At 44.0% G+C, this 63,965-nt stretch overlaps 3 protein-coding genes across 3 annotated transcripts; all 3 read left to right on the top strand.

The window, feature by feature from the left end:
* Positions 1–1,064: 1,064 nt before the first annotated feature.
* LOC129176974 (uncharacterized oxidoreductase YjmC-like) lies at positions 1,065–23,317 on the top strand. Its single transcript, XM_054767602.1, has 11 exons — positions 1,065–1,230; positions 10,372–10,520; positions 18,846–19,034; positions 19,109–19,170; positions 19,234–19,287; positions 19,368–19,466; positions 20,340–20,475; positions 20,621–20,739; positions 21,273–21,368; positions 21,483–21,593; positions 22,975–23,317. The coding sequence occupies exons 1-11, from the start codon at positions 1,082–1,084 to the stop codon at positions 23,038–23,040; spliced, it is 1,230 nt and encodes a 409-aa protein (XP_054623577.1). The 5' UTR covers positions 1,065–1,081; the 3' UTR covers positions 23,041–23,317.
* Positions 23,318–33,027: 9,710 nt separating this feature from the next.
* irf5 (interferon regulatory factor 5) lies at positions 33,028–37,951 on the top strand. The gene is made up of 9 exons (XM_054769150.1): positions 33,028–33,090; positions 33,262–33,472; positions 33,668–33,842; positions 33,920–33,942; positions 35,920–35,947; positions 36,014–36,208; positions 36,304–36,693; positions 36,760–36,878; positions 37,067–37,951. Exons 2-9 carry the CDS (start codon positions 33,299–33,301, stop codon positions 37,247–37,249), a joined length of 1,287 nt encoding a protein of 428 aa, XP_054625125.1. The 5' UTR covers positions 33,028–33,090; positions 33,262–33,298; the 3' UTR covers positions 37,250–37,951.
* Positions 37,952–38,147: 196 nt separating this feature from the next.
* On the top strand, positions 38,148–60,119 carry tnpo3 (transportin 3). The gene is made up of 24 exons (XM_054768160.1): positions 38,148–38,390; positions 41,342–41,542; positions 41,668–41,741; positions 41,816–41,972; positions 44,129–44,272; positions 44,339–44,514; positions 44,591–44,729; positions 44,796–44,942; positions 45,012–45,119; positions 45,194–45,285; positions 45,389–45,528; positions 49,100–49,291; positions 49,432–49,523; positions 49,600–49,676; positions 49,741–49,801; positions 49,870–50,010; positions 50,080–50,196; positions 50,270–50,364; positions 50,432–50,588; positions 50,660–50,827; positions 50,907–51,019; positions 51,102–51,168; positions 58,632–59,583; positions 59,656–60,119. Exons 1-22 carry the CDS (start codon positions 38,271–38,273, stop codon positions 51,160–51,162), a joined length of 2,772 nt encoding a protein of 923 aa, XP_054624135.1. The 5' UTR covers positions 38,148–38,270; the 3' UTR covers positions 51,163–51,168; positions 58,632–59,583; positions 59,656–60,119.
* The last annotated feature ends 3,846 nt before the right edge of the window (positions 60,120–63,965 follow it).

Here is a 63,965-nt window from a genome sequence, read left to right as displayed (position 1 = left end):
TGAAGTAACGGCGTTGGTAACTCTGTTATGTTTTAACGCCGTTACTCCCAACACTGGTTGTTTTTAATGTGCTCATCTCACTACTTTGTTGGACTTCCTTACTCAATCCCTTCCATGATTTCATCCTGCATACAGAAATGCTGTGGCTTTTCAGCCTTGTTCTGGCATACAAGTGCTTTCACTTTCATTTTCCTCTAAGATCATATTTCTCCTCTCTTACAGAGAAAAACTGTATGAGGTGTTTTCCAACACCGAACATGATAGTCTTTATAGATTGTACTAATGAAAATGGATCAAATGTTACTACGCTAACATTAGCATGTTAGCATTGCTAACAATAGCAGGCAAAACCGAGCATGATAGTGCTGTCTGCCATTGCTAATACTAATGAAAATCGCTAGAAATACGACTATGCTAACGTTAGCATGCTAACATGCTGATGTTACCATACAACATCTAGCATCAATGTTCAGGAATAAACCACAACGTTTACAAGTGTAACCTCCGGTAAAAATTCTATACATACATAGCATCTAGCATGGTAGCGCTAAATGTCTGCATATGTGAATGTTAGCAAGACAGATTCTTTATTTCAAAAAGATTCCTTTTTATGAAACCATTTGTTTATGTTTGCTTTATTTTTTTGAAGTATGATTTGTCATGTATCTTTTTTTATCATTTAATCGTGCCGATCATTTGCTATGGTTTGGTTTGCTGAAGGCTTGAGAGCATGTAGTAAGCTGGACGTCCACCAGAGGGCGCCAAGAGCGGTGCATTCAAACGAATGTGAAAAGTCACAGGAGGCTTTCAAATGTTGCTAACTCCTTCCCAAGCAAACACAGACGTTGTCTACTGGTCCACACTGAGGACTTGTTGTCATGTGATGTTTCCTCCTTGAAATGAATCATCCGTAGCACAGCAGGCCTCTTCATGTTCCTCTTATCGATTAACCGCCACTACGGTTGCGTAACGCCTGCACTGCCACGAGCACACAAACCCTCCCGTGCACGCCCACGGAACCTCCCTTAGCGGGCCACTCCCCCCCAGGCCAACACGCACACATACCTGCAGATAGAGACACATGACCCTGGGTGGGCGGTCCGGGTTGGAAGGACAAGTAGGAGAGCAGCACAAGCAAGGACACTGTGCACTGTGTGTGTGTGTGTGTGTGTTTGTTGTGTGTCTTTTTAACCTTCAGCAGCGACATCACAAGACGGCAAACATGAGCAGGTGAGATGTTTGCGCTTTCTTTCATGTTCTTTTGTCTGCATAAATCAGCTATATTAGCACTTCCTGTCTTTCACGTAACAAAAGGATGCTTCTGTCAAGTTTATCGGCAGCTCTTCAGCTTCCTGCCTGCAAGCTGCTCTTGGACTATTTCAAGCGCTGGGGTGTGAGAAGGTTTGCTTCTGAGCTGCTAGCATAAATGTTCGTGCGCGCGTAAACCTGTCATTAGCGTTAGCATTATTAGCATGACTGTCTGCTTAAAGCCTGGATTGCGAGCATCCCGTCAGACTCAGCAGACATTCCTAATGTTGTGGCCCAACCGTGGAGCACATGAAGGTGTGTGTGAGGGCGTGGGGGCGGGGTCATCCCGCAGGCTTCTTAAATTCTCTGACTTTGTTGACCTTTGGGATCCTTTCAGCGTGTTTGAAAAGAATAACGTTGGAACAATACGACTATTTTGACAACAGTCGCTTCAAAGTGCTGACAATGCATTGGAACACGCCCCACCTCACCAAATCAAGGAGGTGTGAAGGTCTAGTTGATAAAATGTGGAAGGGGCAATGCGTCTCATTTATATTTCCAGCTGGAAGAACAGCAGATGCTCAAATGTCAAATGATTGCGCAACTTTCCTTTGGGGTCTTCCTGGTGCCAGAGGCCCCCACCCCCCCATAACTCAAATCCCGCTCTCGTGTTTCACGCTCTGCACTTTGTCACGGAAGCCGAATCTTATCGGCAGCCTTGCAAAATAAACCAGCGCATCCTTTCACAATAAAGCTCTTTTGTCTTTTCTAGAGTCCCTGAATGTAGAGAGTTACGACAACTGAGATTACGGCGCCATGTTGGGGCCAATTCAAGCGTGCACAGTACGACAATGCATGTAAATTGCAATGTCTCTGCACAAAGGGACGGGCGGGTTAACCACGTTAATCAGTCAACCAGTACAGTAACACATCCAAGCATGACCAGGGACCCTCATTTCACGCGACACCTCATGACACTAGAATGACAATAAATGGCAGAGATATGTAAGCCCCAATATTTAAACATTGAAAATGATGAAAATATGTATATTCCTTCATGGTTATTTAATTATTATTTATACCTCCAAACAAGTGCAGATTTTGCATGATTGTAGAATAGAAAGCAAATTACCCTGTCAGAAATCAGTTTCAACGACAAGCTTACCTGCAGAATACAAGGTTATAGAAACATGACCAAAAATGATCTAAAACTATGAGTAATGTTAAAATCAAAATAAGCTGAGTATTGTACAGAGTATATAGAAAAGTATTCAATGTAATATCCATAAAATAACTGCAGTTTAGATTAGATTAAGTGCACGAAATGAGGTCCCCGACTATCATTTTTTTCTTCATTATTGAACTTCACATCTAACATTGCGAAATCCTTCTACAGTTTTGAAGCTTAAATGAGGACATCGACATGAAGATGTGCAAGACATGTTTTTTTTTGTGTTTGTCAGACAAAGCGTTGCCATGGTAACTACAATTTAATCATCATTGTAATTTGTATTTGTGGAATTCACATTAAACAGAAATTGACAACACCAAATGCAACACACGGAACCGAACACTCTCAATTGACCTCGCACAGTTTTGAAGATGAGTTCGGCTTCCAGCCCAAACGGTTGATTTTATTGTCCCAAATTGTCCGTCTGTTGACATCTGAAGGGAATCTGTACAGCTTACCCTTGTCGTGTGTATTTGTGCATCCACATGCACAACAACCCGGCATTTTTGGGGAATAAACAAGAATACGGCCAAGAATACTGTTGTATTCTGTTGTATAAAGGCCAACGCAAATGCGAATTTGGCCCCAAGATGGCTCCACGAGTCATGTGACCGTATTTTTTTGACTCATCATGTTGTAACTCTCTTTTCATGGCTTCAAATTGCTGTGAAAGTGAAACGCATGAGTGGGGAGTTGCATCATCACCTCTTATTGCATCATCACCTCTTCTTGCCTCTCATGCAGAAAAACCTAAAAGACGTAGAAACACGTGCAGTTGGGACTCTAAAAATATAGAAATACGTCTTTGGGAGTGAATGACTTCATTACATTCCCAATTTCTAATTACATTTCCTCATTACATTTCCTAGTTACATTCCTAATGACATCGCTAATTGCATGTCCTAATTACTTTCCTAGTTACATTCCTAGTTACATCGCTAATTACCTGTCCTAAATACTTTCCTACTAATTAGTAATCGGGTTAAACAGCAGTACGCTTGCGTTGGTCACATGAGCCAAGCAACAGTGAGAAGGCTAAGAGTACTGAGTGCTGATGAGAGTACTGAACACAAGCGTCTAAGAGTTAGCACAATGTGTTTTTCATCAGGAATGTCTTTGGCAGCGCCCACATCTGGATTCAATCATCTACATTCCCAAAAGTTACGACATGTTCCTTCCTTCCTTCCCACTCCCCAAGCCAGCACAACTATTGTTCTAACCCTAGTAACTCCAGTAACCATAGTAGCCCTAGTAACCATAGTAACCATAGTAACCATAGTAACCCTAGTAGCCCTAGTAACCCAAGTAGTCCTAGTAACCCTAGTAGTCCTACTAGTCCTAGCCAAGGACAAGAGAGGGCATTGCAGGGTTGACTGTTGCCAACACACACACACACACACACACACACATTCCGAGCAACATTGCTGTTTTTTTTAGTGTTTTTCTTCCTCATGTGTGACACAAGAGGCTGCATGTGCTCGCCATCAGGAGGAGAAGTTTAACAAAGACAAGCAACGCCCTGAAAACTAGAAGAGAAAAGCATTTGCACTTTCAGCTGCGTTCCTTCATGAAAATGAGCAAAAGACATCGAAGGAGGTTCAATTTACAAAGAAGTACCTGAGGCTCAGTGCTAAATAAATGTACAATGATTTTATGGCAGGACAAACAGCAAAACAATGCACACCATTTACAGATACAAGCCAAAAAAGAAAAATAACCGTTCCTTTGACATCTTCCCAGTCTACACTGCAATTACAAAGTCTTTATTTCATAAATGTCATGCAACTGTCATGGAAATGCTTGTAATCGTACGTCACGATATCACAGCAACATCTGACAAACACACTGCATGTGAAACACTGAAGCAGCAGGCTTTGTGAAAAGCAATACTTGCATCATTCTCCTAACGTTAGCCCATGACTGTACGTACAGTATGTAGCATAAGACTGTACATAAGACTGTATATAAGACTGTACATAGATAGCATAAGACTGTACATACAAAGACTGTACATAGGTAGCATAAGACTTTACATAGGTAGCATAAGACTGTACATGGGTAGCATAAGACTGTATATAAGACTGTACATAAGATTGTACATAGGTAGCATAAGACTGTACATAGGTAGCATAAGACTGTATATAAGACTGTACATAAGACTGTACATAGGTAGCATAAGACTGTACATAGGTAGCATAAGACTGTATATAAGACTGTACATAAGATTGTACATAGGTAGCATAAGACTGTATATAAGACTGTACATAAGACTGTACATAGGTAGCATGAGACTGTACATAGGTAGCATAAGACTGTATATAAGACTGTACATAAGATTGTACATAGGTAGCATAAGACTGTACAAAGGTCTGGTTTTGGTTTGGTTTAGTTTGTTTGAACATGAAGGTTACAATGGAATCCTTACTCAATCCGTTCCATCATTTAATTCCACACATTGAAATGCTGTGGCTTTTCAGCGTAGTTCTGGCATATAAATGTTTTAAGTTTAATTTTCCTCTAAGATCATATTTCTCCTCTCTGATTGAGAAATACTTTATTAGGTTTTTGGGTAACGAGTTGTTATTAACTTTATGCATTATTCTAGTGGTTTGAAAGTGTACTAAATCTGCAAATTTTAATATCTGCGATTTTAAAAATAAAGGGTTTGTATGTTGTCTATACTTGGTATTATGAATGATCCTCACTAATATGTGATATTAAAAATAAAGGGTTTGTATGTTGTCTATACTTGGTATTATGAATGATCCTCACTAATATGTGATATTAAAAATAAAGGGTTTGTATGTTGTCTATACTTGGTATTATGAATGATCCTCACTAATATGTGATATTAAAAATAAAGGTGTGTATGTTGTCTATACTTGGTATTATGAATGAATACATTATGAGTACAGTGAGTGAGTGAAGATTACTTTTGTAATTATTTCCCATATCTCCACACAATACCTTAAATATGCTAATACTAAGGAACAGTACAGAGTGTGGAGTGATTTTTGATCAAGAACATATTTTGCTTTATTCAATATAGAGATATTTCTTGCCACCTTGTATATTTTTAGTATGAGATTTCCATCTCATTTTTTCATCTATTGCAGGGGTAGGGAACCTATGGCTCGGGAGCCAGATGTGGCTCTTTAGATGACTGCATCTGGCTCTCAGACATTTCTTAACACCATAAAATGTGTTTTATTTTAATTTGTTTTCCTGACATTTTAAAGTAAAACATGACAGAAGTCAGTGTTAAAAATAACATTTAAAATATGCATTCTAATGCATTTTAATCCATTTGATTTTGTAGCGCAATGCCAGCTGTCCTTCCCATTTTCCAGTGTCAAACACCAAAACTTTATTATTGGGGTCGTCCCTCCTTTAATCAAATAGTCAGCTAGGTAATTGTGCAGAGACAACCCTTTTGACGAAAAAGGGAAAGAAAGATACGGAGTAGGGCGCAAAACCATGCAGCAGCAGAAGTTGCATTAATGGTAAAAAGTAATGTATTTATTATTTGTTAGCTTCAATATAACATTTTTATTAAAAAGTATAAATTCAGAGACTTATATTCTAAAATTGTTGGTCTTCCTTAAATATACACACATTTGGTTGTATTCGGTGTTGAAAAATGATATGGCTCTCACGGAAATACATTTTTAAATATGCGGCTTTCATGGCTCTCTTTGCCGAAAAGGTTCCCGACCCCTGATCTATTATAACCCCAAGGAATTTATATTCTTCCACTTTTTCAATGTCCACTTCGTTTAGTTGTATTTGGTCGTACGTGTCCCTTCTGCTATTGCAAATAGCATTATTTTAGTTTGACTTAAGTTCAGGGATAATCTGTTCCTGTCAAACCATGACTTTAATATGACCTTTTCATCCTTGACCTTTTTAATGAGTTCTTGTGTGCTTTCACCAGAACAGAAAGCGGTGGTATCATCCGCAAATAAGACCAATTTTAAGTCCTTTGTTACTTTACAAATGTCGTTGATGTACAAATTAAACAGTTTTCGTCCCAGTATGGACCCCTGGGGTACTCCACACGTGGTGTCTAAACTCCCAGATGTGTATTGTCCTAGCTTTACAAATTGTTTCCTCTTTGCTAGGTAGCTTTTAACCCAATTCAAAACTAATCCTCTTATTCCGTACCTTTCTAATTTTGAAAATAAGATAGTGTGATTAATTGTATCGAAAGCTTTTGTCAGATCCATGAATACTGCTGCTGCACATCTTCTGTTGTCCATAGCAGTAGTGATTTCCTCCGTGATTTCCATCAGTGCCATAGAAGTTGAAATGTTGGCTCTGTATCCATATTGACGGTTAGCAAATAATTCATTCTTATTAATAAATTTGTCCAACCTATTATTAAATAGCTTCTCCACAATTTTTGAGTTTTGTGGTAACAAGGAAACTGGCCGATAATTTGTAAATTGGTGTTTGTCTCCTTTTTTGAAAATTGGAACCACCTTGGCTGTTCTTATTTTGCTTGGAAATACAGACCCTTTCCAAAAAATTAGAATGTCATGGAAAAGTTGTTTAATTTCCATAATTCCATTCAAAAAGTTAAACTTTCATAGATTATAGATTCAGGGCCCACAATTTAAACCATTTCAAGTATTTATTTGTTTATTTTTACATAATTTGGGCTTCCAGCTCATTAAACCCACGAAAACAGGAATTCAAAAAATTAGAATACTGTGAAGAAATCAGCGCAAATTTTGCAGGGCATGAATGTTTTAAACTGAGTGTCACACTAATCATCTACTAAACTCAAATCACCTGCACAGGCTTCCCCAGGTGTCATTAAATTGCTTCAGTTTGGTTCAATTGTCTCAATTGGGTTCAATATGGGGAAGACTGCAGACATGACAACTGGCCAGAAGACCATCATTGATACCCTCCATAGGATGGGTAAGCCACAAAAGTTCATAGCTAAGGAGGCTGGTTGTTCAGAGTGCTGTGTCCAAGCATATCAATGGAAAGTCTAGAGGAAGGGCAAAATGTGGCAGGAGAAGATGCACCAGCAAAAGAGATGACCGTGGGCTTCAGCGGATTATCAAACAGGGAAGATTCAAGAATCTGGCAGAGATCCAGAAAGAGTGGAATGAGGCGGGAGTCACAGCTTCAGAAACCACCACATTCAGACGCATCCGGGAGATGGGCTACAACTGTCGGGTTCCTCGGGTCAAGCCACTTGTGAACCTGAGCCAACGTAGGAAGCGTCTCCACTGGGCCAAGGAGAAGAAGGACTGGACTGTTGGCCATTGGTCCAAGGTCCTCTTTTCCGATGAAAGTAAAGTGTGCCTTTCATTTGGGAATCAAGGTCCAAGGGTTTGGAGGAAGACGGGTGAGGAACAGAACCCAAGCTGCCTGAGGTCCAGTGTGAAATATCCACAGTCCGTCATGATTTGGGGTGCAATGTCCGGTTCAGGTGTTGGTAAACTCTGCTTTCTTAAATCCAAGGTCACCGCAACAGTCTACCAGAATGTTTTAGAGGACTTCATGATTCCTTCTGCTGAGGATCTGTATGGAGATGCAGATTTCATCTTCCAGCAGGACCTGGCCCCTGCCCATACCGCCAGAAGCACCAAAACCTGGTTTGATGCCCATGCCATCACAGTGCTTGACTGGCCAGCCAACTCACCGGACCTAAACCCCATTGAGAATCTATGGGGTATTCTCAAGAGGAAAATGAGGGGCACCAGACCCAACAACAAAGAAGAGCTGACAGCAAGCATCAAGGAAATCTGGGCTTCCATAACTCCCAGGCAATGCCACAGGCTGATTGCTTCAATGCCACGTGGCATCGAGGCAGTGATTAAGGCAAAGGGATTCCCAACCAAGTATTGAAGGTTGACATATCGTTTTGAAAGTACCATATTTTGATTGATTTGATGTGATCCTAATTTCTTTCTTTTTTTTCCTGCAAAAACTGAGAAGTAAATGGTGATTTCTTCACAGTATTCAAATTTTTTGAATTCCTGTTTTCGTGGGTTTAATGAGCTGGAAACCCAAATTACGTAAAAATAAACAAACACTTGAAATTGTTTAAATTGTGGGCCCTGAATCTATAATCTATGAAAGATTAACTTTTTAAATGGAATTATGGAAATTAAACAACTTTTCCATGACATTCAAATTTTTTGGAAAGGGTGTGTATTCTAGTCTGAAATGATAAATTAGGGTTAGGGTTAGGGTTAGGGTTAGGCATTCATGCATTCATGTCATTCCTGTTAGTGTTTCCAACCATGAAATGGTGGGGGTAGTCTGCTTTCTTAATGTTGTTCTTTATAATACTATTTAAGATGCCCCAAGTTGCTCTCATGTTATTTTTGTTCTTATTTAGTACATGACTATAATATTCTCTCTTACACGCTCTCAAGATAGTTGTCAACTTATTTTTGTAAGTCTTATACTTTTGTTCTGCTTCTTTAGTCTGTTGAATGATGAATGTCCTGTATGATGTCTTCTTCTTCTTACAGGCGTTTTTTAGTCCTTTTGTCATCCATGCCTGCTTGTTTTTCTTTTGCTTCTTGGACTTTTCTTGCCAGGGACAGTTCTTATGGTAGAGCTCCATATAACTACCAAGGAAGCTGTCATATGCTTCATCCACATCTGTTGCACTCTAGACCCTCTCCCAACTTTGTTCTTCTAGATCTTTCCTGAAGGCCCAGATGCTGTCCTCTGTACGCAGTCTTTGAAAAGTCTTTTTTGCCTCCACCTGTCTTTTCTTATAATGTTCATTGTAGATTGTGAACACTGGAAGATGATCACTGATGTCACTAATTAGGCCACTGATGGTATTGTTATCAATTCTTGTTCATTGGTGAATATATTATGGATAAGGGTGGCACAGTGCTCTGGTATTTTGCTTGGTCTAATGATTTTAGGATATAAACTCAAACTATACATTGTATCTGTGAAGTCGTCTATTTCCTTGCACTTGTGTGAGTTCAAAAGGTCAATATTGAAGTCTCCACATATAAAAATAGTTTTTTGACCTATGACTGTAAACATTGTCTTAATCCAATCCAAAGGTAGCATAAGACTGTGCATAAGACTGTACATATGTAGCATAAGACTGTACATAAGTAGCATAAGACTGTACATAAGACTGTACATAGGTAGCGTAAGACTGTACATAAGATTGTACATAAGATTGTACATAAGACTGTACATAAGTACATAAGACTGGACATAGGTAGCATAAGACTGTACATAAGACTGTACATAGGTACATAAGACTGTACATAGGTAGCATAAGACTGTACATAAGACTGTACATAAGACTGTACATAGGTAGCATAAGACTGTACATAAGACTGTACATACGACTGTACATAGGTAGCATAAGACTGTATATAAGACTGTACATAAGACTGTATATAGGTAACATAAGACTGTACATAAGACTGTACATGGGTAACATAAGATTGTATATAAGACTGTACATAAGACTGTACATAGGTAGCATAAGACTGTACATAAGACTGTACGTAGGTAGCATAAGACTGTACATAGGTAGCATAAGACTCTACATAAGACTGTACATAAGACTGTACATAGGTAGCATAAGACTGTATATAAGACTGTACATAAGACTGTACATAGGTAGTATAACACTGTACATAAGACTGTACATAAGACTGTTCATAGGTAGCATAAGACTGTACATAAGTACATAAGACTGGACATAGGTAGCATAAGACTGTACATAAGACTGTTCATAGGTAGCATAAGACTGTGCATAAGACTGTACATAAGACTGTACATAGGTAGCATAAGATCAATCTTTGAAGATGTAACAGTGTGTGTGTGTGTGTGTGTGTGTGTGTGTGTGTGTGTGTGTGTGTGTGTGTGTGTGTGTGTGTGTGCAGGTGTCTGATTAGCCAGATGGAGGTGCAGAGCTTCATCGAGAGGTGCATGTTGGCGGTGGGTACCAAGCAGCATCACGCTCGCAGCCTGGCCGAGGTTCTGGTGGAGGGGGACCACAGAGGTCACTACAGCCATGGGCTGAACAGGATGGGTCAGTGTAGCACGTATATAGCATGTAGGCTACTGTATGTGTGTATACATGTAGTGTCTACGTGCAGTGTATATGTGTATACATGTAGTGTATATGTGTAGTGTATACATGTATATGTGTATATGTGTATTGTCTATGTGTATACATGTAGTATATATGTGTAGTGTATATGTGTATACATGTAGTGTATACGTGTAGTGTATATGTGTGTATATGTGTAATGTACAAGTATATGTGTATATGAGTAGTGTATATGTGTATATGTAGTGTATACAGTCAGACTTGTCTATAGCGGCCACTAGAGGGAGTCTGCAAAAGTGGCTGCTATAGACAGGTGGCCTCTATAGACAGGTTGGCGTCCAGTTTGAATGTTGACCAGTAGAGGAAAAAAAAGAAAAAAAAGGGGAAAAAAATAATAATATTGTTGACCAGTAGAGGGCACTGCGGACTGCGGATAAAAGTTGTACAGCACTACTAGGCTTGTTATTATCATGGTTCATGGTTCATGGTTTTAATCCATCCTGAACATGCATATGAGTCAAACAGTAGCACATCACATAGTAGAATTCACAATTTTGCATGTCCAAAAAGGAGTAGGAAGAAGCAAAGCTTATTTAATTCTACCCCTCATCAGTTTCACATCAGTTGCAATACATTTATTCACCTCTTGTTCTTCCAAGTGTACTTTGTAGGTCTACATGACAATGTAGTGCAATCATAGCCAAGGTTTTTACTTACTAAAAGGAAGCTAGAGGCTTAATAATAACTGATAGAATATATCCACAACCCACAGAACAAACCTGTGCTAGTAATGTCTTACACTTGTTTTTAATATTTTACTTTTTATACGGCAGTGTCATTACAGCTTTAGTTCATCAGGAAGTGACGGGAAGTGACGGTGGGCGTCCCGAGCAGGAGAGTTAGGCTCAGTGCTAGCTGTGAGTTTGGAGAGAGTTGGGAAGTGTGTTTATGTTGGCGTGGATGTAAAGTCCTGCAGTGTTCTCCGCTGTTAATAAAGCCATTAAAGTGCATCGGCGACGTGAGTCTTTCCTTCCCCACAACAAGCGGCATTACAGTATTGACACACATTGTGCACATTGTCTCACACCAGGAAATAAACGGTGTCACTTGTTACAGGCATTGGCTGGACAGCTACGTAGTGGGGCTTGTTTAACCTTTGCCTTGTGGGCAAGCAGGAAGGAGAGACGATGCTGAGAGATGTGTGTGTGTTCTAAGCTGCTGTCTGGTGGCCGCGTTCAATAAATAAAGTTGGCAGAAGCAACAGGAGAAGTTTCCTTCTTTGCTTCGGAGTTGAATAACACTGACAAGTTAACAGAATAGTAGCGAACGGAAAAGGCGATGGCTTTGTTTGTGTCGAATACAGAAGATGAGGACTTTGATGGATTTGTGGATGAGGATTGATCAAAAATAACGTGAGTACATTCTAAAATACTTCAATTAAGTACAACCGATCTCAGTTTTGCTCTCACTGCCGCATGCATGCTAGCGTATGTTTTTTTTTTATTGTAGCGTCGCTGGGAGCACGTCCTGTTCCCAGTCTACTTTGTGGTAATGTTTTGGTGCAAATGCTCTTAAAGTTACATGTTAGACCAGGAAATAGCAAGCAAAAGAAAACGACTTTTTAATGTGGAACAACTGACAGTTTGTGTGGATCTTGTGAATGATTGTGACTGAGCTAGGACTCAGTAATTAAAGTCTACACGCGACGGCTTCATTGATTGAAAAACCAAACTTTTTCGTGCATGAAGCTTCTACTTGAGTTGGTAATTTGGCTGCTATATGCGGTCAGATATTGACCAAGGGAGACAAAATGGGTGGCCGCTGGCCGCGTTGGACAGGTGACTGCTATACACAGGGTCTATAACATGTACATTCGCTGCGGGGGATTTTTCAGTGGCTGCTATAGGCAGGTGGCCGTTCTATAAAGGTGGCCGCTCAGACAGGTTTGACTGTATTTGTATATGTGTAGTGTATATGTGTATATGTGTAGTGTAGTGTATATGTGTAGTGTATATGTGGAAACGTCTAGTGTATACGTGTATATGTGTAGAGTATATGTGTATATGTGTATATGTGTAAATGTGTATATGTGTAGTGTATATGTGTATACGTGTATATGTGTAGTGTATATGTGTATATGTGTAGTGTATATGTGTATATGTGTATATGTTCAAGATTCAAGATTCAAGAGAGTTTTATTGTCATGTGCATAGTAAAACAGCAGTTATACCATGCAATGAAAATCTTATTCTGTTCATTCTCCCAAGAAAAGAAAGAAAACACAAGAAAGAATAAGAACATAGGAAACATAAATACCAATAAATTAAGCAACAACAACAGAAGAGACATTAATACAAATAAATAAATAAATAAAGTGCTATGGGTGTGTGCGTGTGTTGCGTGCGGCGTGTGTGAGTGCTTCGTTGAGAAGCCTGATGGCCTGTGGGTAAAAGCTGTTTGCCAGCCTTGTGGTCCTGGACTTCAAACTCCTGTAGCGTCTGCCTGACGGTAGGAGTGTGAATAATGAATGTTGTGGATGTGTGCTGTCCTTGATGAGGTTGTGTGTTCTTCGTAGGACTCGATTTTTATAAATGTCTTGCAGTGAGGGGAGGGCTGCCCCAACAATGTTCTGTGAGGTCTTGATCACCCGCTGGAGTGCCTTCCTATCACGTGTTGTACAGTTACCGTACCAAACAGTGATGGAGGCGGTAAGGACACTTTCCATAGTGCATCTGTAGAAGCAACTCAGGATTTTGGTGGACATGCCAAATTTCCTCAGTCTTCTCAGGAAGTACAGTCTCCTTTGGGACTTCTTCATAATTTGTTGGGTGTTGTGAGACCAGGTGAGGTCCTCGCTGATGTGTGTGCCAAGGAACTTGGAGGTTTTCACCCTCTCCACCTCAGTCTCATCAATAAACAGGGATTTATGCGGCTCCTTTTCCCTTGTTCTTGGGTCGATGATCATCTCTTTAGTTTTCTCTGTATTGAGAAAGAGATTGTTATCACGACACCAAGCTATGAGGTCCGCCACCTCTCTTCTGTATGATGTTTCAACACCACCAGTGATCAGTCCGATGACTGTAGTGTCATCCACAAATTTAATGATGCTGGTGTTGTTCTGGGAGGCCACGCAATCGTAGGTGAAGAGCGTGTAGAGGAGCGGACTCAGCACACACCCCTGGGGGGTCCCAGTGCTCACAATTCTTGAGCTGGATGTGTGATTGTGGACTCTGACTGATTGGGGCCTGCCTGTTAGAAAGTTAAACACCCAGTTACAGAGGGAGGGAGACAGGCCAAGTGTGAGGAGCTTATTTGTGAGTTTGTGGGCGGCTGACTGTATTAAAAGCAGAGCTATAGTCTATAAATAGCATTCTGACATATGTGTCCTGGACCTGTAGGTGAGAAAGGGCTGTGTGGATGGCAGTGTTGACTGCATCATCCGTGGACTGGTTCTGGCGATATGCAAACTGTAGAGGGTCCACAGTTGCCGGGATGCTCTTTTTGATGTGGGTCATGACTATTCTTTCAAAGCACTTCATAACAATAGGAGTGAGTGCTATAGGGCGATAGTCATTCAAGCAGGTCACGTTGCTCTTCTTGGGTACGGGCACTATGGTGGTGGACTTAAAGCAGGTCGGTACAGATGCTTGTGCAAGCGACAGGTTAAATATGTCAGCAAGCACATCAGCTAGCTTTGATGAGCAAACCCGAAGTGCACGGCCTGAGATGTTGTCTGGGCCTGCTGCTTTTCGTGGGTTTGTTTTGTTCAGAACCCTGCGCACATCAGCTGATGTCACCATGAGAGGTGAGTCCTGTGTGCTCCCCAAGTCCAGCCACCCTCTCTGCTCATCAGGAGTTTGGGTGTCAAAGCGGGCATAGAACTCATTCAGCTCATCTGGAAGTGTGGTTTGGCTGGACGTGGCTACGCTACTCCGCTGTCGATAGTCTGTGATGTGCTGGAGCCCCGCCCACATGTGCCGGGGGTCTGAGGTGGAATAGTAGCCGTCCAGCTTCTGTGTGTACTGTCTTTTGGCCTCTCGTATGGACCTCCTCAGGTCATATCTGGCCTTTTTGTAGTCCTCAGCGGTGCCCATGACAAATGCAGTCGAACGAGCACGTAGCTTAGCCCTTACATCACAGTTCATCCGCTGTTTTTGGTTAGGGTATTTTCTGTAATACTTGGTGGTGGTAACAGTCTCTATGCATGTGCTAATGTAGCCAGTAACAGCAGAAGCATATTTATCCAAATCAACAGTACAATATTCCCTCCCCGCTGCAGTTTTAAACACATCCCAGTTTGTGCAGCCAAAGCAGTCCTGAAGTACTTGATCAGTTTCTTCATTCCACACTTTAACTGCTATACTTACAGGGGGAGCTTGTTTGAGAAGTTGTCTGTACGTTGGATAAAGGAATATGGAGATGTGGTCGGCCTTTCCAAAGTGGGGTCTTGGAACAGCCTTCAAAGCACTTTTCATGTTGCTGTAGACTTGGTCCAGGATGTTATTTTCCCTTGTGGGAAAGCTCACATGCTGGTAATATTTGGGGAGGACAGTCCTGAGGTTACAGTGGTTGAAATCACCAGATATAATTAATACAGCGTCTGGGTGTTTGGTCTCGTGTTTATCAATGATGTCATGCAGGAGGCCTCGTGCGTTAGCGGTGTTAGCTCGTGGTGGGATGTAAACAGCAGTTAAATACACAGCGCTAAACTCACGAGGCAAATAAAAAGGTCTGCATTTCACCATCAGCAGCTCAATGTCCTGCGAGCAGTGCTTTTCCATCGTCTGTACGTCTGTGCACCACCGTTTGTTCACGTAAACACAGACGCCGCCACCTCTGTGTTTACCAGACGCTAAAGTCCGATCTCCCCGGTAAGCAGCAAATGTTTCCAACTGGATCGCCGAGTCTGGTATATCCTCCGTCAGCCAGGTTTCTGTGAAGGTGAGGACACAGCATTCCCTGATCTCACGTTGAGCTGTAATCCTTGCTCTTAGTTCGTCCATCTTGTTTTCGAGGGAGCAGACGTTGGCTAGCAGCAGGCTTGGTAGCGGTGGCCTAGTCGCTCTAGCTTTTAGCCTAGCATGCAGGCCGGCCCGCTTGCCTTGTTTACGCCTCGGATGCTTTGCTCGCCCGCAGGCTGCTGCGTTCTGCCGGCGCAGAAGAAAGGCAAAGTCTGAGAGGCTAAATGAAAGTTCATGGTGAAGAATAAATAGAGAGCTTCAATAATCCATCATTCCTAATAAGAATACATCGTAAGGTCAGAAGTGCAGTCCTGTGTATGTTTACCACTCCCCCTCTGTGGTGTTGAAAAGTGGCATGGTGTGGGGGAGGAACGATCTTCTCAGAGCAGAATCTGCCACTGAAACTGCTCTTCTGTGGGGAGATGATGCCGTGCGTTGGATGATGCTGGTTGTCCGTGATGGAAAAGAGCCTCCTCAGTGTCCTTTTCTCTGCCTCAGATGCCAGGCTGTCCAATGACAGAGCCTGCTTTCCTCACCAGTTTGTCCAGGCATGTGGCATCCTTCCTCTTGAGGCTGCTCCCCCCGCACACTACTGCATACAGGAGGCCACGAGCTACCACAGTCTGGTAGAAGATCTGTAGCAGCTTCTTGCATACATTGAAGAACACCAGCTTTCTGAGGAAGTACAGACGGCTCTGCACTTTCCTGCACAGAGCATCCATGTTGGCAGTCCTGTCCAGTTTATCATCCAGATCCACTCACAAGTATTTGTAGGTGTGAACCACCTCCACACCGTCACCTTTAATGATAACTGGTACTGAGTGTGTCCTGTTTCTCTTGAAGTCCACCACGGTCCACCACCATTTCCCTGGTGCAGGTGATACGTGTCGCACCATTCGAGGAAGTCCTGGATCAGTTTTCTGTCCACTCCTGATACATCCCATGATGGCCGTGTCGTCTGCGTATTTCGGTATATGGCAGAGCTCAGAGTTGCACTGAAAGTCGGACGTGTGCTGGGTAAACAGAACAGGAGACAGCACAGTTCCCTGTGGTGCTCCCGTGCTGCTTGTCACAGTGTCCGATCTGCAGTTCCCCTGTCACATGTACTGAGGTCTGCCAGTCAGGTAGTCTGTGATCCATGCCACCAGGTGTGAGCCTACTCCCATCTGTGTCAGTTTGTCCCTGAGGAGCTGAGGATGAGTGGTGTTAAAGGTGCTGGAGAAGTCTGAAAATGTAATCCTCACAGCACTACTGCTTCTGTCCAGGTGAGCGAGAGATCGGTGGAGCAGGAAGTTGATGGTAGAGTTAATTCCCACTTCTCCCGGTATGAAAACTGCAGAGGGTCGAGTGCGTGGTGGGTCTGTGGATTCAGGTGATAGAGCAGCAGCTGTTCCATGGTCTTCATCAGATGTGAGTCATTCAGCTCACCAGTATGTGGTCTCTTTGGGACTGGAACCATGCAGGATGTCTTCCACAGCTGTGGAACCCTCCCCAACCCCAAGCTCAGGCTGAAGATGCGCTGTAGAGGGTCTCCCAGCTCCAGACCTGCTGCTTTGCTGGGGCGCAGCCTCCTTAGCTCCACACTGCTGAGCTGCTGTTATTGTGGGTTGTGTGAGGGGCGGGGGAGAGTGTGAAGAGAGGTGTCCCCTTCCGTGCTGGTGACGGGCTGGTCAAACCTGTTAAAAACCGGTTGAACTGGTTTGCCCTTCTCGCATCCCCCTCAGTGTGGGCGCCTCTCTTTGAGCTGCATCCTCTGTTCCATTTTCCTTCTGTACTGCTCCTTTGCTGCCCTGAGCTGGACTCCTAGTTCCTTCTGTACACGCCTAAGTGCTTGTGTGTCACCATCTCTGAAGGCCTTCTTCTTCAGGTTCAGAAGGTCTTTGATGGTACTTGTTATCCAAGGAAGTGTACACTCCTTCCTGGCACAACAACGTCCATGCAGAAGTTGATGTAGTCCGGGGTGCGAGCAACTATTTCTGCCATATTGTCACTGTGGGGGCTCTGCAATACATCGCAGTCCGTGGTCTCGAAGCAGTCTATTAGAGCCTGTTCAGCCTCAGGGGACCACTTCCTGAATGAGTGTGTGGTTTTTGGTCATTTCCTCACTGTTGGTGGATAGTGAGGTTTGAGCAGGACCAGGTTGTGGTCGGCCTTGGCCCAGTGCACCGTATGCATCTTTGATGTTTGCATACATTAGGTCTATAGTCCTGTTGGTCAAAGGCACACGCAGCGTCCGCGCCAACGTGCGGAGCTATGTCAACAAGGATAACAATGGCATGACTGAAGTCCCTGTGCTTGTAGTCGGGACGTAGACAGACAGCCAGGAGTTCCATGTCTCTACTGCACATGGACATGTTAATGTTCACATGGCCAGGATGACACCAGTGTTTGTTCACATACAGTGCAAGCCCACCTCCTTTGCGCTTTCCACAGGCTTCCCATGTCCCTGTCCGCTCTGACCGTGCTGAAGTCCACTAGCTCCACGTTAGCATTTGGGATGCTAGCTGTTAGCCACGTTTCAGTCAAGCACAATAAGCTGCACTCCCTGAAGGTGTTGATGTTCTTTGTCAGCGCAGCCAGCTCGTCTGTGTTGTTCCGTAGTGAATTCACGTTTCCCGTGATCATACAAGGTCCTTGATCATACCTTGATCATAGAAGGTACCGAAGCCTTGAATCTCCACTTCCTTGCTTGCGGCTTTACTTTGATCTTAGCTGCGGCTCACAGCCCATAGATAGCTAGCTAGATGGATGGATGGATGGATGGATGGATGGATAGGTAGGTAGGTAGGTAGGTGGGTAGATAGATATAGCTAGCTAGGTAGGTAGGTAGGGAGATATAGCTAGGTAGGTAGGTAGATACTATAGATAGATATACAGTAGCTAGGTAGGTAGGTAGGTACTAGATAGATATAGCTAGGTAGGTAGGTAGGTAGGTTGGTAGGTAGGTAGATAGATATAGCTGGGGAGGTAGGTAGGTAGATAGGTAGGTAGGTAGGTAGGTAGGTAGGTAGGTAGCTAGGTAGGTAGGTAGGTAGATAGGTAGGTAGATATAGCTAGGTAGGTAGGTAGATACTGTAGATAGATATAGCTAGGTAGGTAGGTAGGTTGGTAGGTAGGTAGGTAGGTAGATAGATATAGCTGGGTAGGTAGGTAGGTAGATAGGTAGATAGGTAGGTAGGTAGATATAGCTAGGTAGGTAGGTAGATATAGCTAGGTAGGTTGGTAGATACTGTAGATAGATATAGCTAGGTAGGTAGGTAGATAGATATAGCTAGGTAGGTAGGTAGGTCGGTAGGTAGGTAGACATGACTGACTACTGTGTGTCTATGCTGTTTCTGGACAGACATGTATGTGAAAGACGTTCAGACGGGAATCTGTGCCAAGGACGGAGAACCGGTGGTGGAGAAGGAGAGTCCCGCCACGGCGCTGGTGAACGGGAACAACCTTTTGGGTCCCGTGGTGGGGAACTTCTGCATGGACTTGGCCCTCAAGAAGGCCAAAGAAGTCGGGATTGGCTGGGTGGTGGCGCACGGTGAGTTGACAAAGTAAGCACTCCTGTCGTATGAAGCATGATCTTTGCTCATCTGGAGGATTTTTTCCTGCTAGGTTCCAACCATTACGGCATCGCGGGATATTATGCGATGCAAGCCTTGAAGGACAACATGATCGTGAGTGAAAAATGAAAATTCCTCAAAGTGTGTTTTTTCCTAATGACCTTGACTGCATCACAGGGCATGTCCTTCACCAACACGTCCCCCTTGGTGGTCCCCACTCGTGGTAAAGATGTGAGCACATGAAAGCACCAGTACACCTTGCCATGCCCAATACATTCATTCATTCATCAACCGTGTCTTGTTGATTTTAGTGCACTTTAGGCACCAACCCCATCAGTGTGGCAGCTCCTTCCAAAGATGGAGACAACTTTGTCCTGGACATGGCAACATCTGCTGTAGCCCTTGGAAAAGTACGTGCTCCACATGTACTGCAGTATTTCAGTCACTACATTTTCTCAAGAGTTTTTCATGAACTATTAGATATTATATAGAATTATGTACAGTCAGCCCTCGTTTATTGTGGTTGATTGGTTCCAGGCCCCACAGTGATAAGCGAAGTTCTGTCAAGTACAATTCCTCAGTTACAAATGAAATATTTAGGAGTAGAGCACAGAAAACCTGTTTACCACCTTCTAAATACGCTTTTTAACATGATTAGAGCCCTCTAGACATGAAATAACACCCCTATAGTCAACTTTATATTCCTATCAGCCAATATAGTAGACATAATAAGAGTAAATAAGACACATTAGGCATAATAAACCTGTTTACCACCTTCTAAATATGCTTTTTAACATGATTAGAGCCCTCTAGACATGAAATAACACCCCTATAGTCACCTTTATATTCCTATTAGCCAATATAGTAGACATAATAAGAGTAAATAAGACACATTAGGCATAATAAACCTGTTTACCACCTTCTAAATATGCTTTTTTTAACATGATTAGAGCCCTCTAGACATGAAACAACACCCCTATAGTCACCTTTACATTCCTATTAGCCAATATAGTAGACATAATAAGAGAAAATAAGACATATTAGCCATAATAAACCTGTTTACCACCTTCTAAATGTACATTCTAACTTGATTAGAGCCCTCTAGATATGACATAACAACCCTATAGTTACCTTTACACTCCTATTACCCAATATAGTAGACATAATAAGAGAAAATAAGACATAATAATGACTCATACATGTCTCCTAGCATCCTATGTTAGCTAACATTTTTAGCATGATTAGCCAGACATTTTCTTCTGTGTGTGTGTGTGTGTGCGCAGGTGGAGCTCAATGAGCGCCGTGGCGACAGCATCCCTGAGGGTTGGGGGTGTGACGCTCAGGGCAGGATCACCACAGACCCCAAGAGAGTCCTGAGCGGTGGAGGTTTGGTTCCCATCGGGGGCAGCGAGGCCACAGGTCTGATCCTTTAAAGTTCGCATTTTTGCATGCATGTGCTGTGTCTCCTAACTATACTGTCCGTAAGATTGTGATAGTGTTCATATTCTAAAGGCAGGTGTACCTAATCCTGCATCCTGTGACGTGAGTGTGTGTGTGTGTCCAGGGGGGTACAAAGGCTATGGTCTGGGAATGATGGTGGAGGTGTTCTGTGGAATTCTGGCGGGTGCCAAGTACAGCAAGCACATCCGCACCTGGAAAGTGACGGACAGGGTCGCAGACCTGGTGAGTTTCCTGGACGTGCTCGTTCACCACTGCTGTGTCGGCTGTGCATCACAAACACGATACGATACGGGGTGCATGTCTCCACAATCCATTCATCTAAGGACTTATGGAGGATTCTTATCCATCCAGGAGGCTGAATACTCGTCAATACTTGTGAAAGTGAATATCGGGTTGCGTTTGCACAGTGTTAGCCCTAGCAAACAGCCAGTGAACTTTGAGATGTTGCCCAACTTGGTACACACCTGTAGGACGGGACTTAGCCCGTCATTATTCTGACTCTAAGTGTTTGTGTAATGGTGACAAAACTGAACATGCATGCTCCCATGTCTTCCAAAGCATTTGACACAGCACCTCTAGGGGGCGCCTACGTCAGTGTGTTTGCTCTGCAAGTCAAAGTCAGCGTCCGCAGAATCCATCAACCCTTTTTAAACTTGTTAAACTTGTCTAAAGTGTGTGTGTGTGTGTATGTGTGTGTGTGTGTGTGTGTGTGTGTGTGTGTGTGCATGTGGGGGTGTGTGTGTGTGTGTTTGCAGGGTCAGTGTTTTGTGGCAATCAACCCGGAGAACTTTGCTCCTGGGTTCACCGACCGGATGGCGGACCTACTGGCCATCCAGAGAGGACTGGATCCAGTGAGTGCTATGCTATGCTATGCGCAGACCACGTGACGCCTACTTAGCAATTTCAAGGCTTTTTTTTGCCTATGACCTTCCAAACGATAACTGGTGTTGGTTTACGTGCTGCAGGCCGAACCTGCCGCTCCTGTTCTGACGGCAGGAGATCCGGAGAGAGCCAACATCGCCAAGTGTGAGAAGATGGGCGGGATCTCGTACCACGTCAACGTGGTAAACTACATGGTATGCTATCAAGGAATGTTTCAGAACATTTGCCTGCCAACGGCTGCTTGTCTGTGTATGCCAGCCATGCCCGCCATATTGTTTCCTAGACACCGAGGGTCCAGTTTCGTCTAATAATGAAACGCTATTATTCCTATTCAATATCAGTCCAAAGGTAACCCATTCATTAGCATACGCGTGACATTTCATTTATTCTGAGACAATAATGGACTCCATGTCCCAAGAACCAGGTTTCCTGCCAAAGACCACGTCACCCAGATGCCCGCCCTCACATTGCACCGGACCTTAATGCTTGCCCCTGCAGGTGGTGGGTCTACTGGGGTCTCCTGTGTGGCTTCTTCGGGCTGGGCCCGGCCGGGCCCAACTGGTGAAGGCCCGACCATCATGCGGGTCCGCTCGTCTGCGAGCCCTCACCCGGACGTGGGACACCGGGGCCTCACCCCGGTGCGGTCACTTTTCTAGTTTTTGTTCATAAGGGTCTTCTGAATCACTCTTGGTCTGGCCCGTCACCTCGAACCTGTTTGCCTTGGGAGACCCCGGACAGCACAGCTCCTAGGATCACTCGGGCACTCAAACGCCTCCACCACTATAAGTTGCTGATTTACGGAGGAGACAGTTGAGGTGGCTCGGGCACCTAGTCCAGACTCCTCCCTAGTGGGGTGTTCCGGGCCCCGGTGCAGACCTAGGACACGCTGGAGGGATTATGTCTCACAGCTGACCTGGGAACACCTTGGTGTCCTCTGGTGGAGCTGGAGGAGGTGGTCGGGGACCGGGAAGTCTGGACTTCCCTACTGAGGCTTCTGCCTCCGCGACCCGGTTAAGCGGAAGACATTGGAATGGAAATTGAACGATAACGGATTTTATAAAACCTATCAAATATGAAAAATAAAAGTATTGAGTAAATAATGTCGTGGAATAATAAGAAGCACATCTGCAGTTGGCGGAGAAGGGCCACCTCGTTTATTTACTTCACCCTTGAATAGACCCAGTGAACAGTAACAATGGCGTGGATCACCAGAACACCGTCCTTATTTGGAACTTTTGGCAGAACATTTTGGAATCACATAACATCTGGAAAACATCTTGTGTAAGTCAGGTGACATTGACCCCCCCCTAAGTCACGTAGGCCTCATGAGTTCAACTGGCGTTCACAGAACAAAAAGTAATGTGGAGTTGACAGGACAAGAATCATTTTACAATAATAACTGCAAATACTTTCCTACTGCTACACTGCAGTACTTGTACATGAAACACGTTCAGGAGTTGTAGACATGATTCACATGTAGCAGGAGCACCATCTCCTGGATCACGTGGGAAACTGCAAACGTTTTCATGGGACTCACCTTCTGGACCCGAACATGCCTTCTTTCTTTCTCTTCAGAATGAATGCGCCAAGAAAATCGGAGTCAGTCCTCTCCTGCCGTGCGACAAAATCCTCTCCGAGTGACGAGGCCTTCAGGGTCATCTCCTCGGATGAGATATTTCACCACTGCACCTCCTGATGCTGACTGAAGGTTCTAAACATCTGTCAAGACCAGAACGTGTCATTCCTTCACTTGCCAATGTGAAAAAGAGCCAGAACCAGAACCATAAGCTTTTATGGCAAAAACCATTATGAAGGAATGTTTTGATTGATATTTTTACATAAAGTCTTCCTACTTCAACGAGGGAAAGGCTTCTTGAGACGTCATCTGTACTTCTGTGAAGAAGGTGTCGGATGTTTCGCTCCTCATCCGAACAGGAGCGAAACATCCGACACCTTCTTCACAGAAGTACAGATGACGTCTCAAGAAGCCTTTCCCTCGATGGACAACTCCTGTACGACTGAGAGCCTACACAGACCCCTCTTCCTACTTCAAGCACCTCATTCCAAATAAAAGCCAAGCTATGCGATGTTTATTTGTTTGAAGTCTTTCCCAGCATGCGGTCCAACCTCTTGGACTTCTGGTCCAGTGTTCAGTGGCGTGACCAGTCAGGCTAACGTAATGAGCCATTATTTCAAACAATAGCAACAGTGAAATGTCAGTAGAGCCCGACTGATATATTGGCGTGCCGATTATGACATATCACAGATTTGTCAATATCGGTGAAAATGTATAACTTTCTTTTTGATCACGATCACATGCAACTGTTAAGGCTATTATTAGAAAGTGAAATAAAGAGATACAGTAGGTCCACTTCATACATCCATGCAGGGTTTCCAGGGCCTCATACGGTGAGTTCATGTCTTCATGCACATCATTTGGAAAATCCAAGTTCCAAGTAGTTGTCATTTGATATATTGATATATTGATATACTGATATATTGATATATTGATTTACTGATATATTATGATATATTGATATACTGATATATTGATATATTGATATATTGATTTACTGATATATTATGATATATTGATATACTGATATATTGATATATTGATATATTGATTTACTGATATATTATGATATATTGATATACTGATATATTGATATATTGATATACTGATATATTATGATATATTGATATATTATGATATATTGATATATTGATATATTTGATATATTGATATATTTTATATATTGATATTTTGATATATTGATATATTGATATTTTTATATATTGATATACTGATATATTTGATATATTGATATATTTGATATATTGATATATTGATATACAGTCAAACCTGTCTTAGTGGCCACCTTTATAGAACGGCCACCTGCCTATAGCAGCCACTGAAAAATCCCCTGCAGCAAATGTACATGTTATAGACCCTGTGTATAGCAGTCACCTGTCCAACGCGGCCAGCGGCCACCCATTTTGTCTCCCTTGGTCAATATCTGACCGCATATAGCGGCCAAATTACCAACTCAAGTAGAAGCTTCATGCACGAAAAAGTTTTGTTTTTCAATCAATGAAGCCGTTGTGTGTACACTTTAATTACTGAGTCCTAGCTCAGTCACAATCATTCACAAGACACCACATAAAACCACATAAAAAAGCCGTCTTCTTTTGAGCTTGCTATTTCCTGGTCAAACATGTAACTTTAAGAGCATTTGCATCAAAACATTACAGCAAAGTAGGCTGGGAACAGGACGTGCTCCCAGCGACGCTACAAAAAAAAAAAAAAACATATGCTAGCATGCATGCGGCAGCGGGAGCAAAACTGAGATCGGTTGTACTTAATTGAAGTATTTTAGAATGTACTCACGTTATTTTTGATCAATCCTCATCCACAAATCCATCAAAGTCCTCATCTTCTGTATTCGACACAAACAAAGCCGTCTTCTTTTCCGTTCGCTACTAGTCTGTTAACTTGTCAGTGTTATTCAGCTCCGAAGCAAAGAAGGAAACTTCTCCTGTTGCTTCTGCCAACTTTATTTATTGAACGCGGCCACCAGACAGCAGCTTAGAACACACACACATCTCTCAGCATTGTCTCTCCTTCCTGCTTGCCCACAAGGCAAAGGTTAAACAAGCCCCACTACATAGCTGTCCAGCCAATGCCTGTAAGAAATGACACTTTTTCTTTCCTGGTGTGCACTGGTCAATACTGTAATGCCGCTTGTTGTGGGGAAGGAGAGACTCACGTCGCCGATGCACTTTAATGGCTTTATTAACAGCGGAGAACACTGCAGGACTTTACATCCACGCCAACATAAACACACTTCCCAACTCTCTCCAAACTCACAGCTAGCACTGAGCCTAGCTCTCCTGCTCGGGACGCCCACCGTCACTTCCCGTCACTTCCTGATGAACTAAAGCTGTAATGACACTCTGCCGTATAAAAAGTAAAATATTAAAAACAAGCGTAAGACATTAGTAGCACAGCTTTGTTCTGTGGGTGGTGGATATATTCTATCAGTTATTATTAAGCCTCTAGCTTCCTTTTAGTAAGTAAAAACCTTGGCTATGATTGCACTACATTGTCATGTAGACCTACAAAGTACACTTGGAAGAACAAGAGGTGAATAAATGTATTGCAACTGATGTGAAACTGATGAGGGGTAGGATTAAATAAGCTTTGCTTCTTCCTACTCCTTTTTGGACATGCAAAATTGTGAATTGTACTATGTGATGTGCTACTGTTTGACTCATATGCATGTTCAGGATTAAAACCATGAACCATGATAATAACAAGCCTAGTAGTGCTGTACAACTTTTATCCGCAGTCCGCAGTGCCCGCTACTGGTCAACATTATTATAATTATTTTTCCCCTTTTTTTTCTTTTTTTTCCTCTACTGGTCAACATTCAAACTGGACGCCAACCTGTCTATAGAGGCCACCTGTCATTGCGGCCACTTTTGCAGACTCCCTCTAGTGGCCGCTAAAGACAAGTTTGACTGTATTTGATATATTCATATATTGATATTTTCATATATTGGTATATTTGAGGGCCGCACGTTGGTCTAGTGGTTATATATTGATATGTTGATATATTTGATGTATTGATATATTTGATATATTGATATATTGATATATTTGATATATTGATATATGATATATTGATATATTGATATATTTGATATGTTGATATATTTGATATATTGATATATTGATATATTTGATATGTTGATATATTTGATATATTGATATATTTGATATATTGATATATGATATATTTGATATATTGACATATTGATATATTGATATATTGATATATTTGATATATTGATATATGTGATATATTGATATTTTGATATATTGATACATTTGATATTATTAATATATTGATATATTTGATGTATTGATATATTTGATATATTGATATATTGGATATATGTGATATATTGATATTTTGATATATTGATATTTTGATATATTGACACATTTGGTATTATTAATATATTGATATATTTGATATATTGATATATTGATATTTTGATATATTGGTATATTTGATATATTGATATATTGATATATTTGATATATTGATATATGTGATATATTTGATATATTGATACATTTGATATTATTGATATATTTGATATGTTGATATATTTGATATATTGATATATGTGATATATTGATATATTGATATTTTGATATATTGATACATTTGATATTATTGATATATTGATATATTTGATATATTGATATATTGATATATTGATATATTTGATATATTTGATATATTGATATATTTGATATATTGATATTTTGATATATTGATATATTGATATATTTGATATATTGCATGTTTTCAAAGACATTGTAACATCAAATGTAGTTTAGTCCCTTGCATTCAAGGAAAGCAGCACTTTTTGGGGAATTGAGCCCATCACCCACAGTCCTTAGGTGAAACATGAGCAAGTATTTCATTGCATGTCATAGGAGGTACCTGTTTCGACTATCAAGCCGTCTAATAACCCCTAAAAGGTTTTATGGTTTTATATCCGTGCTGTGATCATGCATTAGCAAGTACATTGATGATAACGTGTCATACTTACAGTATCTTGCCGTATTTTGATGATTTAAAACATTTCCTGGGCGTACTGATGTGACATAGCCAGTAGGAGCTAACGCTACTTCCGTCAACAGCAGTTGACAGCAGCAATGTGCGCTCGCAGCATGGCTGTGTCTTTGAGCACAAGACTTGTACTCCAGTCCTCAGGTCAAAAAACACTGACAGCAAACCAGCATCTTGTTGAGTCTTCCTCCAGGAAATGAGAGCCAGTAGTATCCACTCTTCCGTCTGTCCTGTTGCAGTGGCTTGAGGCGTTGGCAGTGACGCTGGGACGTGTTACTCGGCCAGATAAATGTTTTTTCATGTCAGCTGCTACAATAACAATATGGCTGTAACTCGCTTCATATATTTCTTTCTTAGGGCATTAGCGTCAGAATACCATAGGTGCCTCCCATGACGTGTAAGGTTAGCTGTCATGATCCGGGAGTTAGCCTGCGTGACAGTTTAGTTTGTTTCCACTTTTATGCCTTAGTTCCTCTGTTAGTTCCTGGTTTGTGTCCGCCTGCTTTGCGTTTTCCTTTGTCATTTGCACCTGCTAATTTGGGTTCTCCTTCTATTTAGTTCAGGTGCGTGCATCTTAGTTTGTTGTTGCATTGTGTGTGAAAGCCTGACACGCTGCTGCTGTTATTAAAAGATACGTTTTCCCTGCAATTGGTTCCTGCTTTCTGCACAATGCCAAAGACAAAACGTGACAGTTAGCTACCTCACGCTAACCGGCTTTCTCTCATTCGAAGGCACAGAAAAGGGAAAGAAACGTGTTTGTGTCTCACGCAAGGATTGTGGATGATGGGCGAAACTCCAAAAACTCTGCACGTTCCCTTTAAGTCAAGTCACGTGACGCATGTTTGGATTATTTATTTTCTTTTTTCTTCACTTTTGAATGTTTGCTTCAGCATTTGTTTTTCAGCAGCTGTTCGCTAATACTGCACGGCTGCAGATGGAACTGTTCAATAGCTCGTAAATATGACCCATTGATTTGTGAACATCCAGCCACCCGTTCTCTGCGCTGAGCCTTTTACACACACATTAGCCTTTGTGTTATCACTTTCAGGCCAATGCAGACCCTTGTTTTTATTTTAAGGTGCTCACATTGAATGCTAACGAGCAAATGAAGGGTTTTATATCTCATTTGTGTTCTTATTATATGCATATCAATCTGCTAAGCTGCTCGCATGCATTTTATACAGGCAGTCACACAAAACACATAGTGCTTGCATGGCCTGCGCTCATTATCTCATCCACACATACCTCACAACTGATAAGCAGCTCAAGGAGGGAGTACTCAAACCACAGCAACATCCTGCTTACAGCAGCTGGTTGACCTTCACAACGAACAAAGGCCCGCTTCTCACATCGGCGGGTGCCACCCCGCTTTGCTGATTGGTCCTCAGGGACTACAACACCACACCTCCAGAGACATCTAATTGGTCCTCGGGGACTACAACACCACACCTTCAGCGGCATCTGATTGGCTCTCCAACATCTACAGTGACGGGCGCTGTCTTCTCCCATTGGCTGAGGATCAACATACATTTGCATCTAAAAATGTATAAGGACCGGGCAGGGATAGTTAGCTGTGCTCTTCCTGTCTGACTCTGTATTAAGACCAACCTCTGTGTAGGCCTGTAGGGAAAGACGCTAGGCCCGGAGCTCCGATCATATTAGGTTTGTTTGTCAAGAATAAATATTTACATTTGATTATATGGTAGTAATCTAGTCTCCTTTCCTCCAATTCGACACCCACGGGAATTGTTGGCCTGAAGTCACAGGAGGCCACAATCCCAACACAAACTGCACCAAATGTAAATATGTAACATGTGCAGTGTGCAAGTTATTAGCCACGGCTCCACAACCAACAAAGCAAAGAATGTCAGGATTGTGTGCTGCGGTACTGCCATCTCTCTGTCTTTCCTTGCAGCACATCCCTGACACTCCTGATGAGCTGATCATCCTCACCTGTGCCTTATTAGGGAGTGCTATTTAAGCGGTGTGCAATGCTAGGTTCAGTGCCAGATTGTCCCTTTGCTGCACCCTGTTAAGCTCCTTCCAGCTTGTTCTCGTGCATTGTGTTTTTGGCTTTCTGACCCACGCTCATCTCACCTGTAAGTACCTAACCACCTGCTTGACGTTCTCAGCAGTAGTTGTTTTTTCGGTACTTCTGCTAGTTGTTGTTAGCAGCTCTTTTTGTTACATGCCTGTATTTTTCCCTGCTCAGCTCTCCGTGCTAGCAGTGTTTTTCGTTACCATTCCCGCGACTAGGTCCAGAGGTATTTTTGTTGTACTATTTTTCTTGTGTTGTTTTTGTACTTTTTGTTATCCATTTTGTATTAAAAAACTTTTTCTGTTACACGTATTTGACTCTGCATTTTGGATTCCTGTATCACGGCCTTGGCCGTTCGTAACAAAGAACACTACTCATTTGTGGCAACACCTAAAAGTAAATCACAAAGAGGCGTGTCCTTATGTGGGCATTGTTACTAATTCAACTTCCTTATTTTTACTTGGTAGTCTTCTGCTTCTTTGCATTGAATCCTATTTTGGTATCATACGAATTTATGCTCGTGCATGGTGTACACGATGCTCTTTCGTCATATATTGGCCGATATGTCGGACATCAGCTCTTTTCCAGCCCCTGATATCGGGTTGGGTTGGGGTTATCGGTTGAGCTCCAGTTATTATGCACCGATATCGAACAGCTGCAGGACGTACTGCAAATATGTTCCATTCGAATGTATTCTCTGTATGCTATGTGCTACAATAACATGACGGCAACATGCATCAAGACAATATTAAACATTACTCTGCTGCACCCACATAGTCAGTCTGTCACACGTGGGGGACCCTGGAAATCTTGCAAGCTAGAAATAGCAAGCCCCCCCCCCCCTTGTGTAATACACCAAAATTGGACCTCCGTGCCAGTCTAGGAACGGAACTCTTGCTAGTTGCTAGCTCTGACCAGGACCACCTGTTTCACAAGACGTGACGTCACGTGTACAACTGTGAGAGCCTACCACTAGATGGAGACAAAGTACGTGGCGCTTCAACACTACTGCAATATTACTGCAATACTACTGTTTGCAATACTAATGAAAAACAGAACAAAACAATAACATCAAATAAATATGAATATTTGTATCTACCCAAAGTTAAGTATTCTCTCTTAATGAGCAACCTGACTTCAAGGAAAAGTGAACTTTGTTTTTGGAATGTTGCGCATCATCCACAGCGACACACGAACACGCGTCTTTCTCTTTTCTGTGCCTTCTAAAGAGTTCAAAAGAGACAGACACACATGCACATGGCAATATATTGGTTATCCACCTCCTTTACATTTATTGTGTGATTTGATGTATGTACTTTATTTATCCCACAGTGGGGAGATTTACTTGTTACAGCAGCAAGCAAGATACGCAAGTAAAGAATACATAGTGACTACAACATGGTTCAGGTGGTGCAGGTGTTGTAGAGCCTGACAGCGGTCGGTATGAAGGACCTGCGGAACCTCTCCTTACACCGTGGGTGTAACAGTCTGCTGCTGAAGGAGCTGCGAAGGGAACCCACAGTGTCATGTAGCGGGTGAGAGGTGTTGTCCATGATGGATGTCAGCTTAGCCAACATCCTTCTCTCCCCCACTTCCTCCAGAGGACGGTCCAGGACAGAGCTCGCTCTCCTGATCAGCCTATTGATCCTGCTCCTGTCCCTGTCCGTGCTGCCCCCTCTCCAGCAGCCCACAGCATAGAAGATGGCTGAGGCCACCACAGAGTCATAAAAGAGTCCTGCACACACCAAAGGACCTCAGTCTTCTCAGCAGGTGGAGGCGACTCTGGCCCTTCTTGTAGAGGATTGATTGATTGTCATGCCAGGCCTAGTGCCCACTTCAGTCTTTTTCTGAACAAGACATCTTGCCATGCTTTAATGTCGTGAAAGATTTCCACGATTACCTCAAATGACTCAAGTGTCAAAGGATCGATATTTGGATTTGACAGTGGATTTTAGAGCCTGAAGATCTGCTATCAGAGTATCGATATTTCCGTATAGATCCGCTCATCACCAATGCTTAGCAGGTTAGCTACATGCTATTAGCTGTGAAGCTGCTGGTGGGATAATAGAATGTTTTCATGAATGTGTTTTTAGTGCTCAGTGTCTGCTTCCTGCTTCTGTCGAGTGTACGTGTGTCTCTGCTTGCTCACTGCTTCTTGCACTTTGAAATCATTCTACTTTTTCTCCAAGTCTTGGAGATGAGTGAATTTATCTGCTTTTACGTCAACCAAGACTTTTTGAATCATTTTTTTCATTTTTCCAAAATATCCTGTCATGTTCTGCTCTGCTGCCCTCTGCCGTTTGTGTTGCAGTACATCCCTGAACATGACCCGGACTTAATTACACACACCTGCAGCTCATTACAACCGGCCTACTTAAGCTGCAGCCAAACTCCAGACCAGTGCCAGATTGTACTCCTTGAGTCCCTGACCATGTGCTCCCTGCTTACCTGTACCTATAGACAACATTAAAACCTTTATTTTTAATATCACATATTAGTGATATATTTTTTTTGGGGGGGGGGGGGGGGGTCTTACCGTTATGTATTATCCTGACTATCACAGAAAACATTACATGGAATGCAGGAAGTGAACGACATGTACTGTACAAGATGTAGAATGGATGGGGGGGTAGGATTAAATAAGCTTTGCTTTTTCCTACTCCTTTTGGACATGTGGAACTGTGAAAGAATGATTCATGAGATGTATTCCATTGGAACCTTCATGTTCAAATAAACTAATACCAAACCAAACATTTCCCTCCAAAGGAAAGGGTGAAAAAACTGCTCCATCCAACCTAAACGATACTGAGTCTTTTCCAAGACTCTGTGAAGACACTTCTAATAGACGTGGCGCTAAGCCCAGCCAAGTCGCTACAGAGATTTAACATCACCCGAAATAAAGCTAACACACATTTTTACCACCGTCAGAGCCAAATGTGACCGTTTCACACAAACCGAGAAAAAACTATCACCGCGAAGTCAGCACAAAGCGGCGCACAGACAGAAACTGATCCATGTGTCAAGGTCAACGATACTGTGGTGCTTGGAGACGGAGCCATATCAAGCCGTATCAAGAGAGGATCTGTTTCAAGCAAAAGGCCCACACCTGAACAGAACTCCTGCCTCCCCATCCAAGGACCAAGCAAAGGATTTGGCCACAGCAACCACAGCCGCTCCTCCAGAATCCAGAACTCTGGTTTCAGATGCAGCAGGTCCTCCCTCACCTTCACCACAGGTCTGGGACCCACCTGCTGCATCTACACGCTCCGGAGATGCTTCAGTACGTTCCTGTCTCCACCATCACCCGTGAGACTTGCTGACCGTGTGGAAAGCTTTGTGAAATCAGGGATTAAAATGGTTCCCCTCACTCCAGACATGGCAGGATCAAGGAGTCTATCCTGGAAAAAGAAACGGGCCACCAACCAAAGCTTCCCCAGCTCGGCCCCCACCATGGGTACTGTCAGTGACATGCCAGTTATTGTGTGTCACTTGACTAAATAAAGCATTACTGGAGATGTTCTTTCTCTTTTCATGTAACCTGTTATTGTTATGTAGCTAACCATGCTAACACGACGTGCACTCTATTTTCATTCATTAGTGAATACAAAAGGAGGTTTTGCTGTTAAACCCACGCGTGCACGGGGAGAGCATGCAAACTCCACACAGAGATTCCAAGCCAGATCTTCCCATCTCCAACATCCATGTATTTGTGTTATTGCTGCCCTCGGAGATGGATAAATGTCTATCTACAGTGTTGCTGCGACAGGAACCAGAAATTCCCTGAGGGCACGGCCACCAAGTGCTGAATAACTACTCTCTAATAGAATTCTTCAATGGGAGATTCTTTTATTTTGATGGTCTGTGACTTTCACATGCAGGATGTGGAAGTGTTCACGTGGCGCGTTTGACACTTGGCTCACTTCACTTTTTGCACGCGGCGCTTGCTCTGCTTAGTTTGTGGTCGGAGAGGAAAGCTTGTTGCCAGCGGACGAGCAGGAACAGGTGGGTCTCCGTTCAAAATCCACATTTGTCATCCCTCATTTGGAAAAATGGTTTTCCGTGCCAAAGTGTGTGTGAGATTTCCATTTAGAAAGGAAGAAGTCGCTGAAGCAGGTGATGTGAAATGAAAGTTAGGCTTTGTGTTGCCAATGTCACCATGCGTGAAACCCGCAGCGTCGCCTGCTGACCGCACCCTGAGCGCCGGGTCACCATGAGCGTACAAGCCCGGAGAGTCCGTCTGAAACCGTGGCTTCTGGATCAGGTGGACAGCGGATGTTTCCCCGGTCTTCACTGGCTCAGTGCGGACCGCCGACTTTTCCAGATCCCGTGGAAACATGCGACACGTCACGCGGCCTCGTGTGAAGAGGAAAACACCATCTTCAAGGTATGACGTGTCCAACACTCCATCGTGTGCTCATTCTTTCTTGCCAAGCACCAAAACATCCTCCAGAGCTGAACATGAACAAACAGTTGTTTTTTGAAAAGAGACACTGCAAAGTTTCACTTCTCTTTCTTCAAACATCAACTTCCGCTTTGACTTCTGCTTCCTTCTCACGTGCCTTCCATGGACGTCCCGCAGGCGTGGGCCCTGGAAACAGGGAAGTTCCAGGAAGGTGTGGACGACCCCGACCCAGCCAAGTGGAAAGCCAACCTTCGCTGTGCACTCAATAAAAGTCGAGAGTTCCAACTTAAGTTTGATGGCACCAAGGAGACGCCCGTCGTAGCCTACAAAATTTATGAAGTTGTTTGCAGCGGTGAGGACAAAAACTCTGAGTGCTTGGCAACTTTCTGCACCAAAAACGTTCATTTGTCTTCATTCCCTTTTTTGCAGATGCCACGGCCGACGACAATGATGTAATACATCAGATAGATAAAAATAAACAAGTCAAATGCCGTCAAACCTCGCTTTTTCTTCACCCCACTTTCCGTACGAGTCGCCCCAAAATTTTGGCCAAATTTTTTTTGCACTATACAGTGTACCCTCGTTCATGGCGGGGGATAGGTTCCCAAAATTGCCAGCAATGAGTGAAATCCGCAAAGTAGCCAACTATATTTGTTTCTATTTGCCTTAAGGCTGTAAAAGCCCTCGCCGTGTACTTCATACACTTTCTCACAGAGGCTGTAACATTTCTGTCTTGTTTAAAGACTCTCAAAGTTTAATGATCAACCTACGAGGTTGGACACACAAATTACATGACTCCTGCGTGTTTCACTCCTCTGACCGTGCCTCTCTGTCCTGGCACCGTTCCGCTGTAGCACTTTTGTATCCTTGTTCAAACATTGTCGTCCTATTTTCTTCCAGCTCCTCCTCCTCCTTGAACCAGCGGTTCCTTTATTCCGTAATGGCGCCCTGCAGATGCGTAACCTCTACCTTACTTCAGCATGTCCAGAAGTCCAACTTTTTGTACCATGGTTGGCTTCCTCTGCCTTTTGGGTGCACAATGTTTTGTCGGGGAAAAACCTCGCAAAGCCACACTGCGAGACAAGCTGTTTGCCAGCAAAAAACACAACAGGAGACACGGCCGCACGGGCCGGCACCAAGGAGATTGATTGACAATGGTCTACAGCCAATCGGGACACAGAAGACAATGGGCAGTGCAGACAGCAGAGAGAGACACAGCCACAGAACGACAACACTCGCACTAAATTGCACTAAAAAGATGAAAGAACGATGAAGCGTGATGTAGCGAGGGAACACTGTACTTTTTCACTGCATCCAGTGTCCAAACGAAGCATCCGACACGTTGCTGACTCACTAACCGTGCTTTTTTTACCGACCATGACAGCTAAACAACCTGCTGTGGGGCGAAAAAATGTTGCGCGTGGCAGCTGACGAACAGCATTGAATTCAATCTCGCCACGCTAACATTAGCATACAAGCATTTTTAGCTATTTTCATGGGTAGACATATATAAACACTTTGCATTATTATACTAGCATGTTAGCATTGCAAGCATGTTAACATTAGCATTGTAGCATTTTTAGCCATTTTCATAGGTAGACACTTACTGTATATAAAGACTTAGCACTATCATGCTAGGTGTTAGTATGCTAATGTTAGCATGTTAGCATTGCTAGCATGTTAACATTAGCATAGCAGCATTTCTAGCCATTTTCATATGTAGACACATATATAAACATTTAACAATATTATGCTAGGTGTTAGCATGTTAACGTTAGCATGTATGGCACTTGGCAGAGATCTGTGCTTTCCTAGTTTAGAATAATTTGTGCACATCAGACTATAATAATTCTCTGGACCAGCGATGTTGTTTGGTCTAGAGACAGCGTCCATGAGGAAAAGACAGGAGACAGAGCTGGAGGTAGCAGAGATGAAGATGCTGAGGTTCTCTCTGGGAGTGACCAGGAAGGATAGGATCAGGAATGAGTACATCAGAGGGACAGCACACGTTAGAGGTTTTGGAGATAAAGTCAGAGAGGCCAGACTGACATGGTTTGGACATGTCCAGAGGAGAGATAGGGAATATATAGGTAGAAGGATGCTGAGTTTGGAACTGCCAGGCAGGAGGCCTAGAGGAAGACCAAAGAGGAGGTTTCTGGATGTAGTAAAAGAGGACATTAAGGTAGTTGGTGTGAGAGAAGAAGATGCAGAAGACAGGGTTAGGTGGAGGCAATTGATCTAGTCGATCTCTGTAAACTACTGTATATATTTTGGAATGGATGAACTGGAGTTACATGATTTCCTGTGGGAAAATTGGGTTTTAGTCTGACCCTGCGGAAGGAAGGAACCACTAAAATGGAGGTTCTACTGTACTGTGAGAAAGGTTTCTGTCCACTTGACTTCTAACTAACCTTCAAACTGTCTTGCAGATGCCAAATCTGACAGGGCTGGCCATCGGTAAGTAAAACCCATGTAGAGTATGTCAGGAAGACGATGGAGTCGTGATGACATATCTTTTGCCAGATTCCAGGCTCTGTGACTCCGCCTCTTTCGTGTCTCATCCGCCTCCTCCCAGTGATGTCAGCCAGTTTTGTGTGAAAACGTTTGGACTTCCTCATCCTGTGAGCTCTGAGCAGATATTAGATGAGGCCCCCATTGAGGCCTGCTGTGAGGTCCAGGGTCAGGTAGACCCTCCAAACCTGCTCAGCAGCATCCCGTGTGAGTGATGAGTTTGAGCTGAAGATGGAAGCAGGATGTGTGTTGATTGTCCTCCCTCATCGGATCTCGGGTGTCCTTGTTGTGTGTTGCCGCAGTAACCGACCTGGACCTGAGGTTCCAATACCGCGGCCGGGCAATGGGTTCTCTGACGGTCAGTAACCCTCAGGGCTGCCGGCTGTACTATGGACAGCTGGAGCCCAACCCAGAGCAGGTGGACCTGTTTGGACCTGTCACCTTACAGCAGGTCCTGTTTCCGGGAACTTCTGAGATCCCGAGCCAGAAGCAACGTGGATTCACAGAGGCCCTGCTGAACGTGATGGATCGGGGCCTAATCCTAGAAATCTGCCAGCAGGACATCTACGCTCTCCGCCTCTGTCAGTGCAAGGTGTTCTGGTCTGGACCGGGCGTGCCTGATCATGGTCAACCCAATCAGTTGGAGAGGGAGCGGAGGGTCAGGGTGTTCAGTCTCAACGACTTCCTGCAAGGTGACAAAGCTAAAAGCCAAAAGTTTGATCAGTTGTGAACATTTGAGTAACACATTTCCTCTCCAGGACTGATCTTATTCCAGAAAGGTGAAGTGCAGAACGCCCCCCCCTTCGAGATCTGCTTCTGCTTTGGGGAGGACTGGCCCGACCAGAAACCCAAAGAGAAGAAGCTCATTGTGGTTCAGGTCAGTGAGGGGTGGTTGTGGTTCTGGTGCTTTATTTGCTGAACATTGAAGAAAGGTCACATGCACCCTCCACCCCCAGGGGGGCGTGCCACACAATTAGAGGATCTCTGGTGCTAATCCATACTTAACTTCTACGTCGTCTCTCAGGATTTGTAAGGGACGTGAGACCTCCTTCTTGTCCTCCTCAGGTGGTTCCTGTAGTGGCTCGGATTCTGACAGAAATGTTCTCCGGAGGAGACAGCTGGTCCATTGACAGTATCCGACTGCAGATCTCCAACCCAGATGTGAAGGACCAGACAGTGGAGCAGTTTAAAGAGCTCCAGAGACTCCTCCACAGCCAACATCTGCAGGCTCCCTGGACTGTTCCCTAGAAAACAGCCAAAGCTGATCAGAACCATCCAGGACATTTTTAGCGTATTCTGTTAGCATGCTCACGTCAGTGCTAATGTTCATTATTCGGGGTGTCACGAGTCACTAAGTTCACCAGACGAGACATTTAAGAAAAGTACAATGAAAAAATATACGACTCATTTCATTTCTACTACGTGACGCTCATCTGCACTCTGTGTGTATGCTAGCAGCCCCGCCTCCACCCACCCGGACAAAGAGACCGTGTGAGTGACAAAAGGGCTCACTCCGTTCATGCCGTTGTTCTGTGGAACTCTCTTCCTGCCAGACATGCACAAATGATATTTATTGTGTGATTCATTCTTTTATTTATTATCAACCCAGGCCTAGTGCCTTCTGAACGTAACATTTTGTCACGTTTTAATCTTGTGAGATCTTGTAAAACCCCAACTTAGGTTGAATTATCAACGTTGAATTCAAATGTGAAGATCTGTCGGTGTTTGTACTTTGACCTCTTTAGCTTCTCAAGCCGCTTTTGTATTTTAACCAACGATTCGCCTGCATTCATTTAGAAATATAAAGGAATATATATATACGTATATATACATTTATAGTGTCTGACAGGCAATGTGTGAAACAATAATGATGAACAATAATACATTGGATTTATTGTGCATCACAAAGAGATACAAAGCCTTTTCTTTAAAACAGAATTGATAAAATCGAAAATCGCTTTACCATTCATTTATGCTAAATTTATATTGTATCAGGAGGAATTATATTGTCATGAAAAATGTTTGGAGGAGGTGATGAAAGTCCTGATGAAAACCATATCACTGTTTTAAACTGTTTGGTTTGGTTTGTGCGGCGCGTTGAGAGAGGAACTGATGTTCTTGTGTGTGTTTCCAGTCGGGTAAACACCGTGGTTACACACGGAAAGCCCGTGCGAGATGGCGGTCAGGACACAGACAGTCTAGAATTTGTTCCCAATCGCACAGTTTGTCGCCTTTCTTCCTGATCGATCTCCTTCTTTGGGCCCGAGCGATGGAGGGGGGCAAACCCAGCCTGTCGCTGGTCTACCAGGCTGTCCAAGCCCTGCACAACGACCCGGATCCGGCCGGGAAGGAGCGAGCTTCGGTGTGGCTGGGAGAGCTCCAGAAATCGGTACGAAAATGGGAAATGCCGGAGACCGAGCTGGGGGGCCGGTGTGTGACGCCCAGGTGGCTGCGCGGTGTTCTCAGGGTGACCTTTGTAAAGCGCCTTCATATTTGATTCCCTGGCGTAAAATGTGCGGGAAGAAGTGCGCAGTGTAAGGAGCACGTTAGCATGCGAGCTAAGTTACTCTGCGTCTAATGAATGAATCACAACAAGCATTCTTTGCTACCTGGCCATCTTTAAGGCAGATTTAAGGTTGATGTTTTTAAGAGCATTTTCATTAGACGTGCCGGTGTTGTGTCTGAGGTGTTGTTTGTGTGCTAGCTTGTTAGCAAGGCTAATGTAACTGCTGCAGTGACGTGTTGGAACCCAGTCAGCAGAGCGAGTGTTGGTGTTTTGTTGCATTTCATGCATTCCTATTACAGTCTGTGAGGGGGAAACCCATGTGGTGTGCTGTCAGGGCCAGCAAAGCCTGCTCTGCTGGCCGAAATACAATCACAAACACTGACCTACATGCTTAACTTAAAATCCTCCTATTTGTGCCATGAAATTGTATGAATTTATTCCCAACAGTCTATTATTCTCGTTTAGTAGTAGGCCTGTCACCATAACACATTTTGCTGGTTGATAATTGTGCCACAAATTATTGTCAGTAATTGATATTATCGCTAACATGTTGTGAGACCATTTTTTTTCCATAAAACGTATGCTATAAAACCGTACTGAATGATTGCATTTCTTTTGCAACGTAGCGAGCGACACTGTCTATCAGCGTGCACCATTTTGTGTATATTGACATCACCGACCAAACGCCTCAGTAAATGTCGGCTGTCAGGAGGAAGGCTCCGCTGCACCTCCAACGGTAGTTTTTTTTTCCCAGTTGGGAAAACTGAAAAGGATGGTTGTGTTTCAGGTGTGTGTATAAGATGGTCGTGCTCCCCTTCTTCCTCGTCACTACCTTCCAATCGGTTTGTTGGTGTTCATGCGCTCACCTTGTTCATTGTGTTTACAACCCAGATATTCCCACGCTGGGGCAGTTGCGTTTGCCTCAGAAACCATCGCTTCCGTGCCTTCATACATGTCTCACAAGGCTCTGTACCCACTCACTGGTAGCCCCGCCTCCACAAAGAGGCTGAATGAGAGGAGGGGTCACCGCCGTTCATTCCACTATTGGACCAATGCGTGCAGACACATGTGGAGGGAACCCTCTTGTCATCCAGCCTGTGTGGCACAGAGAGACACGCATGCATGCACATGTCAATGTTTGGAGGGCAGCATAATCATCAACTTCCTCATACATACACACAGTGGTGTGAAAAAGGGTTTTGCCCCCTTCCTATTGTTTTGCATGTTTGTCACACTTAAATGTTTCAGATCATCAAACACATGTAAGTATTAGTCAATGACAACACATGGTCCTGTGTGGAAAAAGTGGTTGCCCCCGCTGTTGGCCCTCCCCCGGAAAGAAAGTAATTGAGATCTATCAATGTGGAAAAGGTTATAAAAGCCATTTCTAAAGCTTTGGGACTTCAGCCAACCACAGTGAGAGCCATTATCCACAAATGGCCAAAACATGGAAGAGTGGTGAACCTTCCCAGGAGTGGCCGGCCAACCAAAATGACCCCAAGATCGCAGCCAGGACTCATCCGAGAGGTCACAAAAGACCCCACAACAACATCCAAAGAAGTGCACGCCTCACGTGCCTCAGTTAAGGTCAGTGTTCATGACTCCACCATAAGAAAGACACTGGGTGGGCAAAAACGGCCTGCATGGCAGAGTTCCAAGACCAAAACCAAAAGTAACACCGCTTTTCAGAAAAAGAACATCATAGCAACAGTAAAATATGGTGGTGGTAGTGTGATGGTCTTCAGGACCTGGAAGACTTGCTGTGATCAATGGAAGCATGAATTGTGCTGAAGGAGAATGTTGGTGACATCAAGCTGAAAGCAACTTGGGTTCTGCAGCAGGACAATGATCCAAAACACACCAGCAAGTCCACCTCTGAATGGATGAAGACTTTGGAGTGGTCTAGTCCAAGTCCTGACCTGAATCCTATTGAGATGCTGTGGCATGACCTTAAAAAGGAAAAGCCTCCAATGTGGCTGAATGACAACAATTCTGCTAAATTCCTCCCCAGCGCTGGAAGAGACTCATTGCAAGTTGATTGCAGTTGTTGCTGCTAAGGGGGGCCCAACCACTTATTAGCTTTAGGGGGCCATCACTTTTCCACACAGGACTGTGCGGCTGTGCATTTTTTCCTCCCTTAATAATAAAAAGTTTCATTTAAAAAGTGCATAAAGTGTTGTTGTGTTGTCACTGACTAATATTCACATTGGTTGGTGATCTGAGACACTGAAGTGGGCCAAACATGCCAAACAAAAAGACATCAAGGGGGCAAACACTTGTTCGCACCACTGTGTCGCATCAGTAAATGTAAGGATTTCATGATTAGAAATGTATTCACTGACACAAAACACACATTCCATGGTGATAAAATAAGTGTAAAAAATAGAATTGAAAAGGCATTTCACAGGGCCCTAGCAAAGTGTCCCAAGTGAGAGACGTCACGGTGGTCGTTATGAAGAGGATGTTTCCAAATGTCTTTCCACAGAGAGATGCTGCACAAACACGACTTGACACAACTTCCACCCTGCTCACACTACTATCCATACCATGGTGATGTTGCAGCCTTCAATGTTGATATTGGTCAGTTGTCAACAGGAATCATACTCACTGATGATATCAGCCTGATACCAATATTGGATCAGGACATCCCTCGTCATCACTATGGATGATGTTTGTGTGTGAATTGGGCTTATTGGATACCGTTGGACACTGCGATTGGCTGGCGGCCAGTCTCCCACTCACCCAAAGTTAGCCGGGGCACACCCCCATGACCCTAATGAGGACATCATGTCCTGTGTGGTGTAGTGGCATGACTCCCCTGACTTCATTTGCAGATGTACGCGTGGGAGATCTCCGATCAGCTGCTGCAGCTCAAGCAGGATGTGGAGTCGTGTTACTTTGCTGCTCAGACCATGAAGATGAAGATCCAGACTTCGTTCTATGAGCTTCCTCCTGATACCCACAATGCACTGCGAGACTCGCTGCTGTCTCACATCCAGAACCTCAAAGACCTGTCGCCCATCATTGTGACCCAGGTAGCTAACACGCCTTTTGTTTGACGAGTGAAACTGGACATGAAGCTGATGAAGAATAGGACGCATGGTGTCAGTCCACGTTCCCTTGGCAAATGTTGCAGCTTTAAATGTTTGTGTGTGTGCAGCTTGCTTTGGCCATCGCAGATCTTGCTCTTCAGATGGCCTCGTGGAAAGGATGTGTGCACACGCTCATAGAAAAGTAAGATTAGAACCGTCATTTTTCGTATCTTTAGGTGTTGTTGAACCTCATCTGATGGTCTCCACTCCTGTCAGGTATAACGGTGATGTCAGCTCCATGCCCTTCCTCATCGAGATCCTGACCGTGTTGCCTGAGGAAGTCCACAGCCGCTCGCTGCGCATCGGAGCCAATCGGAGGACAGAGATCATTGAGGACTTGGCATATTACTCTTCCACCGTGGTGGCGCTATTGGTTCGACCGTGTTCTTCCTCTCATCTTCCACTGTCTGGTTCACATTCAGAGCAGAGTATCCGTGAGGGAAATGGTTTACTTTTCTACACGGGGAGGGGCCAGGGATAACCGTGGCGTTTTCAGACCTAACAACACGCACTCATTGTTTGTACGCGCCACACCTTTTCACCCTCGCATATGCTTTAGCGCTTCGCTGCCCCGCAAGTACACGTTTTGGACGATTTCCATCGCTTTGGCTTGAGTCTTTTAGCGTAGCGTAGCGTGCACCTCCAAAAGATCCTGGAGCTGCAGCGACACACACTGTAAAGCAGGGGTGTCCAAAGTGTATCCCGGGGGCCATTTGTGGCCCGCGGCTGTGATTTGATCAGCCCCCACCACAGTCTAAAAATGTCATTTAACAAGGAAACTTAGTAAAAAAACAACAGCAGCAAAAATGGGAAAATCAATCAATAGTCCAAATATGAAGAGAAGAGTTGTAATCCAGCAAGGAAAAAAAGCCATCATTTCACAAGAATAAAGGAGGAGACATGTCATTTTAGTAGCAGCAAGTTGAAATATTCAAGAAAAAAGGTTTTATTGTCAAAAACAATGAAAGTTGACATTTTTGGAAACTTAGGTTGGGGAAAATGTACAAGATGGGAATAAAGTCCAGATATTAAGAGAAGAAATATACAAGAATAAACTTGAACTGTTTGGAAAATTATTTAAAAAAAAAAAATCAACAGCAGAAATTTTACCAGAGTAAAGTCAAATAGAAAAAAAAATAGTTTTCTAAAGAGAAATAAACTTATAAAATGAGGAAAAATATCATTTTAGTAACAACATAAAAAAAAGATAAAAAAATATCATGTGAATAAAGTAATAATTACAAGAAGATTTACTAGAGGAAAGCCGAAATGAAATAGTTGGAACATTTAAAGAAACACTAGAAATGGTAAAAAGTGCTGTAGTTTTGCGGGAATAATGTCAAAATATTAAGAAATAAAGTCATAATGGAGTGAAGAACAAAAGTGTTAATTTTCCAAGAATAAACTGGTGTTATTGTGGAAAAAAGGTGATTTTAGTAGCGTTTCTCCTCCATTCCAGATATGCAGGTGTTTGTTCAGCTACATTCCTAGCATATCTACATGTGTTGCTTTATAAATATCAAAGTGACACAGTTGCATCCTTTCACTTTTCACTATGTGGCCCTCGCTGGAAAGAGTTTGGACCCCCTTGCTGTAAAGGCTACGCTTGGTGGGCTGGTGAAACATTATTTCCTGTGTGTGCACCACTTGTTCAGAGGATACACAGCCCTCCTCTGCTTTCAGATCAACATTTGCAATAAAGAGAATCTGGAATACGGCGTCTCGTTCCAGCTGCAATAACTCCCCTTCTCTCTTGCACTCGTTCAATCCCAAAAGGATCTTTCAAGGCACACAGAAGATTGTGTTCTATGGTTATGGAAACATGGACCCTACCAAAAGAAACATTAGACGCCTGTCTGTCATCAGGAAAAAAGTTTGTTTCTACTTTTTTGGTAATCAGCAGTAGAACACGGGTAGGTTTCAGGAAAATATCAGTTCCCAACTAAAATCAGCTTTTTGTGAAAAGACACATTTCAAGCACACCTTTCACTTTGACACAAATAGTTTTTACTTTTGTGACAGCTCAGACAACTAAGCCAATATAAAAAACATCAAAATCATAATTTATTTACAAATATAACACCATCAACTATTAACAGTTTTCACATTTGGAATTGAACTATGTGTGTGCGTAAGTTAAAATTTGCCTGCAAGCTACACTTCTCCACGCTCCCCCGCGTCCTCCTAAATACATGCAACCGAGCTCTTATCAAATGCACTTCTTAAAACTGCTTTTAGTCTGCAGTTGCGTCATCGCCCCATCGAAAGAGTTCCTTGCCATGGTTTGCTCGCTACGAAGGAGAGTCAGGTGACGTCACGTGTCAGAACAAAGTGCTATAAAAGTTTTATTGGTGCATGTGACATTGTTGGAGTAAATAGAACCAAAACAACAGCAAAAGGCATCACGTAAGAATGCAAATATGAATAACTAGTAATCTGTCTTTATGATATATCACATTTTCCTAGCCTTTCTCTAAAGTTCTTTTTCAAGTTGGGGCTGCGTGTGTTTGATGTGTTTTGTCATTGTAGGCATCGTGTGTGGAAAAGACTGGCAGCAATGAGAAGATGCTGATTAAGGTCTTTCGTTGTCTGGGAAGCTGGTTCAACTTGGGGGTCCTGGATAGTAACTTCATGGCCAGTAACCAGCTTCTCATGGTCCTTTTCCAAGTTTTGGTGAGCAGCCTGCTGGAGTCTTCTTCTGGTGCAGATGACTCAATGTTTGCTTTGTTTTCTGTGCAGCAGAGGGACGACACCTCCACCAACCTTCATGAAGCAGCCTCGGACTGTGTGTGCTCCGCCCTCTACGCCATCGAAAACGTGGAGACCAACATGACGTTGGCGCTGCAGCTCTTCCAGGGCGTCCTGACGCTGGAGACGGCCTATCACATGGCTGTGGCTCGTGAGGACCTCGACAAGTGAGGACCCCGAACCGGTGTATGCGTAGTCTCCTGTGAGTGCCGCCTGTCACGCTCTTTCATTTCTTTTTCCCAGAGTTCTGAACTATTGCAGAATCTTCACTGAGCTGTGCGAGACCTTTTTAGAGACCACTGTGAGGTGTCCTGGTCAGGGCATGGGCGACTTAAGGACGCTGGAGCTGCTGCTGATCTGTGCTGGACACCCCCAGTATGAGGTACGCAGTTGTCTGCAAAAAAATGAATTAGGCGTTTCTCCTGTGACGGCGGTTTGTGTGCTGCAGGTGGTTGAAATCTCCTTTAACTTCTGGTACCGTCTTGGTGAAAATCTCTACAAGATCAATGACGTGGCCCTTCACAGCATTTTCCGACCGTACATTCAGAGACTACTGCACTGTTTGGCCCGACATTGTCAGCTGGACCCAGACCACGTAAGATATCACTTGGGCCTGGTTGTCTTAGCTGCAAGGAAGAATCATTTCCATGTCCGTGTTGAGCAGGAAGGAATTCCAGAGGAGACGGATGACTTTGGCGAGTTCAGGATGAGGGTTTCTGACCTGGTCAAAGATGTGATTTTCCTTGTGGGTTCTATGGAGTGTTTCTCCCAGGTGACAACGAGCACCAAAAGGTGTATTCTGCACTCATGTGTCCTTGTCTGCTGATGTTCCATTTCTGCTGGCAGTTGTATTCTACTCTCAAAGAAGGGAATCCTCCTTGGGTGGTGACCGAAGCTGTTCTCTTTATCATGGCTGCCATCGCTAAAAGCGTAGATCCGTGAGTCACATGGTCATCTAAATGAATTTATGGATGCCCAGAAAAGGCCACAATTGTCACGTGCAGCGGTAAACGTGTGTTGTTTTCCTTGTGAATGTTTCAGGGAGAACAACCCCACCCTCTTGGAGGTGTTGCAGCAGGTTGTGTTGCTCCCGGAAGTAGTTCACATGGCGGTGCGCTACACCAGCATCGAGCTGGTTGGAGAGATGAGCGAGGTTGTGGACAGAAACCCCCGATTCCTTGGTGAGACGCCGACTCAATCATTTCTAAAGCTGTTTGCCCTCGCTCACGACGGTGTAGCTTGTTGTTCCAGGATTCCATTTAATAACCGTGACACGATTTGTGGTTGCCGATGCAATTCAAGGATGATATCGGTTCATTTAGAGCAGCGGTAGGGAACCTATGGCTCGGGAGCCAGTTGACTGCATCTGGCTCTCACACGTTTCTTTTTAAGTAAAAATAACCACAAAACTTTCTCCTGCATCCATTTTCTACTGCATTGCGGGTGTCCAGAGCCAACGCCAGCTGTCCTTCTGGTGTTTTCAGGTCAGACATGGTATGTGGTAGGCTACCCGGGTCATTGAGAGGTCAAGAGGTAGACTCCCCTCCTTTAATCAAGTAGTCAGCTCGCTCATTCCACACAGCAAACCCTTTTGATGAAGAAGACGGCCAAAAGAAAGAAATATGCGGTGTATCATGCAGCACCGCAAGTTGCATTAATGGGAAGGAGTATTTGATGTATTATCTATCTATCTATCTATATATCTATATATCTATCTATATATATATATATATATATACACACACACACACATACACACACACACACACACAGTCAAACTTGTCTATAGCGGCCACTAGAGGGAGACTTCAAAAGTGGCCGCTATAGACAGGTTGGTGTCCAGTTTGAATGTTGACCAGTCGAGGAAAAAAAAGGGGAATTTTTTTATGTTGACCAGTAGAGGGCACTGTGTGACTGCGGATAAAAGTTGTACAGCATTACTAGGCTTGTTATTATCCATGACCCACAGAACAAAGCTGTGCTAGTAATGTCTTACGCTTGTTTTTAATATTTTACTTTTTATACGGCAGAGTGTCATTACAGCTTTAGTTCATCAGCAAGTGACGGGAAGTGACGGTGGGCGTCCCGAGCAGGAGAGCTAGGCTCAGTGCTAGCTGTGAGTTTGGAGAGAGTTGGGAAGTGTGTTTATGTTGGCGTGGATGTAAAGTCCTGCAGTGTTCTCCGCTGTTAATAAAGCCATTAAAGTGCATCGGCGACGTGAGTCTTTCCTTCCCCACAACAAGCGGCATTACAGTATTGACACACATTGTGCACATTGTCTCACACCAGGAAATAAACGGTGTCACTTGTTACAGGCGTTGGCTGGACAGCTATGTAGTGGGGCTTGTTTAACCTTTGCTTTGTGGGCAAGCAGGAAGGAGAGACGATGCTGAGAGATGTGTGTGTGTTCTGAGCTGCTGTCTGGTGGCCGCGTTCAATAAATAAAGTTGGCAGAAGCAACAGGAGAAGTTTCCTTCTTTGCTTCGGAGCTGAATAACACTGACAAGTTAACAGACTAGTAGCGAACGGAAAAGAAGACGGCTTTTTTTGTGTCGAATACAGAAGATGAGGACTTTGATGGATTTGTGGATGAGGATTGATAAAAAATAACGTGAGTACATTCTAAAATACTTCAATTAAGTACAACCGAACTCAGTTTTGCTCCCGCTGCTTTTTAAAAACATATGCTAGCATGGTTTTAGCGTGCAGGCAGTATTATATTGTATTGTAGCGTCGCTGGGAGCACGTCCTGTTTCCCAGCCTACTTTGCGGTAATGTTTTGGTGCAAATGCTCTTAAAGTTACATGTTTGACCAGGAAATAGCAAGCTCAAAAGAAGACGGCTTTTTTATGTGGAACAACTGACAGTTTGTGTGGATCTTGTGAATGATTGTGACTGAGCTAGGACTCAGTAATTAAAGTCTACACACGACGGCTTCATTGATTGAAAAACGAAACGTTTTTGTGCATGAAGCTTCTACTTGAGTCGGTAATTTGGCTGCTATATGCGGTCAGATATTGACCAAGGGAGACAAAATGGGTGGCCGCTGGCCTCGTTGGGCAGGTGACTGCTATACACAGGGTCTATAACATGTAAATTTGCTGCGGGGGATTTTTCAGTGGCCGCTATAGGCAGGTGGCCGTTCTATAAAGGTGGCCGCTAAGACAGGTTTGACTGTGCATATATATATATATATACACCCCTGATTTAGAACGATATCATCCATTCGGTAACTTTGTGCAGGTGAACTTTCCTAGATTCCTCTTGGTTTTTGGAGGGGGATCATGGATACAAACAAAAAACAAACAAGTAAGAAACGCTGAATGGCAAATGAATTGACATTTTATTGGAACCCACACTTGAGCTTGAATGAACAGTGAGTGAATGAGCAGGTTGAATTCAGTCTAGTCTGTGATCTGATAAAGCATGACTTGACCTTGAACTTGAACTTGAACTTGATACCTCATTCATTTTTCTACCCCAAGTATTCAAGAAGTTAGAGCAGGTTTCATTGCCTTTGGTTGCTATTGCTTTAAGATTGAGTCAAGGCAAAAGCTGTGATGGAACTGCCGACCTGGGAAGGAACAAGCCTACTACAAAACATATCATAACTTAGGTTGTGAAAATTCAATGTTTTAAAAGCCAACAGAGTAGATCCCATCCATGAGTTTGAAATCCATAAAGTTGGACTTAACTTTTCAAGCACTCGTATGACTCGATGTGGTCCAACGGTGACATCACAGGCAGACTGAATCCAGTGTAGCGTCTGAGGTGTAGGGCGTCTAGAGTCAGTCTTTCCAGTAGGGCTGGGTGACATGGACCTTAGCATATCACGGTATTTTTGGGATCTATCACGATATGACCATATAATGAACTTCAGATGAGTCTTGTATAAAAAGCTGCAAAGCTTAACCTATATAATGACATGAAAAGCAAGTCCCATTGCTGGAGATACCAGGAAACATCTGGAACGCTTAAATCCAATGCTTAATTTCCTAGTACCCGTTGATTACGATGGTTTCTAACGTGAACGCCACCTCCACCGTCGGGGAATATTTGGGTTTTAAACAGAATGAACAAGGTGAGCACAGAAAAAGAAGCCTCGTAGTCCCACAGGACATTACGTGGGAACCGCACCACCTTGTCCTGGATTTGATTTCATTGCTGACGACCATACACCAGCAGAGAGTTGAAGGTCCTCACAACAAACCATAAAACAACCATAAAACCCGCCACACTGAGATGAGGGAGCCAGACACGCAAAAAAAAAAGGCGATGAAATCAATTATCTACAATAGTTTGTAGCATAATTATCAGCCTGCATAATTTGTTTCCCTGACAGGCCTACTTCCAGCCTTCACAGTAAAAGCACTGCATGTTACATTGTTTAACATGGCGTCTACCAAAATAAGGGTCTCAGAAAAAGAGCTTGGATTGGCAGTGAAAGCGCTGGATTTCATTGGTCATCATTTTTTCATGACTATTTTGTTGAGCCAAAATGTTAGAAATATTTTTCTGTCCCCCGTACTGCATACTATAGTATCTTATTTTGTACCCAGTGTGGTTAAAGTGGCATCACAGTAAAACAAGCCTCGTGTGTTCAACTCATTACACCTGATGTGATTTTGAGGGAAGATATGCTGCCGATAGCGGTATCGCTAGTGAAATGCTGGACAATATGAGGACAGTCCTTCCTTCTAAGGCTAAGCCATGACGTTTGAAGATGTAAATGGTGTGTTGTGTCTGTGTCAGACCCAGTGCTGAACTACCTGATGAAAGGTCTACGAGAGAAGCCTCTGGCCTCGGCCGCAGCAAAGGCCATCCACAACATCTGCTCGGTATGCCGGGACCATATGTCCCAACACTTCCAGGGATTGCTGGACATCGCTCGCTCTCTGGACTCTTTTGCATTGTCCTCAGAGGCTGCCGTGGGACTGCTCAAAGGTACGTCAGCAGGCCCCGTCCACTTGCTGCGAGTCTAATGCAAGCATAGGTCAGCAGAGTGGATGCAGCTCAGGGCTGGATAGACCTTGGAGACAGACGGAGCGCCAGTGATTGATATTGTGGGTATTTGTACCTGGTAGGTACGGCGCTGGTCCTTGGGCGTCTTCCTCTGGAGAAGATTGCAGAGTGCCTCGGTGACTTGTGCGCTGTTCAGGTTGCAGCTCTGAAGAAGGTCAGAAGCAGTTAGGAAGTCATCCGTCTATTCTTGTCATGTAATGAAGAAACCAAAGAGGCTTTTGCTCTTTCAGCTTCTGGCTGAAGAATCAACCAACGGCCGATCAGCTGATCCAACTGTGTGGCTGGACAGGCTGGCCGTCATTTTCAGGTAAATGGAGCCCTTTGGGTCGCCAGCGTGGAGCGCCAGTGGTGAAGGTACTGCTTTGTTTCAGGCACACAAACCCCATCGTGGAGAACGGACAGACTCACCCTTGTCAGAAGGTCATCCACGAGGTAAGCCGATCTGTCGCTCGCTTTCATTTCTTTCCGGCATTTGCACCTCGGGTTATACCTGCTTGTAGATCTGGCCTGTGCTGTCCGAGACTCTGAACAGTCACCAGGCTGATAACCGAATCGTGGAGCGATGCTGTCGCTGCCTCCGCTTTGCCGTACGCTGTGTGGGAAAAGGCTCCGCCTCCTTGCTGCAGCCATTGGTTACGCAGGTCAGAGGAATTAAAGATGACTGCATGAAGCCGTGCTGGTCCTCATGTGTGTTACATGTCACGTGTCAGATGGTGAGCGTGTACCAAGTGTATCCGCACTCGTGCTTCCTGTACCTGGGCAGCATCCTGGTGGACGAGTACGGCATGGAGGAGGGCTGTCGACAGGGTCTTCTGGACATGTTGCAGGTGAAATGTTTGGAAAGAATCAGCTGTGATGCTCATGACTTTGCATGAACAGCCTGTTAACCCACCTTGTTAGGCTTTGTGCATGACAACCTTCCAGCTGTTGGAGCAGCCCAATGGTCTCCGGAACCACCCTGACACTGTTGACGACCTCTTCAGACTAGCGACCAGGTAAGCTGCGTCCACCTGCTTTTGCCGATGTATGATATGTGTGATGTGTGACACATGCTGTGTGTAGGTTCGTCCAACGGAGTCCTGTCACGCTGCTCAGCAGCAGCATCGTGGTTCACATCATCCAGTGTGCCATTGCCGCCACCTCGCTGGACCACAGAGACGCTAACTGCAGCGTGATGAAGTTTGTGCGAGACCTCATCCACACCGGCGTGGCCAACGACGTAAGAAGCAAGAAATGTCAGGCGGAGGTCATTGAGTGGATTGAAACCTTCCATGTGTTGTGTGATTCAAGCACATGGAGGACTTTGAGTTGAGGAAGCAGCTGATCGGTCAAGCCATGGAGCAGCACGGCCAGCAACTTGTCACCCAGCTCATGCACTCGTGTTGCTTCTGCCTGCCGCCCTACACGCTACCCGACATTGCAGAGGTGCTCTGGGAGGTCATGGTTTTTGACCGGCCGGTGAGTTGCTGCTGGGCCGCAGCGGGCGAGTGGAATAGGTGGCGCTCACTGCTATGTCCACTTGGTGTCCTCACTGCAGACGTTCTGTCGCTGGTTAGAAAGTGCCCTGAAAGGCTTACCCAAGGAGACGTCAGGAGGAACAGTTACAGTCACGCACAAGCAGCTGACAGATTTCCATAAACAGGTCACCAGGTGAGCAACGCAACAAAGAACACCTGAAATCTATGCTAACCTTGAAGGTGTTGACGAGCACACGCTGCTTCTCCTTCTGCAGTGCTGATGAATGTAAACAAGTGTGTTGGGCCATCAGAGAGTTCACCAGACTGTTCCGCTAAACGCATGTAAGCAAGGGTGCACGTACACACACACACACACACACACACACACACACACACACACACACACACACACGCACGTCTTCTCCACTGCATAGCTATGAATATTCTTATTCATCTGCTCTGTGTATGTGTACTGTGTACTACGTACTGTATGTGTACGACTGTGTGTATGTGTACTGTGTACTACGTACTGTATGTGTGTCTGTGTGTATGTGTATATGTGTACTGTGTACTACGTACTGTATGTGTGTCTGTGTATGTGTATATGTGTACTGTGTACTGTATGTGTGTCTGTGTGTGTATGTGTACTGTGTATATGTGTAATGTATGTGTGTCTATGTGTGTATGTGTATCGTGTACTGTATGTGTGTCTATGTGTGTATGTGTATATGGGTACTGTGTACTATGTACTGTATGTGTGTGTCTGTGTGTATGTGTATTGTGTACTGTATGTGTGTCTATGTGTGTGTATGTGTACTGTGTATATGTGTAATGTATGTGTGTCTATGTGTGTATGTGTATTGTGTACTGTATGTGTGTCTATGTGTGTATGTGTATATGTGTACTATGTACTGTATGTGTGTGTCTATGTGTGTATGTGTATTGTGTACTGTATGTGTGTCTATGTGTGTATGTGTATATGTGTACTGTGTACTATGTACTGTATGTGTGTGTCTATGTGTGTATGTGTGTATGTGTACTCTGTACTACGTACTGTATATGTACGACTGTGTATATGTGTACTACGTACTGTATGTGTGTCTCTATGTGTACTACGTCCTGTATGTGTGTGTCTATGTGTGTATGTGTACTGTGTACTACGTACTGTATGTGTACGTCTATGTGTGTATGTGTACTGTGTACTACTACGTACTGTATGTGTGCGTCTATGTGTACTGTGTACTACGTACTGTATGTGTACGTCTATGTGTGTATGTGTACTGTGTACTACGTACTGTATGTGTGTGTCTATGTGTGTATGTGTACTGTGTACTACGTACTGTATGTGTAGTGAGTACAGAGGTTTTGGAAAGGAGTATACACCTTCTCCTGGCTGCCTTGCCAAGATTTGTGTAGTGCCCTTAGTGTTACTCAGTAACCAAGAAGCTAATGATACTTCTAGTCATGCTAGGTTTGGGAGCTGGATACCCTGGTTCATTTGAATGACTCACTTAAAGAGTCGGACAAGTGAGTTGACCAATATTAACATTTAATGCAACGCCATAACTTGGCAATTTATACACTACATGAAAATAAAAGGTAGAGCTCTTAAAGTAAATGGGGCAAAAAAGAAGTGGTGTCCTTTTTTAATTTTGTGTGCACACTGATGATACTCCTACTCAGACTGCTATATTTTTGAACAGCTTTTACATCTATATTTATCCTTTTTAAGATCAAGATCAAGAGAGTTTTATTGTCATATGCATAGTAAAACAGCAGTTATACTATGCAATGAAAGTCTTATTCTGTTCATTCTCCCAAGAAAAGAAAGAAAACACAAGAAAGAATAAGAATAAGAACATAAGAAACATAAACATAAATACCACTAAATTAAGCAACAACAAAAAGAGACATTAATACAACCAAATATACAAATAAATAAGTAAATAAATAAATAAATAAAGTGCTATGAGTGTGTGCGTGTGTTGCGTGTGGCGTGTGTGAGTGCTTCGTTGAGAAGCCTGATGGCCTGTGGGTAAAAGCTGTTTGCCAGCCTTGTGGTCCTGGACTTCAAACTCCTGTAGCGTCTGCCTGACGGTAGGAGTGTGAATAATGAGTGTTGTGGATGTGTGCTGTCCTTGATGAGGTTGTGTGTTCTTCGTAGGACTCTAGTTTTATAAATGTCTTGCAGTGAGGGGAGGGCTGCCCCAACAATGTTCTGTGAGGTCTTGATCACCCGCTGGAGTGCCTTCCTATCACGTGTTGTACAGTTACCGTACCAAACAGTGATGGAGGCGGTAAGGACACTTTCCATAGTGCATCTGTAGAAGCAACTCAGGATTGTGGTGGACATGCCAAACACTTTTAAACACTATTTCAGCTATACACACACTTATATCAAGTTACATTAAAGTGATCATACCCAAAATGGAATAAGTAACTGAAATGAATCAACAGGAATGGTGGCTTAGCTAGCTCCCATTAGCACCTACAGTGTGCTAACAGTAGGCCTGTAATGCGTGTAACCTTCATGCTAACACAATGAATAGCCACTCAAGATGAGCATTAGCATTGTGCTGATAGCGTTCCCTTTTCACATGTATGCGATTTATTTGTATTGTATTTGTTATTTGTACTTTATTTATCCCACAGCGGGGAAATTCACTTGTTACAGCAGCAAGCAAGATACGCAAGTAAAGAGTACAGTGTAAAGAATACATAGTGACTACAACATGGTTCAGGTGGTGCAGGTGTTGTAGAGCCTGACAGCGGTCGGTATGAAGGACCTGCGGAACCTCTCCTTCTTACGCCGTGGGTGTAACAGTCTGCTGCTGAAGGAGCTGCTAAGGGAACCCACAGTGTCATGTAGCAGGTGAGAGGTGTTGTCCATGATGGACGTCAGCTTAGCCAACATCCTTCTCTCCCCCACTTCCTCCACGGAGTACAGAGGACTGTCCAGGACAGAGCTCGCTCTCCTGATCAGCCTATTGATCCTGCTCCTGTCCCTGTCCGTGCTGCCCCCTCTCCAGCAGCCCACAGCATAGAAGATGGCTGAGGCCACCACAGAGTCATAAAAGGTCCGTAAAAGAGTCCTGCACACACCAAAGGACCTTAGTCTCCTCAGCAGGTGGAGGCGACTCTGCCCCTTCTTGTAGAGGGCGTGGGTGTTGACGGACGAGTCCAGTTTGTTGTTAAGGTGAACACCCAGGAATTTCTAGCTGTCTACCAACTAACTCTATGTCCGCTCCCTGGATGTTCACCGGTGTGAAGTAAGATGTTTTCCTCTGGAAGTTAATGATCATCTCCTTTGTCTTGCTGGTGTTGAGTTGCAGCTGGTTAAGTTCACTCCAGCTGACAAAGTCCCCGATGACGGTCCTGTATTCCAGATCGTTCCCCCTCTGAAACACAACCCACAATGGCTGTGTCATCGGAGAACTTCTGGATGTGACACTGTGTGGAGTTGTGTGTGAAGTCCGAGGTGTAGAGGATGAAGAGGAAAGGGGAGAGCACCATACCCTGAGGGGCACTTGTGCTGCAGAGTACCATGTCAGACACACAGTGACGGAGCCTCACATACTGTGGTCTGTTGGTGAGGTAGTCTATAATCCATGCAGTCAGGTGTTGGTCTACTCCCACACTCTCCATCTTCACTCTGAGTAGTGACGGCTGGATGGTGTGAAAGGCACTGGAGAAGTAAAAGAACATGACCCTCACAGTCCTGTCCTCCAGGTGTAGCAGTGATCTGTGCAGCAGGTAGATCACTGCGTCGTCCACTCCGATCCGAGGCCGGTAAGCAAACTGCAGGGGGTCCAGCTAAGTGCCCACCAGGGGTCGCAGGTGCTGCAGGATAATCCTCTCCATGGTCTTCATCAGGTGAGAGGTCAAGGCAACAGGCCTGAAGTGGTTAGGCTCCTTGGGACGCGGTGTCTTTGGTATTGGGACCACACAGGAGGTCTTCCACAGGGCCGGGACTTTCTCCAGGCTCAGGCTGAGATTGAACAAGTGCCTGAGAACTCCACAGACCTGGTCAGCACAGTCCTTGAGGATTCTAGGGCTGATGCCGTCCGGTCTCGGGGCCTTCCTTGCCTTGATCTTCTTCAGCTGACTCATCACCTGATCATCAGTTATGGAGAGGGGGGTAGAGGATGGCTGGGATGGAGATGTGGGGGTGAAGAGTGGTGAGTTGGTAGGGGAGGGAGGGGGGGCAGACTCAAATCTGTTGAAAAACAGATTGAGTTCATCTGCCCAGATCTTGTCCCCACTGGCTTGGTCTCTCCCGACTCCTTTACCATGGCCTGTGATGGTCTGCAGGCCTCTCCAGACTTCCCTGGCATTATTCTCCTCCAGCCGCTTCTCCAGTTTCCTCCTGTAGCAGTCCTTCCCCTTCCTGATCTTATGCTGGAGTTCCCTCTGGACTCTGCACAGCTCCTCCTTGTACCCCGAGTTGAAGACCCTCTTCTTCTTATTCAGCAGGGCCTTAATCTCAGAGGTCACCCAGGGTTTGTTGTTGGGAAAACACTGCACCAACTTGGAGGGCACAGTGTTCTCCACACAGAAGTTTATATAATCTGTGATGCAGTGTGTCATGCTGTCAACGTCACTGCCATGGGGACTACAGAGCGCTTCCCAGTCTGTTGTCTGGAAGCAGTCTCTGAGCCTAGCACTGCTCTCCTCAGACCACTGCTTCACAGGCCTCTTCACAGGGGGTTGTCTATTCACTACTGGAGTGTAGTCTGTGACGAGATGGACGAGGTTGTGATCAGAACGACCCAGCGGGGGGAGGGGGGATGAGGTGTATGCATCCTTGATGTTTGCATACAAGAGGTCCAAAGTTTTATTGTCTCTAGTGTGGCATTTGACATACTGGGTGAAGGTGGGAAGAGCAGAGGACAGGGAAACATGATTGAAGTCACCGGAGATGAGGAGGAGGGATTGGGGGTGCTGGTTCTGAAGTTGAGAGACGATGGTGTGGATCTGCTCTATAGCTGCAGCAGCGACCGCTGAGAGGGGGATGTACACAGTCATAGCAAGAACATGTGAAAACTCCCTCGGAAGGTAGTACGGCCGCATGCTAACCGCTAACAGTTCCACGTCTCTGGTGCACAGTTGCTCCTTCACACAGATGTGTCCCGGGTGGCACCATCTTTCATTCACAAACACAGCGATTCCCCCTCCCTTCTTCTTACCGCTCTCCGTTGCCTTCCTGTCCGCTCGTACCAGCTGGAATCCGTCCAGTGTGACGTGTGAATCCGGAGAAGGTTCACTCAGCCACGTCTCCGTGAAGCACATGAGGCTGCATTCCCGGTACTCCCTCTGCAGTCGGGTGAGCGCCGTTAGCTCTTTTATCTTGTTGGGGAGAGATCTTACGTTCCCCATGATGATAGACGGTAGACATGGCTTGTACCGTCTTTTCCGCTTCTTGCACTTCACTCCCGACCTGCATCCTCTTCTGCTCCTCCGCAGCTCCTTGGGGATCTCCGGCCTCTCCGCGCAGAGATGGGGTGTGTGGCACAGGGCTAACAGCTGATCCCGGGTGTAAACAATTGAGCCTTGGTTGAATGGGGAGCCGTGGCTGAAGAGGTTTCCCACAGTTGAACTGAAAAGTTCAAAGAGCATCAAGGCGCAGACTAGAAAAGTAACAATATGAACCTCCAGAGCTGCACACTTGACCAAATGCAACCAAAAGAAAAAGTAAGAAGAAGACTAAAATACTATAAAAACACTAAAAGGTGGAAGAAAAGTACAGAGCTGCTGTAACCGGCAGCCACTCACAGGGCGCCATTTTGGGAAGAAAAAAAAATCCATTTGCATGCATTCTGCAAAACCACCAATAGGTGGCACACCCATCCATCCATTTTCTATACCGCTTCTACTCATTAGGGTGGCGGGGGCATGCTGGAGCCTATCCCAACTGACTTCGGGCGGCAGGCGAGGTACACCCTGGACTGGTGTCCAGCCAATGGCAGGGCACATATAGACAACCAATCACATTCATACCTATGGACAATTTAGAGTCTCCAATGAAGCTAACATGCATGTTTTTGGAATGTGGGAGTCCACACAGAGATGCCCAAGGGAGAATCCAACCTTCGAATCTTCCCATCTCCAGACTGTGACTGTGTGGCCAACATGCTAACCACTACTAAACCACCAATAGGTGGCACATATCTAGTATAACAGGTCAGATTGGTAGACATTGTGTCATTTCTAAATGAGACGTGCATGAGAAAGCACTGAGCTGAAGAACCATTATCAATATGAGCTGCATTACTGAAGATGAAAAAGCTGAACTGAGTCGCTTCTCCAAGAACTTTCTCCCCATCCTCTTCAATGTGTTGTCTTGACAATGCTAGGCTTACCAAGGCTCACACGAGGCACACTCGATGCAATGGCTCCTCACGTCAACATATGTGTTTACTGTACTTAATCCTAACAAGTGAGTGGATTCATCACATTTTTACAACTTTGATGTCGTATTTCGTACCAGGATGGTTCTTCAGCTCAGTCACAGTGCTTTCTCATGCACGTCTCATTTAGAAATGACACAATGTCTATCAATCTGACCTGTTATGCTAGAGATATGTGCCACCTATTGGTGGTTTTGCAGAATGCATATAAATCGCATACATCCGTTTAGTTTGGTGTGTGTTTGAATCTGACAAGTTGTGATTTATTTCTTTGGGAGTGTGAAACTCAGCAGTGGTACAATTGGAAGGGAGTGTGACCTCATGCTCATTCTCATGTCTCACCCAAACGGGTAGTGTTGTGAGGGCAGTGGGCAGGGTGACAAGGCAACACAAATACTAATGACTCGTAATCATAGCAGGGTCACTGGTGGTATCACCCTTGCCATGACCGTATAGCATACTTGAGCAGGTCGAACGTGCTGCACTTCACCTTTAAGGGTGGCTCACTCTGTTTTTCCTGTGGAGTTCACCTTGTGTCTGAACTTAGCACACCGGTGATCTGTCTATCACCGTATGCAGAGGACAAGTTGTTAGGGTTTGGCACTGCAGTGTTTCAAGTGTGTTTGTTCCAAAGGGCACCAGCAAGTCAGAATTACTTCACTGGTCTGGTACCACAAAGCCTAAGGTCCACATGTCTGGTTCACCATCAACAAATTCTGTGTGAAACTTGCGCGTGATAGGTAGTAGGCCAAGTGGGGGACAGTTTGACCGTTTGCACCTTCAACATTGTGAGCTTGGGAGGGCTGGGTGAGATGGTCTGACAGGTGAGTTCCAGAAAAGACGCTGTTATTGAGGCCACCTGAGTCGAGGAGACATTTAGGATTGACTCCTGACACTTTTGACATATGCAAAAATAAAATAAATAAATGAATTATGGATGGATGGATGCATGGATGAATGCATGGATGGATGGACGCATGGATGGATGGATGCATGGATGGATGCATGGATGGATGGCTGCTTATCCTCACTAGGTAGCATTGAGAAAACAAGCAGGTGAGATGATAGCAGGTGAGATAATAACAGGTGAGATAACAGGTGAGATAACAGGTGAGATGATAGCAGGTGAGATGATAGCAGGTGAGATGATAGCAGGTGAGATAACAGGTGAGATGATAGCAGGTGAGATGATAACAGGTGAGATGATAACAGGTGAGATGATAGCAGGTGAGATGATAGCAGGTGAGATGATAACAGGTGAGATGATAACAGGTGCGATGATTGCAGGTGAGATGATAGCAGGTGATATGATGTCTCTCTGCTTGTAAGGACAGAAAGTCGACCTTTTCATTCACGTTGTGAAACACTAAAGTCAACATTGGTGTTCATATGTTTCAGATCAAGTCTTTGGGAATTCACACGTGACAGCAGAAGCAGGAAGTGCTGGAAGGACTCTGACAAGACTTTGAATGGACGCTACAAGGTGGACAGATGTCAAGGACTTATTTAACAGATGCACCTGCAGCAGGTGGGAGGTGGGAAGGGCAGGCCGAGGAGGCTTCAAAAGTGAACAAGTGGGTGAGAAACGGAATGTGCCTGGTCAACTGTTTTTAAGAGAAACTTTATTTTTGGACTCGGTGGTTTGGACGATGCTGTACAAAGAGCCAAATGGTATCCTGTGGAGGACATGTCACTTTTAACCTTTGAAAGTTGACTTTCATGGGACGTGACAGAGTGAACTCTGACATGACGTCATCACGGATATTGCCTTGTTGTAGACAATAAACAACAAATGTCATATCAAACCTCACGATCCTAAATGTTTGACACCACTTGCTCTTATTTGTCACGGTGCACATGATGGTAAGATGATTCCATGTGGAAAGGCAGCTTCAAGCATTTGCTGACCTGTATTTGATTTTCAGCAGTTCAAATCAGCAAAAGCGTTTCTACCTCCAAGCCTCACCTCGTCCGCCAAGTTCCGACGGCGGTGGATGACAAATGGACACCTATCATCCATAGTCAAGCAGGTGCAGTGTTGCACAGACATCACGCCGCTGAAGGAACTCTTATGACGCGTTTCTGCTGCAAAGTGGGAGAGTTCCCACCATTGGATGCTGTCATGCTAAACTGTTAGCATTGTCACTTTGACATGGATTTCTTTGAACTAGCTTAGTGTGATATCTCCTGCAGTCTTGGATGAAAGTATTCAAGTCCAGGGAGGAGCATCACATCACCAAATGAGCTTTGCAGTAATGTTTCTCTGCAGGGACGCTGAAGTACTCAAATTGCTTTTACTTTGACGTCTTTTCTTCCTTTGAGTGGACTTGCTGTGTGTGTGCCTTCTTTGGTAGGTTTTTACTGATTGATTACGATATTACAGAATAGCATGAGTGCTGATGTTTTTAATGTCCTCCCAAAGATGGCTGACCTCCTCACCAGAGCAGGAGGAAGAACAGGAGTCCAGTGCTGACCAGACCCCCCCAGAAGAGGAGAAGAAGATATAGGACATAGAAAAGGTGCTTTGGTTTCTTTTGGAAGCCGCCATAAAATGTATTTAAGCCTGATTATTTCATGTGTAATGAATAGAAATATTTTGACTATGAGAATATTTCCTTTCTTTGTCATAATTCCTGCACACTACTGCATTGCATCGTCTAACAGTGTAGCCCATAACCTCCCCATCAGGTGTAAGTATAGCACCCTCCCCTATTTGAACACTTCTATTATACTAGCACTGTGTTTGGAAACTAGCAATGTTTCAGCACCAAGAGAGAAAATGACATGATGATCCACAAAAGGAGCATCCTGTCCTAGGACATTACCTCTCTGTGGCCCCTTGCTGTTCTTCCCGGGGAGGGGGCTCTCTGGGCTGGTTCTTGGGGGGACTGATCTTTGTGCTGCCTGCCCCTGTGGGCCCGGTGGCTTTCTGGTGGTGGGGGCTCGGCCTGGCTATTTGGGGCGGGGCTTTCAGAGTGGTGGAGGAGGGGGGGCCCTCTCCTTTCATGCATTCTCAGTGGCAATTACACGCTCACCCACTCATGCACCTTTACATATATGAAGACTTGCACACATCCAGAGATACCTGCACACACGTACATATGCACACTCACAGTACACACGTACTTCATCACAGTACTCACTGAGTTAACCACCGTGTTATTATGTTGTAGCTTTTATTACAATATGATGATAGTTTTTACAATGACGTGCATTACAGTTATCATTGTGATCACTATCATAGTTCATCATTTCATGACTACTATTATGTGTGACTGTTTCAATGCAGTATTATCATTGATATCACTATCACAGTTCATCATTTCATTACTACTATTATGTGTGACTGTTTCAATGCAGTATTATCATTGATATCACTATCACAGTTCATCATTTCATTACTACTATTATGTGTGACTGTTTCAATGCAGTATTATCATTGATATCACTATCATAGTTCAACATTTCATTACTACTATTATGTGTGACTGTTTCAATGCAGTATTATCATTGATATCACTATCATAGTTCATCATTTCATCACTACTATTATGTGTGACTGTTTCAATGCAGTATTATCATTGATATCACTATCATAGTTCATCATTTCATCACTACTATTATGTGTGACTGTTTCAATGCAGTATTATTATTGATATCACTATCATAGTTCATCATTTCATTACTACTATTATGTGTGACTGTTTCAATGCAGTATTATCATTGATATCACTATCATAGTTCATCATTTCATTACTACTATTATGTGTGACTGTTTCAATGCAGTATTATCATTGTGGTTGTTGATATTATTTTGTCCTTTCCATCAGGGTCTTTAAAGTCGTTACATTTGCTGATGTCGTCCTGTATGTTTCTGTTCTTCTCTTATTGTTGTTACTGCTGTTGTCCTTGTCTCTGTCTTTTTTGTCCCCCTTTCTTTTCTCTTCTTCTCTGTCCCCTCCTGCTCTGGTCCGAACACTCCAAATTTGCATAATAAGTCCAATAAATAGTGCATAACAGGGGAAGTGTCTCGCACACTGTTCCCTGGCAGAGTAGATCTGTTGAGCATGAGAAAGACGAGGGGCAAAAGCAGACACCTCCACACAGAAAAGGGGGAAAACCCAGTTGGATTATGACTGAGAACAAAAAATGTCATACTTAGATTGTGTCATAAGGAATGGAGAATCAGGAGTAAGAGTGGTCATCATCTGTCGTGGTATCATATGTACACAGCGGTGAGTAATTAGTGTCGTAGGGCGTCAAGCTTCCTGCTTTTGTCAAGTGCTGATGTGTCTTTGCTTGCTTCTGATGCTTACTGCTATTTTTCACTTAGAAATCATTCTACTTTTTCCCCAAGTATGTCAACCAAGACTTATCTATCATAAACAGAGTAGCTACCTGCAGCTGTCTCTCACATCACAAGTGATACCTGAGGAACTGGCAAACGACCAAGGAGTGAAACCTCTGATTGTACGTGTGGTGCAGTGGATGTCAGAAAGCAACAGTCAACCTTGAAAAAGACTTGATAAAGTGGCGATATCGTCCTTCATCAGTGGATCTCTCCCAAACGTTGGCAGGATGAACTCATTCAGACAAATGTCTGTCCAAAGTCTGAGTGCGGAGGACTGCACTTCTTTCACAATTTCAATCTCTTTGGCAAACAGACGATGTGTTTAAAGCTGCTCGAGTCCTGACTAGAAACAGGAAATATGAGCATATCAGTCCAGTACTCAGGTCTCCGCACTGGCTTCCTGTCGCTCAGACAATAGACTTGAAAACAGCTGTGTTTATGTTCACGTCCTTTCATGGTCTTCATGGCCAAAGTACATCTCTGACATGTTCCACATCAACCATCTCCAGCTCTGAGAAGCTCAGGGGGGGTCTCCTGCGGGTGCCCAGAGTCAGGACGACGCACGGTGAGGCTGCGTTTCAGTTCAATGCTGCTAAAATCTGGAACAGTCTTCCAGAAGATGTGAAACAATCCTCAACTTTGGCAACGTTCAAATCCATGCTGGAAACACTTCTATTCAATCGTGCATATCACAACGCTAACTATTTTCTGCACTCTTCACTTTTCATTATTTTGGTTTTATGGAACTTTATGGAATGATTTTATGTTTTTATGGAATAATTTTATCCTTGAGTTTTGAATGACCTTGTGCATGAATTTTGCTCCAGAAATAAACTTACCTTGCCATTGATTAATATTAAATTGATTAATATTCCATATATATATATATATATATATATATATATATATATATGTGTGTGTGTGTGTATATATATATATGTATGTGTATGAATATATATATATGTTTTCTACAGTAAATACAGACCCTTTCCAAAAAATTAGAATGTCATGGAAAAGTTGTTTAATTTCCATAATTCCATTCAAAAAGTTAAACTTTCATAGATTATAGATTCAGGGCCCACAATTTAAACGATTTCAAGTGTTTATTTGTTTATTTTTATGTAATTTGGGCTTCCAGCTCATTAAACCCACAAAAACAGGAATTCAAAAAATTTGCATACTGTGAAGAAATCACCATTTACTTCTCAGTTTTTGCAGGAAAAAAAAGAAAGAAATTAGGATCACATCAAATCAATCAAAATATGGTACTTTCAAAACGATATGTCAATCTTCAATACTTGGTTGGGAATCCCTTTGCCTTAATCACTGCCTCGATGCCACGTGGCATTGAAGCAATCAGCCTGTGGCATTGCCTGGGAGTTATGGAAGCCCAGATTTCCTTGATGCTTCCTGTCAGCTCTTCTTTGTTGTTGGGTCTGGTGCCCCTCATTTTCCTCTTGAGAATACCCCATAGATTCTCAATGGGGTTTAGGTCCGGTGAGTTGGCTGGCCAGTCAAGCACTGTGATGGCATGGGCATCAAACCAGCTTTTGGTGCTTCTGGCGGTATGGGCAGGGGCCAGGTCCTGCTGGAAGATGAAATCTGCATCTCCATACAGATCCTCAGCAGAAGGAATCATGAAGTCCTCTAAAACATTCTGGTAGACTGTTGCGGTGACCTTGGATTTAAGAAAGCAGAGTTTACCAACACCTGAACCGGACATTGCACCCCAAATCATGACGGACTGTGGATATTTCACACTGGACCTCAGGCAGCTTGGGTTCTGTTCCTCACCCGTCTTCCTCCAAACCCTTGGACCTTGATTCCCAAATGAAAGGCACACTTTACTTTCATCGGAAAAGAGGACCTTGGACCAATGGCCAACAGTCCAGTCCTTCTTCTCCTTGGCCCAGTGGAGACGCTTCCTACGTTGGCTCAGGTTCACAAGTGGCTTGACCCGAGGAACCCGACAGTTGTAGCCCATCTCCCGGATGCGTCTGAATGTGGTGGTTTCTGAAGCTGTGACTCCCGCCTCATTCCACTCTTTCTGGATCTCTGCCAGATTCTTGAATCTTCCCTGTTTGATAATCCGCTGAAGCCCACGGTCATCTCTTTTGCTGGTGCATCTTCTCCTGCCACATTTTGCCCTTCCTCTAGACTTTCCATTGATATGCTTGGACACAGCACTCTGAACAACCAGCCTCCTTAGCTATGAACTTTTGTGGCTTACCCATCCAATAGAGGGTATCAATGATGGTCTTCTGGCCAGTTGTCATGTCTGCAGTCTTCTCCATATTGAACCGAAATGAGACAATTGAACCAAACTGAAGCAATTTAATGACACCTGGGGAAGCCTGTGCAGGTGATTTGAGTTTAGTAGA

The sequence above is a fragment of the Dunckerocampus dactyliophorus genome, chromosome 2, assembly GCF_027744805.1.
Source record: "Dunckerocampus dactyliophorus isolate RoL2022-P2 chromosome 2, RoL_Ddac_1.1, whole genome shotgun sequence".
Lineage (NCBI taxonomy): Eukaryota > Metazoa > Chordata > Actinopteri > Syngnathiformes > Syngnathidae > Dunckerocampus > Dunckerocampus dactyliophorus.
This window is presented reverse-complemented; position numbering and strand designations above follow the sequence as displayed.

Excerpts from the sequence above, each read along its gene's own strand:
- LOC129176974 (XM_054767602.1), top strand. The coding sequence starts at position 1,082 with ATGACCCTGGGTGGGCGGTCCGGGTTGGAAGGACAAGTAGGAGAGCAG. Across the intron at positions 10,521-18,845 it reads CCATGGGCTGAACAGGATGG|ACATGTATGTGAAAGACGTT; the intron begins GTCAGTGTAGCA and ends GTTTCTGGACAG. Across the intron at positions 20,740-21,272 it reads CGGACAGGGTCGCAGACCTG|GGTCAGTGTTTTGTGGCAAT; the intron begins GTGAGTTTCCTG and ends GTGTGTTTGCAG.
- irf5 (XM_054769150.1), top strand. The coding sequence starts at position 33,299 with ATGAGCGTACAAGCCCGGAGAGTCCGTCTGAAACCGTGGCTTCTGGAT. Across the intron at positions 33,843-33,919 it reads TTATGAAGTTGTTTGCAGCG|ATGCCACGGCCGACGACAAT; the intron begins GTGAGGACAAAA and ends CCTTTTTTGCAG. Across the intron at positions 33,943-35,919 it reads CCACGGCCGACGACAATGAT|ATGCCAAATCTGACAGGGCT; the intron begins GTAATACATCAG and ends ACTGTCTTGCAG.
- tnpo3 (XM_054768160.1), top strand. The coding sequence starts at position 38,271 with ATGGAGGGGGGCAAACCCAGCCTGTCGCTGGTCTACCAGGCTGTCCAA. Across the intron at positions 45,286-45,388 it reads ATCGCTAAAAGCGTAGATCC|GGAGAACAACCCCACCCTCT; the intron begins GTGAGTCACATG and ends TGAATGTTTCAG. Across the intron at positions 50,589-50,659 it reads ACACCGGCGTGGCCAACGAC|CACATGGAGGACTTTGAGTT; the intron begins GTAAGAAGCAAG and ends GTGTGATTCAAG.